The following is a 72,089-nucleotide window of genomic DNA, read 5'->3' on the forward strand; positions in this document are numbered from 1 at the left end:
TATTGCTTCTGAAATGGAATAGAATAGATAACTACTAGGAATGGATTAACTAGGAAAGGCATCTAAAATGGAAATCAACTTGCAGGTTTTTTAGATGTTAAAGGGAGCTTTCAAATTTAGTCCGGTAGTCTTGCAGGGATAAAATGAGAAAAGGTCCTCCAGGAGGAACTGATTTCCTTCTAGCAGGAAATATTCTAGGAGACCTAGAAGGAAATATTTTAAGAGACCTTTTCTGTGGGATAATTTGGGGTTTTCCTTTGGAGAAATTAGAAGTATAGTGACATTAAAGCATCATAATATAAAAGGTAATTAAACATTATTTTTAAAATACTATAGATATACTAAAAATATTTTTTAAATTCTTTATTGATAATAATTATTTGTAAATTATTGCTTAAATAAAATCAATATTTATTTATTTTTAGAAATACCAGATTTGTGGTTCCAATTTGGTTTCCATTTAGTGCAATATGGCTACCCTTCTTAGAATAATTTTTCTCTCTATGCAAATCGTACAGTAAATCAGTTTTTAGGAAAGGCTACGTAAGTTCTTGTCTTAATGAGGAAGAGGTAATCCACATTTGAATCTCAGAAGGAGAGGGTCGGTGGCAGGAAATTCTTCCTGTCATAGCAAGTGCAGGATCCTCAGTGCTCAACCAGTTCAAACACCAGGAAGTTGCATGATCTAAACAGTAGAAATCTTTCATCAGTGCTGAGTCCTCACCACAAAAACTTGAAAGGATGTCTTGCTTTGCCTTTTTTCCTCCTCAACCACCTACTTGCTTGTTTCTCTGATCTACATCTGAAAGAAGAGCTTGTTCAAAATCACTTAAAGATATGACAAGAAAGCAGCAGATCTATATCTGAAGTATTATATTCAGTGGATGCATTTTCAGTCTCCCTATAAAGCCAACAAAGGAAAAATTGCACAAAATGTTTTCCAGTGATCATAAGACAAAGGGTTTCTGCCTTTCATGTTCTTTAGCAAAACTGACGAGAGCAATTTTAGTAACAAAAACACCCATGGTATAATTGATGCCACTTTCTTCTCTGAGATGTCCTTTCCACATTTCTCCATAAAATTTGAACTATTGAACTTCTGCTGCAGGGTTCAGTGTGAATATTGTCAATCTCAAGGATTCCTAAACACAAACAAAGCTCAAAAATGGTGTTCAGTTAAAATATGTACGCAGATATGCACTCACCCATATGTTGACCACATTATAGGAGCAGTAAATAGTGGGGACATATGAGGCATTTACTAGGCCCTCTTGTTTTAGAACTTTTAAACCCCACTCATTTTACAGGTTTAAGCTTTTCTCATCAGCTATGGAGGGTATAAATTTTTGCTTTAATATTAGTTTAATTTAACAAAATCAAACCAATATTCTTATGTGATTTTAACCTTTAGACCCAACCTCAATAAAGTAAAAATGTCAAGAGCTGGGATAAAGTCGTGAATGCTTGTACCCTTATGTCTTCTGAGCAAAGCCCATGTCTTAATCTTGTAGACTCTAATAATTGCTGATACAGATTCATTAAAGCTGCATTACCAGAAAAATTGGAGATAATAAAGGGAATTATCTATCAAGATATTTTGCTACTTGGATGATGTTTGCAAACATATATATGTGCATACTATCTATCTATATGTAGATGAGCATGATGTGACACATAGAGATATATGAAAGAGCAGTAAGGCATTTTACATTGAAGAAGAATTTCCTGGATGTAAGAATTTAACGTATGGGTGCCATAAGCAATTGCTTCTCCATGTCTTGATCAAGGGGAAGTAAAAGTGATGGAAGATATTGGTTAAGAAGGATGAAAGACATCCTATGTATGTGACCCTTTTAAGAATAGGAGACACTAGCACAGTACAGCTCAGTTCTTGACTTCTGATTGCAGATGTTCTTGGATTCTACTGGAGTGAAAGAAAAATCCTGCTTTGGAAAAAAAAAACAAACATATTTGTCTTTTCTTCCTTGTATCAAAATTCCTCCATCAATATCCATGAAACATTGGTTTTACTTAGTTCTGTGATTTCTATCACAGCTGGTAACAGGGAAACACCTGTACTGTTCTTGTTTGTATTCCCTTTCCTGCACCTTTTAGGAATATGAGAGGTTTTGTCTGCATGAGTATCTTGCTAAGCTATTCTGTGGACAGCTTTCTTCAATGGTAATCTTTGCTTCTGTCCCTGATACTCAGAGCAATTACAGAACAAAATACTGGCTCAAATCATCCTTTCTTCCTAGTAGATTACATTTTCTCACTACAATAACTGGACTTTGACCTCTTATCCATTTAAAATGCAGCAGCTGAGTTCTTCCCTTTTGCCTGTTGCTCTGATTCTCTGAACATTTTCTTTTTTACTTTTTTCCCCTTCCATTTCACTCACTGCTCTGCCTTATCCTATTCCTCACTGTACAATCTGTCTTACCTTGAAGGTCGTTCACAGCATTCTCTCCCTCCCTCCTTGTCTAGTCAAGTTGCTTATCTCGGAACATTAATTTAGCTTGACTACAGTGAGTGAAAGTAATAAAAAATAATTGGCTGTTTGCAATATTCCTAATCAAGGTTGTATTCATGTGACTTTCTCTTTAGAGCTATAAGGTAATAAAAACAAGTTGCTTTCTGAAACGTATTGAAATCCACTGCTAGATAAATATTATACAAAAATGCATTGAAAGAGTAGAAATGTTAAACTTTATTGAGAGATAATAGGATGCCCATCTTCTAAAGACAAGTTCCAATTTAGTTGCTTCTCTCACAGCAGGGTTGTCAGAGATCAACATTTGTGAGTAACATGGACATTTAACAATATGAATCATAACATTTCTGTTTAGATTGGTGGGGTCATGACTACTCTGGAACATCTATATTTTAATTTCTTGCATTTGTAACCCTTTAAGTTGCGATTGTGACACAGAAATAGAAATGTTATTCTGTTTGGATGTTGTCTTTCTGGACAAAGGCTTCACTGTCCTTCTAGAGCTGCATGATCAAAGTTGTATCCAACTTGAACACTACAGCTCTTGATCTTCTGCTGAATTATTCCTGCTGGAGAAGAAACTGGGGGATCAGCTATCTGTCTTCATAACTGAATTTTTGTTCTTTGGGGTAATCTCTTTTTCTGTTTCTTTTTTAAGTCCACAAATGCATGTCTTTGACATGGGAGGAATCCAAAATTCTCAAAGACATTTTTCCAGACTCTCCAGTCAACTCTCTTAGTCAGCAACCTGGCTTACATTTTCTGCATTAGACTGGTATCATTAGAGGCTAGGTAGGCTTTTGTTTTAGTCTGTTCTCTTTTTCACTGTTGCTCAAATTTTAGCACTTCTCACAGTCCTTCACATGAAATAATATTCTGAAATATTCTGCCTAATGTCAGTCTTCCTTTTTCCCAGCAGCCTTGCATTGACCTTTGAGCAGAAAATGTACCTAACTTCTTTCTTATCCTAAATACATACAACAATTTCAATGAGGTTTAAGCCAGTCCATAACAGAAACCTAATGCCAATGCTACACCACTCTTACATGGCTACAATAGTTTGCAGACCTAAAAATCTAAGTGTAAAATAATTGACATTTTTTATTGATCATAAACTCAATGTTACAACTACAGACTCATATAACTTTATCCCTTTCTTGTCCTGCACCACTCTTCAGAAGCTAGGAGATTTCTCAGTTCACAGCAGTCATATAGGAGGGATTACTTTACAATTTCAGTTGTATCTAAGTAATCTTCTACAGAAAAAAGCAAAAATCTTTTTAAGCAATTGGGAACAATTTTACTCTCCTATAAATCAAAATAGGTGATGAGATTTTAGTCTATTTCACTGAAAAACCCAGTCATTCTGGGGCTGAGACCAAGTATGGGGAATTCATCTGGAAATGTGCTGTTTTTCAGAAAGGTAAAAGAAAATGAAATATAGAAAGAAGGCTTGAAATAACTTTCTCTCAGAACACAGCAAATTAGTGTCTTCCTGAGTCCTCTCTGAGCTGTAGCTCTGTTTATGAGGAACGGAGCAAGTGGTAACTTTTGGCCTTGTGCTGTTCGCTGTGCACTGACCTCGACTTCTCAGAAGCATAATGTGTTCTTGTTTAATGTCAGCATCAAACCTCTTATTCCCTTTACTGGAGCAGCCAAGAGCTCTTTGATGAGGTGACTTCATGAATTTTGTTGTGCTGAGGAGGAGCCAGGCTGTGCAAATCTTTCTTACTGTCACACATAAGTTTCTTGCTGAGTCCATTAGTATGTGTTATTGAATAAGTGAGAAAGTAATGTTTTTTGGTGCTATGGCTGGAGCAAAGCCTTTCTCAAGATGAGAACCAGTTGAGAAAATTTAATAGCACTGCATGAAAATTTAGTCTCTGAAATAAGGCTAAATGAATGGACTTCAGCATAACATAGTTGTTTTTAGACTGATTCTGCACTGCGACCTTACCATGATAAGATAAGGAATCTTCCTGATCCACTTAAGGATTAACTAATTCTGGTCTGACATCTTGAGAAACACTGCCTGAGAGTTACCAAACCCATTTTGTCCTTTGCATCAAATCCTGCAGGAAAGGAGGGACACACAGGGCTAGGCCTAAGTAATCCCAGGCACAGCAGATGGATCTTGAGCTGAATTTTCTGCTGTAGATCCATACATAGAATCATAGAGTTGTTTAGATTGGAAAAGACCATTAAGATCATTGAGTCCAGCTGTTAACCCAGCACTGCCAAGTCTACCACTAAACCATATCCCTAAGCACCACATCTATATTTCTTTTAGATATCTCCAGGGATGATGACTCAACCACTTCCCTGAGAAGCCTTTTCCAGTTCTTGATAACCCCTTCAGTGAACAAATTTTTCTTAATAGCCAATCTAAACCTCACCTGGCATAACTTGAAACAGGAGAATTTCCTAATGCTACTACTGAAATCCTATTTTCACAATATAACCATTTCCTTTTGGTTTAGGTATAAAGGATATAAAACACAAGGCAATGAAAATAATATTTACAGGGTTGGTTGTTTTTTATAAGCCCCTGGGAAAAAAGAATATCAGAGTTAAGGATTCTTTCCTTTTTCCTTAAGCCATATTGTTAGTCATAAGAAAAATGTGATGGCAACTTGTTATCTTTTGTAACTCTTGCTGTAACACCTACAGAGAACAATGTAAAGCAAGGATGCAGTGACATGCCTTAAATTAGATCTCACTTTAGCAAGCTTCAAGAGGATATTTTATAGTAGCACAATTTCAAAAAGCAATACATTCCTTGGACTTTTTTTATGATAAATCATGATTTCCAGGGCTGGCAATTCCCAGTATCCCCTCTGCTATTATTTTAGCAGCAGTACACCTTTGAATAAAATACATGCTCCCTGAGAGTGCCTCAGATCCTTCCTGCAGTCTGGTCACAACCTGGCAAGCCTCTGGGTTACCCCAGGAACTTCCCCGTGGCAAGGGCTGTTCTCAGCCACTCTCTGCTGTCAGCACACATCCTGTGGGCTGGAACCAGAGTGATCTTTGTGCAGCAAATACAGAATGGATGAGCACAAAGTTTTCTCCAACACAATTTTAATGAACACTCTAACATGCTGCCTAAATGCAAACAATATTCACAAACTGTTAGTGTGATGAGGAGGAAAACAAAAAGCCAAGATTCAAGATACATTATTTTTTTGGATATGGATTTTTCAACCTCTGTGTAGCAAAAGGTGAAAAGGGAAAAGCAGCAGCACAAGCACCATATTTCCAAACATCATCTTTTTTGCTGAGTTACACATGAACATTCAGGCCCCAAATGAGAGAAGGGTAACTTCTTGTGACTTTTTATTGGTGGATGCAAATGGCTTAGATTCAGCAAGTTATTTGAGCACACAATTGGCCATTGAATTAAATGGGACTTACCCACTTAAAGCTAAATGTGCCCTGCAGGATGAACACTATAACACTGAGATATTAAAAATAAATTAAGGTACAGCAGTACAAAAGTTGAGACCATCCACCATCTGAAGTACAGAAAGATTTGAGAAGCAAAGGAACAAATCCAGCATGCAATGTTTAATACCTTTAGGCATGATGAGATAATAAGTAAGTTACTGTTTTCTGAGCCATTAAAGGAATGCATTGGTTTTGAAGATGTTCTTATTTCTAGTGAAATTTTAGTTCTCACAGGAAATACAGACAGACTCTTCCTATGGCTTGCAATGTGTTTGCTAGAAACAGCCATCTGCTTCTCCTGATTTCTCCTAAGGGGAATAAATTCCTTACATCTGGCCTGTATAATAGGACTTAGTGCCAGATCCTAGACCCAATGAAGTTAAATGATGTCTTTCCCTTAGTCAGGAAAAAATCAGGATTGTATTGCTTTTATAGCAAACATCTCCTGCTGCTTTTGCTGTTTTTTTTTTGTTTGAGTCTTATCCTATTCCAGATAATGGGCAGATGTTGCTACCCATATATCCTTATTTCTAGATTTATGCACAGGAATTCTCTTGCCTTGCTCAGCATAGATGCTCAGTACTACCTATTTTCCAAAGAGCTTTTAAAAACTTTTAATTGCCTCAGTCTTAGAGACAAAACTGCTTAGAAAATCCAAAAATTTGACAACTAGGAGCCTTCTAGTTTTTCCAGTTCCTTTCTTGTTTTCTTTTCAGATAATTATTTCTAATTTCTTTATCTTTAGCACTGGCTTTTTGGTTTGTTTTACTATTAATCACATTCTCTGTGTTTTATCTACTCTTCAGCTCTGGTATCACAGAAACCTCCCACAGTCATTTATTCAACACAGAACTTACATTTTCTCTACTGAAGACTTAGATTTTGCAGATAATTTCAGACCACATGTGGGACAAAAATATTCCAGAGAGAGAGAGGTCTCTAGGAGTTTCTTCTCTCCCATAGCACCTTGAGTGGACAAGACCAGGTACACATTTTAGTACAGCAGCAGATCTGAGGAGTTGGTACATTTCTCCTTATTAATATTATAGCAGCTCATGAAAGATAGAGATGTGTGCTTGTCTTAAGAGAGAAAAAAATAATAATTCTTATGTATCTAAGAAGATTTTATACCCAGCCAGTACTGTTTAGTTGATTGCAGAAATAGATGGGGAAATAAAACCAACCAAAAAGTTACTGAACTACATATAGTGCAGTATAATGCTGTTGCCATGGAGAACACTCTGAGCTTCTGTTATGCACCTACTTGCATATATTCAGGAATTAGTGGGTTTAGTCAAAACTTTGCTGATTACAGATATGTTTTCTATAAAAGGATATGGAATATGGAACAGCTTGTATATGGTAAAGAAAGGGGGAGTCTCCCTAAAACCAAAAAAAATGGGAGGAGCTGTGGCAAAAGTTTGTAATTTTGTAGGTATCTGGGAGAGGAGCAGGAGAAAATAACTGCTTACTCAAGGGAGAGTAAACAGAGCCAGCCTGAGGCAGGCAAGGGCAAACAGAGAAAGTCTTTCTCACAATATGTTCAGCCATCCTTAGTCTGACCATTTTCAACTTGGTTTCTTGAATAAAGTTGATGTTATAAGTTAGCAGATGCCTAAATTTGTGGCTTCCCTGATGCAGAATCAGTGTCTTGAATTGGACCTTGGGAAGGAGCCATCTCAGATTGAGCTTTAAACCAGGTGATTTAATAAAACAGGTAGAAGATGATAATTCAAAGCATTGTTGAGGATTTTAGAACAGTTACAAATGATTTGTGAACTAGGAATGGGTAGTAAGGAAACTAAACCAAACCACTTGAAATCACAAAAATATTTTTCTAATATACCTAGCCTGTAAAATCAAGATCAGACCTCATAAGGTAATGCAATACAGTGTTTCCTAATCAGTAAGAATCCTGAACCTGGTTTTAGGATTGGAAATGAAAGCTGGGAGTGTATTGCATTGTAAGTACTTGTCACTACTTCTCCTTTTTTAGGACCTTCAGATAACTTAGTATAAAATCAGTTCTCATTATTTAATGAAATCACCTGTAAATTGTTTATTGAATTCAGCACATTCATGTGTAAGTGCTTTGGTGATCCTTTTCAAAGAGACAGTGGTAATTCAATGTCAGTCCAGATCTAATACAAATCTCTGAATGTCCCTTGGGATGTTCTGTTCCTTCAAGACAATCTTCACTGCAATTATTAGCATTTAAATGGTAGTTTGTTTTGATGTAAACAATAATAAGCATCATCCAAAGAACATTAATTCCTACCTTGCTCTCTCAATGCGTGGCTGTAACAATAAAAGCTCCATACCACCTTTACTTGTGCATCTGCTGCATTAGTTTTTAATTTTTAAATAGAAACTAATTACATTTGTGATACATATTAAAGGAATACACATTTTTAGGTCTGGGTTTCAAGACTAGTGTGTGGCTATTGACATTAAATATTTATATGTGTGTGTTGCTGCCTCCTGCATGGAGATTTCTGTTTCTGATTTTAGATGGTCAAACCAGTACTGCTGGAACTGATGGCATGTCTGGTTTTTCAGGAGATTGGTATCAGCTCTGGTGCTCTGGTTTAGGATATCTACATAATGCCCTGGAATGTGACAACAGACATCAGGGAGGGTGGTATCTGATGTGAAAAATTTTTCAGTACACGATGCTAGCAAATGCACAGAATGTGTTCCAGAATAGCTCCTCTCCTCCATTCAGCTCCTCTTCACACTTTAATGTGCTCTTGAATTGAAACCAGTCCCTCCATCCTCTGCAACAATGCACTGCCCTGTGCTTATTCAAATCTCATCTCAAGGTGCTTTGATTTTGAAGAACTCTTAATGATCCTTAAGTAGGATTAAGTATGTGGAGAGTAAAACATTCTGCATTTTGTGGAGAGTGCCAGCTTGTGAAAGAGTTACCCAGTGTCACAGGCACAGGGTTTCTCACAGTAGCCCTCACACCTTGGCCTGTGTCTGGACTGTCACTTCTACTTTTACCTTTGCAGATCAGAAAGATGCCCTTTCCCCTGACAGCACCTCTGCAAAAACTCTTTCCAGAAAATTGGGCTCTTTCAAATTTCCTCAAGTTCATCCAGAAAGAGGAGCTTGCTATAGCAATCAGCACTGCAGCCAGGATTGAGTGCCGTCAGCTCTGTAACCTGCCTAGTGATCTCTGACATCCATTTAGAGATCCAGGTTTGTCCCCCCCTGCCACCCTCCTCCTCACCATGTGTGCTAAGTGACAGATTTCTGCCTTCCATCCTGTCACCCTAGAGAGTCCTGAAACCGTGGCACAGGTGTATCACTCACTGCCACCACTGCTTGAATCTTTCATATTTCATAGCGTGACACTCTTCCTCCAGCTCTGCAGGATCTGCTAACCAAAGAAAGTGAGTGAGCAGGGTGCCTTAGCTTCTTGTTAACCTGCTCAGGCCTCCCTGGAGCACTCACTTTTCCTTCTGCACTGTTTATCTGTCTTGCTTCATAGGTCTGAAACTACCTGAAGTTAAGGTGGGAGACCCACAACACAAGTTACTAACTTCATAAAATAAATGCAGAAAGGTATTAGCAGTGATCAGTTCTTTGATCCTTCTGTTGAGTGTTACTTCAAACCAGAACACATTGTATGGCTCTGCTTCTATGTCTTGATATCATTCCAAAACACTCACTTCTCCCTCCACATCTACAATTTTTATTCCAAGCACCTGCTTTTGAAAGAAGAAAGCAATGCCTAAACTTGCTTTCCTACTGTTCATTGGGATTTGGGGGGTTTGTGCTTAACTTATTTATCTTAGCTATTTCCCTCCCTTGCAGTGAAACGTTTGAGTTGTCCATCCTGAAAAGGTCTTATAAGAAAGCATTTTCCTATAGAAAATATACTGGTGACAATTTTTTTTCATGGAATAGAGTCAGTCTATGTGAGAGAACAAAATAAAGTTTTAAAAAACCCTTTACAATTTAAATTACAAAAACGGCACTTGAAAATAGACTAGGAGTACAAAGGGACTAGAGATACAAAGGTGTGATGAAGGCAGAGATTTTGAATTACACAAGATAATATTTCTTAAGCTAAAATGGCATTGCTTTCTGTTTTCAGTAATACATAACAGATATTTGGGGCCATAGAATCACAGCATATGCTGATTTGGAAGAGACCCACGGGGATCATCAAGCCCGCAAATGCTGTCTCCATACAGCACAACCAAAAATTTAAACCTTATATCTGTGAACATTTTTCAAACCATTTTTGAACACTGATAGGCTTGGAGCCTTAACCACTTCCCTGGAGAGTTTGTTCCAGTGCTTGACCACCCATCTCAGGGGAGAACATTTTCCTAATATGCCATCTGAACTTCCCCTGGAGCAACCCTAACCCCTGGACACCAGAGAAGGATGGGCTCTTCCCTCTCTGCCTGCCCACATGAGGACAGCAAGGAGGTCACCCCTCAGTCTCCTCTTTCTGTGCTGAGCCAGTCTAGTGTCCTTTGGATATTAGGGCCAGAGTCATTTGGGCTGTAAGTTTCAAAAGCTTTCAACAAGGAAGTGTTTGTCCCTTCATATTTAGTATTTTACTAACCAAAAGGCAATAAAAATCTTGAGGTTTTTGTTCAATTAAATGAAGCCACTCACACAATGGTTCAGTAGTGTATTAAAATGTTGTGCTGCTTAGATCTATGCATGTCTGGGGCAATTCCATCTATTTAAATTTAGTAAACCATGATTTTATCCCAAGGGAACATTAGATAATTTTTTCAACTGGAACTAACAGAAAAATTAAATTCTGAAAGGAGAGACACCCTACTATGAAACACATCAGTTTTGTGGTCTGTTAGTTGTTGTTGGGAGTGGCAAAACTGGTGGTTCTGACTTGCTCCACAGAAGCATGAATTATTTTGCAGACTCACCTGTCCTCCAAAGAGGAACATAGAGTCTGCTGTACACTCTTGTTACAAAGTATCATCCATCAGGTGTTGCAACTTTTTATGTGCATAATGTAGATATAGATGAAGAAGGAGTTAGACACTTGCTTGACTTCTGTGAAAGCTTCTCTTTGGTGTTTCTGCACAGATCTAAAGCATGAGCAAGGCAGTTCCGCCAGAAACATATGGATGAACAGAAGTCTTCCTTGGTTCCCATCAGGTAGAATAACTGCTTGTAAAAAAGAGGTGTTATAACCTCAATGGTGTGGAAAAATTGTAACCAGCTCATTAAGATGGAAGGAGGAAATGCTACTTTTGGCTTTAATAAGTGTTTTAAAACAAAAATTCAAATTTAACTTTGCAATTGAGCCATTACACCTGTTTTAATCTCTCTCTCTCTAAAGTTGTTCAATGTGTTCAGAAATTAAATGAGTACCTCACCAGAAAGGCTCTGTGGTAGGAAAGAACCAGAACATTTATGGGCATTTCTGTCACCTTTCGGAGTTACTAATCACGTTTCTCATGGATCTGTCAGTCCTGCATTTTCAGATAGTATTTTCACTTTTACTTCATCCCAGACACTGGAGAGCTGTTATGGAAACCCTCATGCACAGGGTCACCTCTGTAAGCAGATTGCATTCTGGCTTCAAGCACCATGATCCCTGTACACCTGCCCTATGTGCCAACCCTCCCAGTTTAGTTTCTTATTCACATACCTCATGTTTGCTAAATTCAGCAAAACTCTTCCGGATTTGCAATGAGAGCAACATTTCATTCATTTGTTTTGCAAGAGAAATTGCTTGGAGTAGGAATAGATTTTACATTGATACTTTTCTGTGTCCTACAAACCTAATCATTGTTAGGGATGTGCCTTGCTAATGACTGCCAAAGGAAGTGGCATTGCTGTGTGTGGGATCTTGGACTAAAATTAGAGAGAACATTTGTGTGAGGTGCCTTCTTATAGTAAACCTGCAAATGAAAAGCTCTCAGTGATTTTGCGAAGGAAGAGACTGTCTTCCAATGGAATAAGAAGAGTGGGGATGAAAGAAAAGCTGAAAGGGAATTAGTGTATTAAAAATTGTAATGAACTGAAGCAGGTGACTGACAATACTTCTCCTCCATTTGATTTTAGCTCATCATCAAATTGAAACATTAGTTCCTACCCTCTCCAAGCCCTAATTAGAGATAGCAAGCCCCTTCTTTTCTTCATGTAATTTCCTCTTTTCTTCGAGTGCTGCTTCTGCACCACTTCTCTCTCCTGAGGCGGGCTGCAGAAAATGGAAGCCCTTTATGTCTTTAATATGCAGGTGAGGTGCTCTATGGAGTTATCAAATTCCTAATGCAGAGCTAAGAACAAGATGATTCATTCATTCTTAGCCCTCCTAGTTCTGCACAACTATCTGATCAAGGTGATTTTCAAGGAGGATAGTTTTACAGCGTAACAATAATTTTTATGGGTTTTTTTTCAAACATTTTGTATTGTAATGCTGATGCTAATTTTTGCAGGAGAAAGTATATGTACTTTGAAAAATAACGTGGTGAAATGAATCACCAAGTCTCCTTCCTTTCTCACAAGCATCAGAATAAGTGTAAAAGCCTCCAAGGTTGAAAACCAGTTTGATTTCTGGTGTCCTGTGCATTAAGGTATGCACAGGGGAAACAAATGGGACACACTGCAGAGATCCCTGAGCTAGTATCCAAAAATCTGGCTCCAAAACTGGGACCAGATCTCACCTGATGGGTGTGGGCCTCCATTTGATGCTGCACCTGAACTAAGTCCCTCTTCTGTGAGGCAGTGGTGTTAGAAAAAGGTGGCTGCAGCACTCATGGCTTTTACTTTAGCCCTGTGGCACATTGTGCTTCACAAAAGTATTGGTTCTTCTGGAGACAGCTGCAGATGTTGGTATCTAATCCATCATGTCACTTGATACACCCTAAAAGAGGAAAAAAGTCTTTTGTCCACAGGAAATGGTTAGTTTTCCCACAGAATTTATGGAAAGCAAAATCAGACCACTGAAGATGAGAGACACTTATGGAGCAGCAGTATTTAACTAGCCTTTTGAAGCTTTAGGAATTTCTTTCTTGAAAGCTTGTTGCATGAGAGTGTGATTGAAAGGACATTGTCTTTCAAGGGAAAGGCAGAGACAAATGAGTGAAAACAAAATGATAGATTACACAGGCAAGGACAAGATGCATTTGCCTGGTGATAAGAGGAATGGCACAAGGGAGCTGTGAGCACTGGACAATAAGACAACCCCAGCAGGTGGGTTTTTTCCTTATTATAGGCATGAACAAATAAAATGTATAAAGTGGATTTGCACAAAAATTGTAGTAGGAGTGTCAGAAGTATACTGGGATATCACAGCTCCCTGGTCTGTGCTTATTCCATTTTACTGTGTGAATTACATCTACAGTTCATTTTTTGGCAGTTGTAAACATTAACTGATGTGCCAGTTTGGAGACCAGCAATACACTTTTTATGATGTCCAAGAAAAGTTTATGATGGAATTTACTCCCCTGCAGTGAGTTGGGAAGAGACATTGGGTTAAGTGTATCATTTCATGTGAGCTGTGCAGCTGCACGAAGTCTACACAGGTCAAGCATAATAGTTTCAATAGGCTTTTATAAAGCAAAAGAAAGAAAGAAAAAAGTCAATGTTTTGAATTGGCAAAATATATTCTTAAAAGCCTTTAAATTATTTGCTTTATTTGGTCCATATCTGTACAAGACTAGATAAACAATTTGGGATTTTGGTTACGCTTGTCTCATTTCTACTTCTGATTAAGAAGAGTTCATATTAACTGAGTGAGAAGTGTACAACGAGCAGGATTTTGATGTTTCCACAATAAAGAATACCATAGGAATGATGATTCAGTTGTAGAACTACAGTGAACTTTGACTCCACAACATTTGCAATAGCACAAGCCTGGAAACAAAATGTTCTGAGATTTTTGAACCTGTAAAACCAGATATACCTCTGGGTTATTCCTGACATGGACTATGCAACTGATTTTGTACAAGTTATTATAATAAGGTCAGCTACAGAAGATGAAGAATGTCACTAGAATAATTATAGACCAGATAAAAAATATTCTACAGCATCTGAATAATGTTCAAAATGACTTTTAAAAAATGCTTACTTTGTGTCTAAAAACAAAAAAAATTCTATTTATGGTTTTAATTTTTATTAGTCACTAGTTAAAGGCCTTATTTCCTCCTTATTTTTCCCCCTTTCTTAAACTAATTTCATCTTGTTATGCTTAATGGAAATACAATCCTTTTTACTCCATACATTTTTCAGAGGATGCATGCATTTTCATACTAATAGCCTGTGCAATGCTAAATAATCCATTCCAGGAATAGTACAGTTTATCTTTCCCTGTTTCTGACAGAATTAATGGTAAGAACCATTTTGCTACAGTTGAGTATAAATTCCTATCTGGGAATATAATTACTGTCTGACAAGATAGTATGCAAATATTGAATATTGCACTAAGAATGAAGCCTTCTAAATAGTTTCTAAATTTACATAAACCACGTTAATTAATTAATTTTCTGCTAGAAAACATAACATAACCATCTGTGTTCAGTATAAAATTTTTCAGTCTGGTAGCATCTTGAAAAGATCATGGTGGAAACTCTCAAAAAAATAACAAACAAATCCAAAACCCTCATCAGTCACCTGCAGCAAACTGGATCAGAGAGCAGGAACTCTCTCTGCCATTGGGGCCTTTCCTGCCAGGCATCTATCTGACTTTTCAGCCTGAGCCAGCAAGGAGGAGAAGCATGGAGGAACCTTAGAAAATATTTTTAAACCACCAGGGATTTCTGAGTCTGCAACAGACTTGCAACACTTTGTGTGGTGCCTGTTGTTTAGCAGTGAGCCCAAGAGCAAGGTTTGCAAGCATTTAGCAATCCTGTTGGAGCTGCACATGTCAGGATCCTGAAAGGAATTAAGCTCTTTCCTCTCCAGGAAGAGGCATACAAGCCATAGCACTGCAGGGAGAGCAGCACACGGAGAGCCTCTGAATATTTGGCTGCAATGTGGTTTTGCAGCTCTCAGTGGTGCTATGGTGTAGCAACAGGACTGTGTCCCTACAGCCCATTTCAGAATTTAGGAGCAACTAGGCAGATGGTCAAAAGATAAACTGAGCAGAGAAAATGTACTTAGGTGTCTTTTTATCCATAAATGCTGTAGTGTATAAGGCAAACAAAGTGTAATACAGGGACTGGAGATCATCTTATCACAGTGGGTCAAAAATATCTCAGAGCTCCAGCCCTTCTTACCTTTGAAATATTTCTTCCTATGCCTTCTATCCTTGAAACAGGCTTTAGAGCTATCTGAAAATGCCATGTGCCAAGGAGTGAATTTACCACATTGTCCCTGATGGCTGAAGCCTGCTGGCCATCAAGGACCCTCAGGAGGCACTGCCAAGTGTCACTGCACTGCAGACAAGCCTTCTCATTCCTCTGAACAGGGCTACCCTTGAAAACAGGACAGGCATCAGCCAAATCTGCTCTGCTTCAGAGATCTACAGCTTCCCAGAGCCCGCAGGCACTCAGGAACACAGCCCTAGTTAGATCAGAGCTTCTTTCGGCTTCATCATACACCAGAAGACTCAGAACAGATTAAGCTTTGTTTAAAGCAATTCTTTCTGCCATAAATGGCACATGGCAGGAACATCTTAGGGATTTTTCACAGTAATGGATTCCCAAACTAGAGTTTTTGAAGTAATATTTGCCCATCTCTGTCAACAACCATTCTTCTAGACAAGCCTTTGGGGGATATATAAATATTTATTTATTTTATAATCTGAATTATGTCCCTTTTCTTTCTGGATCAGCTTTTAATTCTCTGGTTTCAGATTGTAATTGATGTCTCTCCTTCATGTCTCTAATACTTCCTCTGGCTACCTGAAGACTTCCCTTATTCTGAGACCAAATTTGGTCATATTATTTGCCTGTAATCTATCTGTGATGTTTTCCTGTGTGTCAGGATTTGTGTTAAGTGAGTTGTTGGTGGACTGGACATGTTCTCCTGAGCTTTGGTTGCATCTGACTGATCTTAAAAGGCAGTTTAAAAGGCTTTGTTCATTTTTGTGCTGCTAACAGTATGCACCTCATTCTCCATCTAAAATCTGGATTGCCTGTGGTTTTTTTTTTCATTAATTAGTATATTTGTGTGCTTTAAAACTGGTTGACAGATTGGAGGATTCGGTTCAGGAGGTAAAATGCAGTTACTGATGACACTTGTAGAAGCAAAACAGTTCTTAACTTTTAGAAAATATTTAGTTCTTTTTTGCTTTCTTGAAGTTCGGGGAGAACAAGGACCCAATTAAGCAAATAAAACAACCTCCTTTTAATGACAACCACTTTTATCTGGAGCTGCTTCTGAGAAAGAGGAAGGAGAGAAAGCCATCCAGCTTGATATATGATCATTGTTTTCAGTGATCTGTCTCTGTAGGATGGGGTGAAGGAGTAGAGTCAATTTTGCACAAGGCATCAAATGTGGTTCTTCAATTAGATTCTTCTCCTTAAACAACTTCATTGATCCTAAAATCGACAGGCATCTGAAAAGCTTATGTTCACACAAGTGTGTGTTGCCTGCACTTGTCGTTATATTGGGCTTCTCCCTGGAGCTGTTTTGGGGGCTATGGGTGTGGGGTGGTTGCGGTGGTTTTTTGGTTAGTCTTGGGTTTTTTGGTTTTTTGGTTTTTACTTTTTGATTGGCTGGTTTTTGAGGGGTTTTGATTTGGGTTTTAAGGTGGTTATTTTTTCATTATACACTGGAGCATACAGCATTTTGCAGCCCTTTGATTAATGTGAATAGAGAGATACCACACTATAAAAATCCCAGTTGTTTGGATGACTGAAAAAAGGGGGAAAAGAAAGAGAAGAGCAAAAAGTGTCAGATGGCTACAAATCTATTGCAGCTCCTCAAGTGAGGTTCCACTATGGGCTTGTCTCATATGAAGAAGGATTCAAACTTATTGAAAGCTAAGAAGCCAGCCTGATGCCAGTTTTGGAGTAGACTTGAGCAGAGTTTAAAGCTGGATGGGAAGACACTGAGGATGAAGAAAATCCAGTAATAAGGTAATTAATGTCTATGTTCTGGTGACATCTTGGCAGCTCAATGTTTTTAGAGCATCAACTGTGGAAATTGTCTGCAAAATATTTTTAATTGTCATCTTACTTCAGGGACTAGAGTCTGTAGATGGATAGACAGAACAGTACTTCCTTCTCACATGGCATATGCTTAGCTGGAAGTGGACAGTGACTGCCATTTCCTACAGGGAATGTGGTGACTCTCCATCCTCCTGTGAAACAGATACATTCATTTTTTCACTGGGACAGAAGAGTTAGATCGGTGGCTGGAAACACATATAAAAAAGGATAAACTCATTGAAAGCATTGAGTTGGCCTAACTTCAGGTCATCTAGACAGTTAGATGAGAAGAAAAGGGCTTGCCATGACTGCATTTCAACATAATATAAAAACCCAACAACTTTTAAATTATTCTGAAAATATATGTCAACCAGAGCTAGTATGAAAATTTTAAAAATGTTAGAGGCAAAAGTGTTCCATCTAGTGTCTCACCGAAATTTATTTGGTAATGTCTGATGAAACATTGAAGCATAGATGCAGGAAAACCATTTTTCTCTTTTTAAAACTTTTCAGAGACTTCTTTATTAGCCTGATAATGCCATGGTCTTCACTTCCCCTGCTCTTCTTTCCTTGTCTTGCCTCATAACATTGATGTATCCTCCCTCCTTACATCTGGTAGAAACTTTGGAGATGAAAATTATACCTGCTAGAAAGTTTCCTGTGGGAAAAGATGAACTTCAAGATTTTCAGTTAGAAGAATGGAAAGAAGTAGTTCAAGAGAATCCCATCACTCCAGACAGCAGATCAATGAAGTAGAGAGGGAAAATCAAGGTGTGTTTGGGTCTGCCCAGATCCTTGTCAGACTGCAAGGGGACTCTGAAAAGAGAGTGTGGAAGGGTGTGAGGAGCTTTGAATTACAGCTGTCACCAGGCCACATGGGACCCTGCACTACCATGGAAAGCACTGGGGACCCAGCCTTGAATGTGACTTTATTTTTCTCTCAGTTGACAAAGTTCAAAACATTTTATTCTCACAAAGGCATTGTTATTTGCACTTTCTATCTGATTCAGTATAAGAACTAATGATGAACTTTTATCTGAAGATAAAAGCTCTGTGTTTCTGGAATCTCCAATCCTGGTGGCACAGTCTCACAATTATTTCTTTTCTGAGGTCCCCTGTCTCATTTGGTGCAAAACAGCAGCAGTGAATGAAACAAGATAGTCTTGTGAATGCCTGCCATTCTTTGAAATATGGAATTGAGAACCATTTGCAGAAATCAGCATTATTTATGATTACCTGTAGAAACCCATTTTATGTGTTCCTAATGAATTTGATCTATTTTTCTCTATGATCATTTCTTTACTAGTGGAACTGACTGTTTTGAACAATTTTAAATGAACAGATCAAGAAATAGCTAGAATAAATAGAATGTCTTGTGTACAAATGCTGATCCTGCTTCTTTTACTAAAGCAAAAGACCTTCATAATTCATTCATGCCTTCGCAGTCATGACTTATGGAGCTTTTATACTCATGAGAGAAACATAATACTCACCCTTCATGGGTGAAATATTCTGTATGGGCTTGGGATTTATTCTCTACTGGTCTCTCTCTTAAAGGTCTGATGAGAAGGTTTTTTTGAGGGTTAGATTTCTTTACAGAAATTAGATCAATCTCCAGATCACTGACAAAATTTAACCACTTTCACTGTTCTGGATTATCCTGACTTTACAGCTTTATTCTATATTTGTTTCTTGCTCACAATGAACAAGAAGTACCAAGACATTTTGTATAGCTGTTTGATGAGGACACTGTACACAGCTGTTTCTGGACACAGAAATAGTTTATATTCAATATTCCGAATATTCAATATATTACTGAATATGGTGTTTACAGGCAGATATGAGCTGCAGCTGATCTCCAGGCACTCTATTAACTCTTGTTAATAATTTGGGCCATCAGGAGGGTGTCAGCACCATGGGCCAGCTTCCACTGAGCTGAACTGTCTGCTCTGTGTGACTGATGTAAAAAAATTCAGAAAATATTTTGAATGGACTATTTCAGAGTGGTAATTTTGCTAAAATAAAGCCAAGGGAAGCAGTCAGATGTCTCATCAAGGACTTATGAAAAGCACAAGTACAATTCATTTATATGGAATTGTAGTGGTTTAACCCCAGGCAGCAACCAAGCCCCACACAGCCCCTCCCTCCCTTCCCACCAGTGGGATCAAGATTATGTTCATGCATTTTTAGGCATTCATATGAGTGTTTAAAAAATTTGGTCTAAGGAACAAATACACAGAACTGTGTAGGGGCATGAAGATGCAAATATGTGAAATGTGGATGTAAAGTCAGAATATTGATTTTTCACCGTGTATTATTGAAAGCAATAGATGCTCTTCAGAAACTGAAGAATTTGTGCAATGTCTTTGTGCCTCAGTTTACCCTTATGTACCCCAATGTATTAATGGTATTTTCAGACATGTATTTTGAGGCTCACTTACTCATCTTATAATTTCCTAGGCATTCTGATGAATTTACATGTACAAATTGTGGAACAAATATGTTAGAACTCTTACATAAAATGTTTGAGTCTAAAAGAGTGATTAGACATTGCCATTATTCTAATATTACAGAGTTGAAACTTTTTATCACTTCAGAGAAAGTTTATTTTATCTGCTTTAGTTCCGTTTCTCACTTTACTGCTGGCAAGAATGTATTGTGTAACACCTCATTAGATAATTACTTGATTACAATTTCATTCCTTCTGCCGAAGTAATGCACTTACAGTGTAAAATTTGATGTGGCTGGTATTATTAAGTTATTGTATTTTAAATAGATTGCATGGACATGATTATTTCATTAAGCTACCAATTGTTCTTGTGTGTAGGTGTGCTGGCAAGGAAATAATCAGATAATGGATACTAAGGCCACAAGCTGAATTGCACACTACTCCACAGCTATCTAACCTGTAATTTAAATGCAACATTTTCTCCCTCACTAACACACACTGCAGTTATATTGAAATTATAGCTAAATTGTGCAAAAGTCAGAAAATTCTGAAATGAGGCGTTAGGTAAAACTGGCAGTTCTTCCCACGTGTATAATTAAAATAAATTTGTACTATTGGAGGAGTGCTCCAGAGGACAGGAAAAAGGTGAGAAATAGAGAGGGGAGTTCTTGATTTTTCTTGTGCATCATCAGCAAGATTTACTAATTTCTTTGTAGTGACACCTGTGTGGTATCACCACTGACTTCTAAGGTGCCACAAATGATGAAATGCCATAAATCTAAAGACTCAGAATTTCACAGGTGGGAATGGTGGACTCAGTGTCTAGAGCCTTTATTTTCAGAAGAGACTCATTGGGGGAATCCTTGGTCCTTTTGTAGGGGTTTGTGGTTGATTATGATCCACTTTTTAGGGCAGACCAAGTGCTGACCTGTGAAGAGGAATGTGGTGTTTTCATGTTTCTCACGATGTACTGCAGGAAGAGGAGCAGAGTTGGGATTCCATGTGTGGCTGCAGAGCAGTGAGGGAGGGATGTGCCTTGGGGAGGACAGTCTGACTGTCTAATCCACAGGTTTACAGAGTGGCAAAGCGCAAGAAGACCCTTCAGAGTGTTCCAGACACAACAGTTTGGTCAGACAGGAGAAGGAGGAAGAAGAAATTAAAAAGGGAAGAGTAAAAGGCAAAGGAAGTAAAGGTGATGGGGTGGAATATGGTTCCTCAAAGTATAAAATACAACACCAGAATGGTTTTACTTTGTTCCTTTTGCAGTTTAAAAATGCCTTTAAACTTACTTAGAAAGACCATATAAAAGTATGACATGGAGAAAGCATTACAAATAATATACAGGGCAAACACTGACAAGAGCTAAGGCTGGCCTTCATCTAGATAGTCACATGAAAAGGCAAAAAAGGGTGATAAAATGCACTTATGAGTACGAATAGAACTGTCAAGTGAAAATAAATAAATTTTCCTGCTCTCCTGCTTGTCTAAGAAACATATTTGTTTAACAGCAGGGACAACTGAAGTTAGTATCAGATTTTTTGTTAATAGTTAAGAGTTTTTGTTAAGCAAAGGCATTTTGGCTCAAGGAAGCCAAGACTTAAGCAGAGGTAGAGACTGAGCACCACTCCCACCATTCAGATGACAGTCAAAGAAAATTCGTGAGGTGGAAGGAGACACAGGGAGACAGGATGGCGAAGCAGGACTGCCACCTCTGTTCTCTCTTTTGTCTTTCTTTTATAACTGTTCCTGTGTCAGCAGGCTGACAAATTGAGCATGTTTTAATTCAATCTATCATTTGACAATAGTCAAATACTATTTCTTAGAAACAGAAACAAGAGAAGCCTATGAAAATAATTACATCTGAGTTTTCTTCCAACCGCTCTTAATTTTTTTCCTTAAAAACTGAACTCAGTAGTTGCTGGAGGCAGGGAATGAAGAAAACACAATCTGGTGACAGCTGGTTACACTTTGGTTCACATAAAGTGCTCTTAATCCTTGCAACAGCACTGAGAAGTACACATTAAAGAAATGGACTGCATCATATGTAGGACTAGTAGGTAGGATTGTAGCTGAGATTTCTTGGTACTTCCTTTTATTATAATAATAGCTTTGATTTTCCTAATTGCCTATAACTTTGCTCAAATGTAATCCTGTGGATTGACACTTAACATTGTCATGTTAAGCATATACATCAGCTGGATCTACCAAATAGAAATTTTCAGCAACAGTTCAGGCACTTCCATGAAGAGGAGGAAATTTGTTCCGTGCTGTTTTAAAGTTTTGTGGTTTCCCTTTAAAAATGAGCATATACATAGAAAGGAGTCCAACTGAGGCTGCCCTTCCAACCCTTATTTTGGCTTTATACAGCTGCTGAGCACTTGACTTTCAACCTTGACATTGTTGTCTAGTACTTCATGCTGGAGATACTATGTAATTTCACAGTGAGTTCCTGCAAAAGCATAGATTCGGTCTGAATGTACAGAACACAAATCACAGAGAAATAAAACTGTCCAGTGCTTTTAAAGGGAACCTTGGTTTATTTCTGCAGTTCTCCTGATTTCCTTCTAATAAACATGAACCTATCTCCTAATACATCTATCTCTGCATTAAAATCTGTTTCTTTTCATTACAGTGTAGTGCCTGTGCAACTGTTCCTGCAGTTTCTTGTCCCAGCTTTGGCTGACTCTCTCTATATTACATCACTGGTGAAAGAGCAAAATTAATTTACTTCAGCTGCTTTTTAAAGTATTAGGTTATCTCTGGAAAGTGGTTTTCTCTTCACTTATCACCCATGCCTGTCTCTTCCATGATTTTACTAATAATTTTGTTTCTTTTTAAGATTGGAGTGTTTCCTCTGTCATCTTCCCTTGACAAAGCAAATGGTATAGATCTAAACTGAACTTTTCTGTGTTTTGAAAACCATTCCAGATCAACCTCCTGGAAATCAGACAAAATATCAGATTAAACTACCAAACCTTCACTGGCCATGGAAGCTTTGTTTGGTCCAAGATTGAGTCTTGGCTCTGACTTCAGACAAACATTCTTTCTCCAGCTACAGGATGGAAAGTATATATCTTTTATCAGGGCAGATAGGTCAGAGTCTAATCACTACATCTCCTGACTACTGGTCTTGCAAGAAATTTTTTTAAATACTGTGCAGATAGGGTATATATATATATATAAATTTAATAGTCAAATTAATGAAATATGTCCAAATTTAGATGGTAATGCTCTTCCTAAGCTTGGTTTGAATGAATAGAAAATATTTGTTATTCCTTCTTTAGACAAAAATTAGTCAGAACTGTTGTTGAACACTTAGAAGTGTATGAATGTAAAGTAAAAACCCCTCAGATCATCCAAGTTCTCTACCATAACTTGGACACCCTAATCTGATGAGCTTTTCATGTATAAAAGGCTGAGATATATTTTTTTGAAAGAGCCATATTTCACACACTCCTTGAGAAACTTTGGCAAAAATATTGCTTATAATCCCTTTCTTCTTTTTGCCAACTAATGTATCGAGAAACACAGAACGCAGAGCAAAGTATCAGAAGGATGTAAATCCTGGAAAGGATTAAATGCAAGAAACATATTTTCATGCACTTATTTTAAACTCAGGTCTCAAAAGGTCATGAATAATGAGCAATGGTCTTTGAACAGAGCACATGTGTGTGTTGAGAGTAGAAGAACCTGCGGATTTTCTCTAAAGAGTTTTTGCAAAAATTCTCAGGAAGAAAGAGGTCATCAAACCTCTTCCCAGAGTTTGTATGATCAGACTGTAAAGTCAACACTAGATCTACTAGAATCAGCAATGACAGAATTTCCCTTGGGATTTCATCATTAACATTTATTCCCCTCTTAAGATTTTGTTTTCAGGAATGGAGCAGTAGTGTGTTTTATGGAAGGAAATTGTGAAAACTGGAGTCCCAGATATGCTGTCTACACAAGCTGTAGCAGTAAGGCACTAAAGTAACCACAGAAGGGAACAAAAGTCTAGAGGCAAAATTACATAAAAGCAGAACCAAAAAAAGAGGTAATAAAATGAAGGGGATGTAGTTCTGGCTTTGAGCATTTCTTTGTTCCATCCTTGCTAAACACATAATTACCAATCTTACAGGCTGAACTGTGTTAATCAAAAAGAGGTGGTGGTTAGTAGCAGCTCAGCAGTCGTGTGTAAACAGAGTTTTAGATATTAAATGACAATTAAAGGCTGTTAAAAAGTAAATTACCAAGTGATGAACTCAGCCTCATGGGGGCTGGAAGGAAAGTAGTAAAGCTGAATTCAGCCACAAACCACTAAGTACAAACAAAGTACTGGCAGCATGTCTGCTTCCTAAAATACCTTATTAACACTCTGTCCTTAACTCTTTTAAAAGTCATGGAAGAAATTCACAAAGAGCTATAAGAGAATATTTAAACCTCTCTCTCAGCTTCTGAAACCAGCAAATATGGGAAATGCCTTACTTTAAAGGGAAAACAGCAATCTAAAAATTGGATCATTCATTTGAATTTCATCCCTACATTATATGCTTCATCTCAAACTTTCATCTCAAACTGAGCAGTCTTGACAATTTTTGGGTCATGCTCTGGAAAAAATCCAGCCTAATGTATAACTGATGACAATGAGTGACAATCAAGCAGAGGGGGAAATACCCTGCCAGAACAGCTGAGCCCAAAGGAGCATCCTGGATGTCCCAGAGTGACTAAGGACTTTGCTTTTTCTCACTCATTTAGCTCATTTTTTCAAGCTGAGACTGGCCATGGCTGGCTCCTGGTAGGGACCTGTCTATCAAGGGAGCCTGTGTGAGCACCTGTGGCTTTGGGAATGTCCCACAGCAATGCAGTTGAGTCTCTTCCTGCCAGAGACAAAGGACAGAGGTGACAGCATGGTTCTCTGATGAAGCACTGATGTCCCACACTTATCTCAGGTCCTGAAGTCATCCTACCTTCATTCCATTTCATAACTGGAGTTCTGATATTGAAAACTTCATTGCCAGGAGAGATTTGGATAGAAAACAGGGTCAGTCTTGGGAGCTACACACCTCTGTCCGTTGATGGGAGGAAGTCTAGGGTGTGTGGGACCACGAAGGAAATATTTCTGATGAGCACCCAGGTCAAACAAACCCAGGTGTGCAAGTTGAGAGCACTCTAACCAGGACCTAGGCTCTGCATGCATTTCTGTTTGCCTGCATAAAGGGGCAGAATTAAGTATTTAAGGTGCAGTATCATTGCTTAAACCATTTTGATAAGTATTCCATGTGGGCTTTTTCTCTAGGGCCTTAAGTATAGTCAAGAGTGGCTCTACTAGCCACTGCATCTTCCTTTAGACCCAAAATCACAGAGCAATACATAAAAAAAAAACCCAAAGCAAAAGCTATGCACCTATGCACTGGTGCTTAAAATTGAATGTCATTTTTACTTACAAACTCTAGCAGGTGTTGAGCACAAAAGAAAGCCTCTCATGTATCAGGATAGTAAGTGTGGTAGGATAGAAAATAAATGTGATCAATGCTCATACTTGCTCAGTTTTTTTGTGCCAAAGCCCATTCCCCACACAAGCTCTCTCATTCACTCACATTTGATTCCCCATTTCTGTTTCTGCTCAACTTCCAACCTCACCCACTTTCTGGTAAGGCTCTGCTTTCTTCTGCCCATTTTGTTTTAGTATTTAGTGATTCTGATCTTATCAGGAAATGTGCTCAATATAACATAAGCTATTGTAGCTGTTTTTAAAGATTTAATGAACAGAGGTTGATAAGGACAATAACAGAAGATTCACAAACTACAGAGGACACCATAATTCTGCCTCTTTTCTGGTTTTATTATGGCCTCACTATTTTTCTGTCACTGTAGAGCACCCCAGAGTCTCATAATGTTCATCCTCTATAGAATTTAAGAAACATATTTACTTCCTGTTTGGAAAGGGAGAAAAAGATGCTTTATTTTTCCTTTTAAGTTGTCGGTGGCATTAGAAAGAGCTAATCACATAGCCTGGAAATAGAAAACCTCTATTGCAGCACTGAATCAGGAAGGGGAAGAAGGTACTTCAGCATACTGCCCCCTTCACACTTTGCAGAGGTGCTTTTTCCTCAGTTGTAGAGAAAGTCTATTAAGAGATGATGACTTGATATGAAGGAGAGCCTTGTCCTTTAGGATATGGATTAAGATCACCAATTTATTTCTATGCTGGGCATTCAACAAATCTCAGAATCACAGTGTAATGATTTAGTCCTATCTGAGCTTCCCTTTGCCACCTGGTCACCTTCCCACTCCCTGCAGAATACACCTCATTTAAATTTTGTCCATTTTTTTCTTACTGCAGACTTTCATTAGTTTATTCTTTATCTGCCCTGAAGTGTGTAATGATAATAGTGCTGCTTATATAGCTCCTTTCTTTTCAAAGTGTTTTACTAACATTAACTAATTAATGGAGAAGGCAAAGCATCAAATAATGACTTTTTCAATCTATTGGCGAACTGATATAGACAGATAATATGATTTGTTCACTACCTGAGTAGTTCAGAGGTGGATGTTAATTTAAAGTACTGGCCAATTTGACTGTCACTGATGATGACAGAGGGGAAAAAAATCAGTTTATATCTCTCCTACAAGAAGCATCTTTTTTCATTTGAATTCGTGCTTCAACCCTTCATTTAAAATTAGTTCCATTGAATGGGATGCCAGAAGCACAATACACTGATTTTCACAGAAATGGAGAAATTAAGATCCACACAATTATTTCTAAATCATCAAAATCTAAGGATTTTACATTTCAGCTGAAGAAATAATTTCATACAATGTTCAAAGCTACTTTTATGAAATTTCATGCTTTACGAAAATCCATTTAGATACAGAACTGTGATGCTTTGTGCAAACATCTCACTTACTGGTTAATAATAATGGTTTAGCTTGAGCTTTTTCATCTTCACTTTCATTGACCACCTACCATCATTTTCTACTGAGGAGAAATAGAAACTGCCAGTTTTTAATGAAAGTTTGAGACACATTATCAAAGTAAATGAAGCTGGGGAAAAAAAACTGTTGGTGCTGTGATACAGCAGCAAAAGAGTGATCATTAATCTTCCCTTTCAAAAAAATTATTTTCTAATTCATGATGTAGTAGGAAGAAGAATGAAATATTATCAAGCTGTGTTTCTTGTGGTGGACATATTTATGCAGGAAAAACTGAAGGGCTTGGTAGACCAGCTCAGGAATGTGCAACTTTTTGTCTCCCAGAGTTACAGCATGTCTGTGCTGGTTAACTGAGCTGAAACCATGCAGGGGCTGATTAGTGGTGAAGTCTTGTTCTCTGTGCAGAGGTAATTCTATTTGGAACAGTTTTCAGCCTATTCAAATGTGTGCCCAGAACAGCCAAAGCTGGAATAGATCATGGAAAACAGATTAATCATTCTGATAGTATAAAAACAGTGGGAAGGAACCACTTACAAGACTTCTTCAAAGAGCCCAAACCCACAACCACATTTGCTATGAATTAACATGTGGGCTCATGACTGATGGCAACAATACATGATATTACTCATGACTGATGGCAACTGCTAGCAGAGTGCCTGAATTGCAAACGCATGGAGGATGTTAGCACAAATTATTTATTCAAATACTATACCTGGAATAATAATTTCAGCACGTGGCACTAGGTGTGGGCATGTCAAGCTTCTCCTTGAGGCAGAATATGTCTCAGAGCCACACCACCTGCTTTACCCAATAACAACCAAGATCAGGGCTTGTGGCATCACAGCTACTGCTAAGGAAGGGTCTTCTTCTAAAAGTAGAAATTGATTATCCAATTCCATCCACCTGCTTCCTTAGGCATCCCAGCAAGAATGTCTTTTCAGTGTCCTTCTTTCCATCCATACATCCATCTTTCTTTCCCAGCTGTATCCCTTCTCCCTTTTGTGCCCTTTCTGTGAACAGAAGGGCACAAAAGATCCCTCTTGGCCCCATCTCTCGCCAAGAGGATCACAAAAGCTTGAGCCAGTCCTGGTTATTCATTAGTTGCTCTCTGTCTCTCTGCTTTTAAGGGGATTCAGTCCTCCAGCCATGGACCAGAAGCTGCACCATGTGGTTTGGATGACCAAACTCACCACAGTGAACAAAGGCACAGCCACTGACCAGAAAAATTTAGCAAATATTTGTGAATAAGGAATATCTTTCACAGTCAGGTTCTCATTAGCCTGACAGAGCTCAAAAAGCATTTGGACAATGCTCTCAGGCACATGGTGTGACTCTTGGGGATGGTCTTGTGCAGGGCTGCAAAGGACTCAAGGATCCTTGAGGGTCCCTTCCAATTCAGCTTATTCTGTGATTCTGCAAATATGATTTATGACTCTTCTCTGCAGTAAGCAGTTGAGTCACTTTGACATTTCTCCATAGGGATAGCCTCTTTGGAATGCTAGGGAGCTTTGTGAAGAGCAGTCCTTGTTTAGTGTCTATTTCATATCTGACACAGTAGATTTCATACTTCATGACAGTATATCCATCATATTAGCAGGAGATTCTAACTGCAGGCAAAAATCAGTTTTAGAAATAAATTCTTCTACTATCTCATCTTTTTTATCTAATAATGAAGAAAAGTTTGGAATAATGACAAGCTTAAGTCAAAAATTTTTATTTGAAAAATTTACCCAGAAAACTTCTCTAAATTCTTTTTACCCAGACAGGAAAAGGGATGGAGGGAGGGGAGAGGTGTCTGCATTTAATTTAATTATTGATTCATTTTCAAATTGCTTGGCAAACAAGTTTATGCATATTAATTACATTTCTCATGAAAAATATTTCAGTTGCACCTGTTTCCATTACAAAATATAAATTTGGCTTGCAAAACTAATATATATATAATTTGGTAACTGTTGACACAACCATTTTGATGGAATACATATAGCTGGAGGAGCAAATGCTGTCACATGGGGATTTTTCTATCAGGCTGTACAGGACACACAGTGATTGGAACTGGTTGCTCTTGGAGAACCCAAGATTAAAGCAGCCTCTGCAAGTGCAGGTGACAGTGGAAACTTCTCACAGTAACACAGTAACACAGTAACAGAGTAATTTTATCTCAGTAAGGGATTAACTGAAAACAAAATGCTGATAAAGTCCCCTAGTTTATGTACACACAGAGTTGCCAGGTGTGTTTGCTTGCTGTTTCTCAGGGGTTTATCATAAGAAAAGGGTTTTTTGAGATATGTCATCAGGGTTGATCTGCCTGACTTGGTTTTTATTAGCAAAATGGCCCATGTGATGCCACAGACAGGAGCTGACACTTTGAGCCACAGGTCAAAACCTGATCCTAGCAAAATTCAGATGATGGGAAGTACATTATGGAGATAGAGTTTGTTCTTACTGATATCTCTGAGCAATACACTTGATTTTAACTGGTATGCCATGATTTGAGTTTTCCAAATCTTGCTTGGTTTTGTTATCCAAAAGAAAATTTAAAGTAATGTGCTTAAATTAACATTAAATGTTTATTTCTGCTTCATTATATAAAGTGTTTATTCAGTGCCACAATTTAGTCTTCACTGAGCTTGTAATGCATCTTTTATAGAATTGCCAGAACCATAATATAACATTAGCAAATCTAATGCTAAATGGTGCTTGTTAATGGTTGAAATTATAGTTTAGATCCTGAGAGCATAAAAGCATCATGAGATCCTTTGCACTTGGATATGGGGTTTGGAATTCATATTAATGTTGATGAAATTTATGCTCAGGGATCTGGGAGAAAATACCCATTGTGAAACCTGAATGTCTCATAGCTGTGCTTTGCACTGTGCAAAAAGCTCCAGCACTCCCTGCCCACTGCAAGCTTCACTCAAGGCACTGTAATTACAGTAATTAATGGCATTGTAAAGCACTACTTATTTTTAGTAGGTGCAACTGCCAAGGATGCTTCTTTTTTAAATTCTTTGAACTGCTTTCTCTGTCAGTAAGCACAGAAGCTGTCAGATATTTTTGTTCCTAATTGAGAAAAATAAATCAGTCATCAAAGTCAGAATTCCTCAGAATAGTGGGGCCACAGTTCATGCTGAGAAGGGACTTGCTCCCTCAGGAGCGACATTGATTGATTTTAATGTGTCTGCTCATGAAGTAAGATGCAGTTTTAACACCTGAACAAGTCTGTGACAAGCGGTTGTGACAAGCGATGTTGGAAGCTTACCCTGTCACCAGGGTTCAGCTCAGATCGTGCTTACAGGGATAGCCAGAGCTTTCTAAAGATCAGTCCCTGAAAGGGAAACATCCTGTTTTCTTTACAGCAGCCTTGTTTGTTTCCTTCACTGCAAGAAACTCTGACCATTCTTCTGCAGCTTAATGGGTAAAGTTGAATAAATACAAAAATAACAAAGGAAATATCTAGGCACAGGAATGACTTTTGGTTGAACAAATGGATTTTCACCTCTGCAAAACCTAACAGAAGCATCATGATTTTCTGTAACATTTAAATGACTAACACACAGAGAAACAAGAAAAACCAGCTAAGTGAAGAATATATGAGATGATTTACACCAGATAGCCCAATACCCAGGGGGCTTGTGAGAAGAGAAACAGTGACCAAATCTGAAAAGCACAAAAACCTCTTTCCTATTGAGTTACAAGCCAGCTCATTTTGAAAAACAGAATATAAGATCAGGATGCAAGGAACCACAGTTTAGTAAAATAATATAGATTTTAGCTAAAGGAAGAAGCTATTAAAAAGAAATTTAAAATGGAAACAGTGGAATCCTAATTATTGCTACTTCTGGGGTCTGAATCCATCACAGTGTTATCTCCCTCAGTAGACGTGGTGGGGCTACTAGGTGACAAGGTCAGTGGTGTTTCATTGTATCCAAATCCAGGGTCCAAAACACCTGCATGCAGTGTACCATTTCCTCATGTTTCAAGTCTGCTACCTATGGCAGAGTAGCTGTAGCATCATTGCACACTTTTCCTAAGTCCTCAGCATGAAGTCAAAGCAGCAAAACCTCATTGACTCACAAGAAGCAAGGTCTGTCCCAAGTAGCAGCAGACTCAGCTTTAAATAAAGAGGTCTAGTTAAGAACTAATTGATTAAATTACCCTATATGACATAAGGAGATTAACACTACCCTAATTTTGTACCACAGCAATTCATCTGACTTCAAACAAACACCTCCTACATTTTCTTGTGAATATATCTATTCAAAAGAGAAACTGTTGTTTGGTGAAGACACCAGGTTGCAGAGCAGAGACAGTGGTACAGATTGTTTTGAACTGAGAAAGTTTGAGGGATTTGCAGAGAAGTTGTTGAGAAAGAAAGTACAAAAGTCACAGTGAGCAAGAGTTTTGTGGGGAAAAGGCACTTACCAGCTCTGACTTCCTCTCATATTGTTTGATTTTTAAAAGGTTAAGCTCAAAGAATGGCCAAGACTGTCTAGAGAGGGTGGGTTGGGCTCTAGCATGGAGCAGGTGAGAAATTTAGCTGCTTGTGTTGTTAGAAAAGCCAGTCTTCACTAGCTGCAGGCCAGTGTGGAAGCAGTGATTCGGTACATGATGCTCTGCAAGGAGAGCTGTCAGGTGAGTAGGACTGGCTCCTGCAAATGCAATCGTTAGATTTGCTCAATGCAGTCACCTCTGTCACTGCCCTCTGCAAGTTCTACCAAGCATTCATTGACACAGTGAAATATATTTTCAGCTACACTGACGAGACCCAGCATTCAATGGAGTATTCAGAGAATTTAGCTTCAGTGTGCACAGAGTCTGAAAGTACTGTGTTTCATCACTTGTTTCTTGCTTTGGAGTTTTGGTTAATTTTTTTGTTGTCATTGATAATTTTATTGTTGTTGTTGTTGTTGTTAGTTTTCTTCAGAGGAAAAAAGTCTGTCTCAGCTAATGTGGGTGCTAATATGTGAAAAGAGTTAGTCTTGAAGCATCCTTGTCAGCTGGCAAACTAGGATCTCCTTTGTTGTTGCACTCTACATCTGATTTAATATCCACATCTCACTGGAAACTCAAACACAAATAACGAGGAGGCAAATGGTAAACTCACTTGTGTCGATATCTCTGCTTCCTGATCATTTCTCATGCAGGATTTTTCAGGGTTGTGTTTGCAGTTCAAAAAATACTGTAGGAAATAATGCAAGTGCATGAAGGCACTAAAAGGGATGGTCAACAAGCAAGGGCTCAGCATGTGTGTATTTTAATGAGGTGTTAATTGAGAGTAGAGTGAAGGTAAAAGGTGAACTCAGAGAGGGGGCTTGTTGGATTTGTTGGAAACCAGAACCATCTATATGCTGGGCTCTCTAGTACAGAATAAGGACAAGTTCAATCCTAGTTTTTCCTATTTTAGGCTGTTTTGTAGTTCTTTGGGTTGGAACATTTGTGATAGATTTGCTAGGAGCTATCACTCCAAGTTCAAAAAACCAGATGGGTAGTTTTTAATTGCTGAAGCAGGACCATTCACATATTTACATATAGTAAACGCAGCAAGCAAAATGCTCATTCTCACCATGTCCCATTCATTAATTCTCCAGTTAAACTGAAAAATTGGTCTGGTGCTGTGTTCCCAAATCACATCACAAAACACTGAAGTAATTTTATACCCTTTCCCTCCTGAAAGACTGTAGCAGCACTCTACTTCCACATTTCAAGTGTTTTAACCAAGGAGAAAGTCTTATGAAAGGCTCTCAAAAGTGTCACTTTATCTCCAAATTCACTATTTGTGCTTGAAAGAAAACCTTTTTTTGGCTCCCTCACAGAATAAAATACTAAAGACATGCCTTTGATTTCCTACTTTAAATAGAAAACAAAAGCTCTGTTTTTAGGAAGCTAAATAATTTTTTACTCTGATACTTCATTAAGCTCACTAGAGGCTTGTGTCTTTCTCAATTTTCAAAGCACTGCAAGAGATTTTAGTTTTGTAATTCCTTTTTGACTGAATCCCTTATTCCCTGCTTGGAAATGTAGTAAAGCTGAAATGTCAGTTCTGCAATAACTGGGAATATTCTTGTGTGTTTTTTCCTGCAAAACTAGCATGCATGTAGCTAATGGCATATTTTTGAAGTGCTGTTAATCTGCATCTGTGACCTGAAGCAAAGCATTGAAATTTTTTTGCAGGGGGTAGTTATTTTTAACCAAAGTGGAACTTTCTTCCACATCTTCTCTCATAGAGATAAAACTGACCTGTAGAGTGTGTGGCTGTCAAAGGTCTGCATGAGAGTGCACTTGCCTTATGATCAGGGGAAGGGGAATCCCTGAGTGGCAGAAAGCCAGCATCAGTATATTGTACCTCCATGATCTCCTGGGCAATAACACCCTGAAGAAGAAATTGTAGCCAAAATAAAAGTAGCGATGCTTTTAGTTATTTTCACCCCATACTAACTGACTAGAGCAACTCAAAACTCTTCTGCTCACAGCAGAGCTAAGCCCTCCTGCATGGCCATTAGTTAGGGAGACTGCAAAATGTTATGTGATTTTAGGATCCACACTGGTCCTTTGTTGTGTCCCAAGCACAAGCAGGTCAAAAAACAACCGCTTTCAGCTGGAACAAACATGCCACAATGCCACTAGGTGGGCTGTGCTCCATGCAACCCCATCCCAGCTGGAAGGCATCCAAGACCCACAGCCCAAGTGGCTGCTCAGGGTGGCTTTGGCTCTCTGACACCTCATCTCCCAAATGGGGCACCTGAATTTCCAGCAGGCCTGCTCAGAACTGCTCAGCTCCCACAGAGCTCCACACAGGCTGGTGAACTACCACCTTAACAAACACTAAGTCTGGGGATCTTTTTTGCTCAGTCTGGATGAAATCCAAAGAAATTGCAGAGAAATGTAATATGGTTCAACAGATATTACACCAAACCCCTGTGGAATTTAATAGAAAAAAAATTCTAATTCCTAATGATTTTTGACCTGCCTGTAGAATTCTCTTGCTAAAATGTTATTCTCTGTTAAATTTCATCAGATTCAGGAAGTTATTTTGAATTTGCTATTTTCTACAAGTACTGATAGCACTTATTAATAACCACAAAGGTAAGAACCAACAAGCAAAAGGGTATGGATAGATATGCCAGCAGGAAAAAAAGCCAAACAAAATGAGGAATGGGTCCTGTGTCTTTTCTTGTACATTACTCCTACACACAAATCATGCAGACCTTGGTCTGTACTCTACCTCGAGGCACAAGTGCCTCTGAATGTACAATGATCTTCAGAAGTGACGTGGAAGCAAGCTTCATTCCTCTACACAGTCAATAGCTTCTATTATTTAAACAGCTTTCTTTTTATGTACTATCTTTAATCTAAAATTTCAATATTGAAATCTTGGCCAATGTCAAGGTTCAAAATAGCAAAGGCAACTACAGTTACTCTGAGCATTGGACTCCTGTCATGATACTCACCTACAACATGCAAAAACCTGGCATGCCATGATGTGCTCCGGGTTAGAAAGGGTTGAGCAACAATAGATTCCACCTCTCAAAAATGGACAAAGAATCTGCAAAACATGGTAAAGTAATAATTACTCAGAGGTGGTGGGCAAATTATAATGTCTGATTGAATTCCACCTTTACTGGAGATTCAAATACTATGGTAACAGACAAAAAGCCTAATATATTCTGACTAATCAGGATTGATGTTAATTAAAGACGAGTTCGAGATAATGACTTCTCATTACTATGTGATAGCTAGAAAGAGATTGTTCTACGTCTAGGTAAAATAAGCAATTAGATAACTTCTGTTTTTAAGGACTTCTTTTTTAAGAAGTCTTATCTCATTCTCTGTTCTTTTTCTGATGTCAAAATATTAATATGTAAATGTCTGATTTTTATTGCTGCTCATCTAGATGGATTTTTCTTAGTGGTTCTCAGACTGAGTTATTCTTTCTCTTCAATGGAATATTTTCCTGTTGCTATAAGGACACCACAGCTTACTGGCTAAAAAAAATTAAAAATAGGCACACTAAGAATAAACCCTTGGGTTACCACTGGAAAGTACAATGTGAAGTAAAGGCAGAGCTTAATCCCTCACAGAAGTGGTAGAGCTTTCTTTAGAAAAGGAAAAACAAATTCTTTTTTTTCATCCTAGTCTTCTGACTGCCTAATAGGAGAATATTAGAATGATAGAAACCCCATTTGAATGGTGTTTCTTGTTTCTGCAGATAGTAAAAGGCAAGAAGAAAAAAGGTCTTTGAAAAATCATTGGCTTTCCTCCAAAAGCCACCACCAGTGGTGGTTTCAGTATCACTTACATTTCCCATTTAAGAAGATAAAAGAAAAACAACAACCCCTCCAAATCCTACGTACTTGTGACCTGGCACTGTCAAACCTCCTCGGCAAGGAAAACACAACAGGCTTCACTTCAATGACAGACTGGTTCCACCAGATTCCCTCTTTTGTTTTTTCCTCTCTTGGGCCCTAGATTTTTTTAAAGCCCATGAACAGTAGGTATCGGGCAAAGCAGGCAGTGTCACCATGAACTTGTAATCACCCTTAACAATTGAAGGATATTGATTTAAATCCTGCCTTTCTTTGTGCCATTCATCAGAGCTCTGCTGATACAAGGGCAGACCTGGAGTCACTCGCTGTGGCATTAAGTTGTGGTTCTTTTGAAAGAAACATTTTTTAATTGTGGTTTGGTGATAGTAGAGATTTAACAAATCCTTATATTCTGTAAGCATGTACAGTCATTAGAACTGAGCAGAGCAAAACGGAACTGAAATTCTTCAGAATGGAAATTTCACTGAAAACCGGGCTTACAAGTATTTTGGAAAATGCAGTTCAAGAACAGGCAGGGTGAACTCTGAGAGAAACTGAGCTGAATTTTCAATAGAGTTTCTTGGTGGGGAAAACTTGAAAAAAATACAAGGGTTTCCAGAACCCTATTGCTACACAAAATACATGCTATGTTTAAGTAGTTCCTTTGAGACCTGAGATTTATTCAAACCCAGAAATACCAGGTGATACTGAAAGTGCACAGGTATTTATGAAATAAAGCTGAAGGTTGGCTGCTGCAGTGCATAAGAAAAATAAAAATATCATAATGAGAAGAAGTTGCCATATATAACTCGCAAGGGAAAAAGACCAAGGAGTTTAATTATTCCTACCTGTTTGTATTAATATAAAACTGTTCCCTGTGTTATGCCTTTCACTGCTTTACTTTGCATTGCTGTAAGTGCCCCTAGAAAGCTCAAATAAGCAGAGCCTCATCAAGCCCATGCCATCTATTACTAATGGCTGGAGAGCAATTGGTTTAGAAACCACTAATTTGTTTAAGAATTAAATGAAGTGAAGCACCAAAACACTAATGGAAATGTAGTTTATATTAACTGTGGAATTGCAGTAATGTGTCTTTGAATATAGAATTTAGATTAGAATTAGGTGCACTCACAGACAAAAGGGGAAATATCTCCATGTTATCTGCAAGGACAGAATAAGGAAATATTTGCATTAAAGAAATTAATGAGTTCACATGGTATGACTGGGTTCCTGGTGTTCCAGGATACAACTGTGTGGAACTAAATAGCAAATATACTCTTGCCTAAAAGTATAATTTGTTGCCCCCTGAAATAAATGGAAAATATTCCCTAACTACTGTCAACAGAAGGCCAATGGTGCACTGCTGAGACATTAATCACACAGGAATTCTTCAGCCAGATCTTTGTAACATTTTGCAAAACTGGGCCATGTTAGTTCGGTATCAACAGCACTGATTCAAAGTAATTTCTGTGCTGCTTTTTAACAAGGACAGATTTGTAGACCTTTCTAAATTGGATGATGTGATAGCTTTTTTTAAGTTTTGAAAATTTAACTCATTTAATGGAAGAAGAAGCTATTGTGTGGGAGGCATTTGGTGACATATAGGGATTCCCAAAGCACTTGAGAAACTTAAAAATAATTTAATTATTCTTAATTTCCCTCCCAAGCTCCTGGGAATTCTACAGTTACCATCTGTGTTCATCTTAGAATTTTTAAGGCCCCTGGCTAGGAAATCCTTGGTTTGCTGTGAGATTTCTGTTTTACCACATAAATTATTGCAATGGATTGAAAATCTAACAGAAGTCTTCTCAGCTTTCAACAATACTTGGTTCCAAGGAAAATTTATCAGCTTTGATGAGGAGGGGGTAAGTGTAAATTTTAGGTTAAAGTCATTAACTGATAGGGAGAAAAAATAATTAGTGTCAAAGTCTGTGCTGAGAGCTATAGAACAAACAAAAATAGTTGGTTTTAATGAAGAAGCTAGGCAAGAGAAGTATACTTAGCAAAAATGTGAATTAAGGTGCTGTTGGAAATCTCATTAGTGAAAAACAGTCAGAGAACAAAATGGAAATAACAGTCCACTAATAACATCCTTAAGTTACTCAGGTGAAAGATAAAATTATTTTCAGTGTATTTCTTTATGAAAGGACCAATAAAGCAGTATACCCCAATTTGAACAGCCTGTTTGGTTCTTAATATGTTTTTCTGATTCCAGATTAGGCCTTTCCACAAAGGGCAGTAAATACTCTGATGCTTCTGTCTGACCACTTCTGGCAGAACTCAGAGTGTCAGCAAGGCCACTCTGAGAGCATTGTGAGAGCATTGTGAGTTCTTCATGTGAAGTACTCGGGGTTAGAGCTGCTGGCAACTCCATCACAGCAGCTGTGGCAACTCCAGCAACATGCTGCCAGTAGAAAAACAAGAAGAACCTGGCTGAGCTGGGATGTCCAGGGAGTTGTCTGCAGTTTGCCGCTGAGGATTGTTCCTGGATAAGTGTTCTGAGTGATGGCTTCATACCCAGACATGTGATGTCATTCTGTCCAACCACGGGATTTAGATTATTTTTCCAAATATGATCTTAGCAATTTCTCTCTCTTCTCTTTCTTTTTTTTTTTTCAGCACCCTTGCCTTTCTTTTTCCTGTCAGTGTTGGGTACAAGGAATGCTTCATCTCCCCTTTTCCTTGTGACTTTCCACCTCAAGTGAAGCAAGGAGAAATAGAATCACCATTGTTTAAATGGAAGGATTTTGACAGAGATTTATTTAGAAGCAAACACATTTTTCATTTAAACAGCATTGTCATGAACACACCTTATAATATTCCTGTTCACATTATTGCTCCCAAGAATTTCTTGGGTGCATCAAGAGATTGTTGAAAGCATTGAAGTCAAAAACAAGCTTGGGCAGGAGAGTAGACTACAGGTGAACACCATTATAAAGGATTATAAGTGAACTCTGGTGCTGCTCTTACAAACCAAGAAACAGAGCACAGCTATATAGCCCTTGCATCTATTTTATGTTTCCATGTGGCAATAAAACTTAGTAGATCTGAAAACATTTAATGAAAGTTGTATAAAACTACATCTAATGTAGCTTGTGGTCAGCCAAATATGCAGTAATATGGTTGTTAAAGTTGACAATAACTACTTGGAATTGGCCAAGAAGCACACTGCATTGGAAGGATTTGGGGGTCATAGGTAGAAAAGAAACTAGACCAAAATATCTCATTGCAGGGAAAATGTAAGAATGGAAGGAAAAGCTATAGGGCTTCAGCTTGACTTTTAGCTATGATTTTATGTTTGCATGTAGGAATCAGAATGGGAGTAGGAAACAACTCTGTAATCACTGACATGATCTCAGGTAAACCACTTTCCTTCTGGAGTTCTGGTGTTTCTACCTGAAAGATCTGAGAAACACCTGGAAATTTACAGGGCAAGGGTGTTACATATCCCATCTAGATGATGCTGTTCAGAAGGTTTGATCTATGGGCAATATGTGATTCTTCACACATTGGTGCAGCTCCTTCTTAGATTAAAGTTTAAACTAAAACCAGCAGCTCAGATTCTATTCTCTCAGAAATTAAAGGGTCAGGAAGCTTTAAATTTGAACATGCAACTGAATTTAGAGCTGGGGGGAACCTAAAGGAAAAAGAAATCCTTTGAATTAACAAGTAACATAGTTGTCATATGGCTGTGATTTTGACCTGCAGTTTAAGTTAGGCAGGGTGCAGAGAGTACTATCTGCTTTCCTAGGAATTAATTGTCAAATTACATTAAAGATATTCTCCAACATTTTATGATGGAGAGATTTGCCAGCTTCCTCTCTACTTTCAGTCTTTAGTTTTGACAATCATGAGGAACTTTTAGCTTTTAGAGGAACAGGGAAGACATTTTGAAATGCTGATACTTGTCAAAACCTTGCAGTGCTGAGCAGGAGGAGTATCAAAAAGTTCTTCCCTTGTCCTCTCCTGTTGTACTTTCTGAAAGGCACTGGGACTGACCAGCTGCTGTCATCAAATGTCCCCCTATAAAGGGTGTCCCCTGCCATTCAGTAAAGATGAGGGAAATTAGGATACAGGACCTGGCAGCTGTCTGCAGCATGGTCCTGCCTTATCCCTCACTTTGGTCCTCTGCCAGCCTCGCTGCACAGCTGATCTCTGCCTGTTGCTGCAAGGTGCTGGATGTGTTTCCAGAAGCATCCCTTCAAACCCTTGTCATGCAGGGCTGCTGAGAAAGCTTGAAAGAAAAGAAGGTGACTCTGACTGGTGCCAACCAGAGTCCAATATGGAAAACACTTCATGGGAAATTCCTAAAGGGTGGTGAGAAGGAAGCTTAGGATGAACTTATGGTTTTGCTGCTGTTGTTGAAGTTATAAAAAGAAACCCCAAACTCAGTCTCGGGGTGTACTTTGGGAATTCAGCAGTCCATTTATCCAGCTGAATTAAATTGTTAAGCTCTGCTGATTTCAGGAAAATCAATGAAGATGTGACAATTTGCCTTGGCTGATGAGATGGCCTGGGACACCACTTGCAATGCCAAGTGGGAACTCTGTCTGCTGACAAAGCTGTCAGCATCTCACAGTATTGCAAGATTCGTTGCAAGTCACTTAAAGAGTGATGGTAGGGGGGAAAAGGAGACACCAAAAAGTAGTGGCTGTGGGCAGAAGGCCAGAAGCAGTTCTTTTCAATGCCATATCCATTAAAAGAAAAGGGGAAAAAAACATCTGTGGCAGCTAAATTGGTATAATAAAGTCAGCAGATGAAAGCAAAAAGATCAGAAGAAAAGAAACACAAAACAGAAAAATGTAACTGAAGAAGTTGAAACGTGCTTTTTATTTCCGTAAGTTTGCAATGGAATAAGAGGTAGAGGAAAACATTTTATTAAAAAAATATAAAGAATTGAGACTGTTTCCTCTTCATGCAAGGGAATTGTTTGCAGAAGGAAGCCAGAGTGGTAGTACAGGGTTTTCCTCTGCACTCCCCGCTGTGAGGGAAAGATCCCTTCAGGAGTGAGACCAGGGCATGGTTGGTACCAGACAATCCCCAAGGAGGTTCCATGATTTCCAGAAGTTCTGGGGGTTTTTTTGTCTTTAGGGCGACATTTTTAAAAACAGGCTTCCAAACACTTTTTGGGAACAACTTCATGGCATCTTTAGTAAACATGTGGATCATCGTGTCCTGGTAAAATTCCAGTTTGGATAATTGTGACTGCATTGGGCAATTACATCTGCATAGCTCACTAGAGATATCATCCAGTGCACAGGACAGATCCTGCACACAAGCTGCTGACCTCAACTTAAAAAACAACCCTCAAGCTTGTGTATTGTTATATGTAATTTCAAATGTAATTGTTAGATCGTAATTTTCACCCCAATGGTGGTAAAATGAGGCTGGCTGTGTTGCAGTGGGCTAATCACTAAAAGTTTGCAGAGTACTTTTACATTCTTCAGGATAACAGAGTTGCAGAAATGCATGCTGCTTCACAATGAAAAGAGTAGGGTGCATATGTTAGGGAAAGTAAAGAAAAGAGAAGTAGGAAAGGTTAAAGCTACAGAGGAGAGAGACTGAAAGAAAAATGACAAAGGAAAAAAATTCATTGCACACATTCAATGTCACATTCAAGCTAGTACAAATAGTCTGTGATATTGCTATTACAAAAAAGAATTGACTGAAGGCTCGCATAAAATTTAGTTTTCCCATTTTATTTTAAGGTTTTTAATACACTACTATGCATTGCATTTAAAATACAGAAGCAGAACTCTGTTTGCTATTACTCAAATAAGAGCAATGCTTGATGTCTGTTGTGAAATTCCAGTACCTATTCTTCTGAAAGGTGACATTTGAATGCACAATACCTCACTGAACTTCAATCCAGCTAGCACTGAGATTTTCTCGAAGTATTTGTAAATATACTAGGCTTGTGGAAAGATTTATTCATATTATTGAAGAGGAAATGCACTTATTTATGAAACATGGGGAGTTTGCTTATAAATAGCTAATTGTATATTCACAACTGACATCATCAATATAAAAGACACATCGTGGCCAGTAGAACTGGTACTGCTCCAGTTGCTGTCAGTTTAATTCATGGATCACTGACAAGCTGATGTATAATTGTAAAAGAAACATAAGGAACACAGAAGTAACAAATTCTGAACAGAAGTTGTTTAAAAAGCAGTGTGTATTGCATAGGACACTTTTTTTGGGGAGGACCACTGAAGAACAGGACTGTAAAAGAAGATAACTTGGTGAAATACAGTTTTGATGCAAGATTATTTGCAATTACTGCAATGCCAGAACCAGGCATCTCCTCTGACAATGTAAAGAAATCCAAATAATAGAAGCCTCTGAATATAAATAGATTCTTTTCACTTAATTCATTTAAGCTTAGCCTACCTATCTGATTTGGTTCCAGAAAATGGAATCAGCCACCCACATGCTTTCTCTGTGGTGACTTTAGCATTAATCTGTTGTTTAAAAGAAAGAAAGGGCAGATCAACTCATATTTCTCCTCTTTTATCAGTGTGCTATAAAATGTAATTGGTGCAAGTGTTTTTGCTTTTCATGACTACACATCAGAGCACCCCTAACCTCATCAGATGAGTAAAAATGTGCTTTGTGGACCTTGTTGTGCTGCATGGGCCAGAAGCAGCTTCTGGGTAGGTTACATCTGCTAAACTGAGGAAGTCTTGGATGTGTGGAAGACCCTTGGAGAGCCTGAACTGCTGTCAGACAGGACTGTATGTACCTGAGAACATCAGGTGTCACACACTTTTGAAGGTCTAGCATCCATAATTTTTTTGATCATGGCCTAATTAGCCTAATTATAAATAGCAGAGATATAGGAAGGATCCTAATTCAATAGGTTAGGTAATGCTTAATTAAGATCAAGTCTTTGATACAGTATGCATAGTCATAGACCCAAATGCATTCTGCCCAATTGTAAATGATTTAGGAGTGCAGTCTCTGTGTTCAATAAAGAATGGTAAGTAGATAATTCGTGCCTTAATGGGGCTCAGTTATGTTCTGGAGGTGCCTATGGCCTTGGGCAATAGGAAGTTCCTCTATATTTTTATACTTAAAGTCCTTAACTTAGGTGAGACTCTCAAGCCACAACTGTAAAACCAGAAGGAAGAATCATGTTCAGCCAGTGGACCTCCAGTGCAACCTCAGGCACAGAATTTCACCAAGCATCATTGCTTGTGTGCCAAGCCTTCTGCTGGAACTGGAGCATATCTCTTAAAAAGATCAGCTGGAGAAGCTGTCTATTTAAAACCAGGATATTCGGTTTTATTATTATAGCTCCGGCATATTTCCTAAAATTGTTGGAATGCCAGATACCACTTCGGTGAACTCCAGATGGCAGAACTTTAATCAGTAGTGAGATGTGATTTACTAGAAATGCTCCTCTACAGCAAAAGTAGATCTCGGACTTCTTTTTTTGAAGTATTTTGGGTTGCTCTTCAAACCATGTATTTAAATTTTATTCATTGTACAGTTTTATGGTAACTATCATTATCGCAAAAATGTGCCACAGAACTAAATACTGCTTGCAGCATACTATGGTGAGAAGTACAAATCTTTATCATAAGGGTTACCTGAGAATCTAGAACATCAGACATCAAACTTTTTTGTAGGCTGAAAGCCTACTTAGCTTAGTTACCACAGTAAAATACTTTCCTTCAGTTCTAAATGTCAGGGTATTGTTTCAGATGGCAACAGCATGGATAGTTTGAAACATTTGCATAAGGACCAGGTTCTCTGGTTTGCTTGGTTTTGTGCTGCCTGTAGCTTCCCAGCTGAGGTTCCTCCATTGATGAGAGAGCATAAAATCAAAGGCAACTCTCTACATATTTCCCCTTTCCAGCCCACTCACAGGAGCAAAGCAGTGGGCAGCAGCCAGAAAATAATACACTGCTATTCCCATCCATCCTGTATTCTCTGTGATCACATCTATCATCTTCATTCAAAGAGACTGGGTTGCTGGAAGGAACCCAAAAGATTTGACTGCATTTTTCTGTTGTGGAAGCCTTTTATACCTCTTCTTACAGCTAGAAGTGCAAGCTGGTAATGATATGTCCTACTTCCTCTGTGGGCCACAGGAATAACATAACTTTTGTGTCATATAGAAAGATAAAGTGGGAGGCTGTAGAGATCTGGTATGGTTCCCTGATTATGCCTCCATAGAGCCTATTTGTTAAACCACAGTTGCTCCATTTTTTAGTATTTTTTAAACTTATAAATCTGTGTGAACATGGTCCAGAAGGCACAAGTCATCAGGGGTGAGAATTTTAACTGTAATAGCCTGTGAAAATAACTAGAAATAATTTGGGTCTGGAGGAGCCATTTACAGCAAACAAATCACTCTACAGCTCAAAAAAGCATAAATATGCAAAGCCAAAGCCATCCTTAGAGCAGGAATAACTTGGAGTGTCCTGGAGTTACTCCTGCCATAAATTCCAGTGCTCATATTTTTGCTTTCACAGGCTGTCTCTGCTGTGTAATGCTGGTTGCAGTGTGACTCATCCAACTTTCAAGTCCATTAAACAGAGAACACTGGGGCTGATGTGAATCCCAGGTGCCCAAATACCTGTTCTGTTTCTCCACTGGGTCCTGAGCTCTGTGCTGCCATAGCTGCCTAGGGTATCAGCAGCACCAGCTTTAATGCAGGATAGACAAGGCCTAGGGAAAACTCACTGCCAGAAGTAGCTGCAGTAACAGCTGCATATATCTGACACAGATTTTTGGAGAGACTAGGAGGCACTACATCAGAGGCCTGCTGTCCAGCTAATCTCATTTCCCTGCAGGCACACCGAAGCTGTGTGTCCCTGCTTGACAGCACACCTCTAAAAACCAGCTAGTTTGGGAATATAGCTGAGGTCAACTCATCACCCTGATGGGTTAAAAGCAATTGATTCCCCCATTTCTCTCTCTCTTGTTTTCTCTTGGATAAATAATAAGTCCTTTTACAGGGAGAAATTCAACATATTGATTTGGTCTTACCGAATTTTTGTTTTCACTCCCCCTCAGTTAAGGGGGTCAATGAGCAGAAGATGCATGGAAAGAAGAAGCAGCAGAGCAGAGAATGGTCAGGTCAGATGATCACTATTTGGACTGAACCCTCTGAGTCCCTTCCTCTCTTACCAACAAAATCATATGACATCTTTCATCCTCAAAGATGTCACTCCTGAGTGCCTTGTAAAACTTGACCTGCCTCCCTAAGAATGACTTCATGCTGTGCTGAAACAGCTCCTCTGGGACTGCAAAGTGCTGCCTGCCAGGGGGCACATTGCAACATGAATAAAGCTGAAATTAATACTGGCTTCTCTGAGGTGTTCCTGGAGGCACTTGGGTCAAGATTTTGGGACTGAATCCCCATTCAAGCAAAAAGGTTGATGGGACAATGAAGGACAAGATGAGATCAGTTTTACACCTTGTCTGAAGAGTGGCATCAGTCCCATTCTTTTTCAGGGTATAATGCAGTTGTTAATTCAGTACTCATTAGTAATCACTGATATCTTAATTCTGCCAGGAGCTGCAATTTTTTAAGGTTTTATTGGAAGTTACTTATTCTAACACCACCCCTTCTCCAGTTACCCTTTGCACATTGATTAAATCAGCTTTCAGTAACCATATGGTAAAAGTGCACTTTCTTTGTGCTGTGCTACACCAGTAACCAACCATTTATCATATAATCAGATTCTTGCTGAACTATATGCCATCTGTGATCAAATGAATGATGAATAAATTCAGAATGCAATTTCAGCTAGTCTATTTTTTGTTCATATTTCATCCCTGGTAGATTTGAGTCTTTTTGACCTTGTGAAAAATAGCTGCATTTGAACTAAAAATGTGGGATTTTTCTAGATAATGGACTATGCCAACTTTTATTTCTTTTGGAATTCAATAGACACTGTTTGGTATATCAGGAGATTTTCTACATCCTTATTTACGTTTTCTTCCTTTCAGACTATACTCTTTGATATAGCTAAACTCCAATCTTTACTCATATCTCCTGGCTCCAGCAACTCCTTTTTTATTTCCATTGTCTTCTGTGTGGAAGTAACTCTCGCTATCAAGGATTACATTTATTTTTCCATTCATGTTGCTATGAGCTAACAAATTACACCAATTTCTTGAGGCCTTCTGAGCTAAGTGAATTTTGCTCAATATATCTCAGCTATCAGTCCTTCATTATTGTAAGGGAATGCTTCAGTGATATTTATTTGTCATTCTGGTAATGCAAGTTCTTTTGCTTTGATGCTGAGACTTTGAAACCTGGATTCCTGGCAATATAGAACTTCCTTCAGAAAAAGTCTAATTAAAATGTGTTAATGCAGTGGCCCTTGGTCACTTGCAACCCCTGAAGACATCTCTGATGGAAGTCTGGATTTGCTGTGTGTCAGCTTTCTGCTAAGCAAAAAAGTGTTGGATTTACTCCCCATGTAGTGCTAGGGGTGGTGTGGAGCTATACACCAGGCAACAGCTGTGCATTCCAAAGCTTCCTGGACACAGGGTGCTCTCCCTGGGAATGAGGCACACTGCTTCTGCCCCATGGCCTGGCCACCGACCTTTGTGCAACAGCTTATAAAACATTTTCTGCAACTTCTTTAATTAACTGACTTGCATGTTTACCTACATTATGTGCACAGCCATTAACATTGGTTTTAAAGAGTGTTTCGGCAACAGCGAACAGCATCAGATGGAGACTTAAAATGTTTGACAGAATTCCCTGGAGCAGAAACAGCAGATATGGGGAGGCAGAAATTTCAGCATGGCACATGGGAAGACTGGGCAAGCACTTTTGGGAAGACATAGGCAGTCTTAGCAAACCAGGGGAGCCAGAGATGGATACAATTTCTTAGCAGAGGGGAGCCCTCCTGTGAGTTTCAGGCAGGTTAACCCCAGCTTCAATAATACTTGGCGTTTCTGTTGGTATCTGTGATTCATTCTGTCCCCTATTAGGTCCTCAACTGCTTCCGCTCTTTTCTAGGTCTTCTCATTTGCTTCCCATTAATATTTTCATTTATTTCTGTTTTTCTTCAGCATAAGATCTCACCATATTTCCTCTACCTCTGATTTTCCCCATTGCCACTGTTGCTGTACTCACTTTCTTGATGGTTCCTGTCTTTTCCTCTCAATTCCTCATCACATTTCTTGCCCTGATACTGTGTGGTAGTGACACTGTTCATGACACTGCTGCTGTCTCAACCCCTTTAGGACTGATGGAAGCCCACAGAGCCCTTTGATGCCTGTTTTGAGCTTCAGTACAAATGCATTCACTTGCTGGAAGCCCAGTCAGATAAGTATACAGGGAGCAGGTAGGAGCTGCCAGAGGGAGAGCAGGAGGAGTGAGCATCCTCCTGAGTGCCAATACAGGCACATCATCATTGCCAGGTTTTCATTAGGCTTTGAACACAGGCACCTCTAGCTTTGGTCACACTCCCAGGGAAAATTCTTCAGTGGTACAGATGGACAGACAGCTCCACCATGGTTGTATTGCACAAAGGATGTAGAGATGACAGAACCTGACACATTAAAGCAATTCTTTTAGGACATAAAATAGCAGAAGAGGTGTCATGTCACTCCCCACCTTCTTGAGCACAGAGGAGAGGAATATACTTCTGTGACTTAAGGTGCCAGGACACCTGTGGAGTATCCACAGAATTAGGAGTATCCATAAACTCTTTGTATTTCATGAAGGTGAGCCTCAGACACAGGGTTTTGCAAGCTTGAAAGTTTGCAACTTAGGCTGACAACTTAGGCTGGCAGTACAAGCTGTGCTAAGGCAAAAGAGCTGAACCTAAGCCAAAAGATAAAGACATACACAGTCTGATCAGCCAGTGCACCATATGTTGGTGAGAATGTCTCCTGAGGTGTTCCCCCATAGACTTTGTTTGAGGAGAGTGAGCTGTTTTCTGCCGTTGCATGACATCTTGCACTACATGTCTAACTTGTGACTCCTGAGATTTTCCATCATAATATTTCTTATACAGTATGTGACTGTTTTTAAACTGCACCATAGAAAAGATGCATTCAGTGGTGTGAGATCTCCAGATATATTAGATTTAACTCCTTCACAGCAAAACATATTCTACAGGAAAATTAGGAGAGTAACTTGGTGCAACACACATTGGTCAGCTAGATATGCTGAAAGATGGTGCCTTCTTCAACTGGCCTGTGCCAGAAATGTTCTGAGTAGATCAATTTGTTACACTTCTGCATCATCACAGAAGAGTTTAGAAAGGAGCAAAAGCAGTCTAATCCTCTAATCTTTATGTGACCATAAAGGAAGATTAACTGTATGTAATCAATCATAGGGGTTGGGGGTTTTCCACTTCCAGTTTGTAAGAGGTTAGAAATTATAATGTTTGCTTGTTAGCTGGTGTTTTAAAGGATATGTGTTTGATTTTTCTGATAGACAGTGGTTGCTAGTTTAGGATGATGTATTATTAAATTATTCTACAAGAAACCAAGATTAATATTTTAAACAAAAGGTAAAATTGTAAGGCAGCATCATAATATAAAAAACCTTATCTAAAACGAAGATAACTGCTTCACAGATGACAGTTATATTAAAGTCTACAGCATCTTACTGAATACTACACTGGAAACTGTGTTCAGCAAACTTTGCTCTTTTTAATGCCAGTTTTTAATAATTTAATCTTCAAATGCAGACATTGATAGACCCTATTCACCTCATTAGTTGTTTTATCAGTGGGTAAGGATGAAAAAAATAAGCACACTTTTAAGAAGTGGTATCATTTGAAAAAAAAAATGTGTATGCTTTACTATATATTAACAATAAAACCAGTCGATGAAATTGATTTTGGCTTGGGTCTTCAAGACAAAATAAAGCCATTCCTCTGTCCTCTGGGACTGGATTGCAAGTTCAACCTCCCTGATATACTCTGATCTACAGATCATATGTCCAAAATTAAGAAAATTAAGTTGACTTTTAGGATTCTTCCTTCCTGTCTCTTAGAAATGGTGACAGGCAGTCTCTGTACATTGCAGATTGCTGGATATTTGGATCCAGCAGAAGTACTCCTGGGGATGGCCGTTTAATTCAGTCTCAAAAGGAATGGGAGATCTCTTTGTTTCCAGGGGAGTGGCTCCATGTATAAAGCAGGCCTGCAGATCAAATAGATGGAACAATAAGTGAGATGATGTATTTTAAATTGCACAATGGTATAATAGTGGGGAGGTGCCAAGCTCTCTTTGAAAAGTGATTTCAGATGTTTCCTACCCAGAACAATACAGATTTTGGAGACTTCGTTTAAAATCAATCACAAGGCAAAAGGTCACCATGCAAACTGACTAATTGGTTGCTGGCCAGATGGAAACCTCTACTTAGTTCATTCCAAGGACAAGTTGCTGCTGGATAATGTATGGCAGATGGGGATCCAGGGGAGTTTATTTTCATGACTCACGCTGCTGCAAGGGCTGTACAACTCTTTGTACTGGGGGTCAAGCCAGATCTTGTTATTCTCATCTGAAGGGCAGCCTGTGCTTGCCCCATGGTAAGGAAGGAGAGGAGGACAAATCATAAGTTGACATCTCACCACAGATCTTATTTCTTACAGCCTCAAACTGAAGTATCATAGGTTTGCTGTTAAAGTACCATACAAATCTAACCCTTTTCATTCTCCTGGAAAGCATGTGATATTCCTCATCTACCATTTTGTCACTGTCTCCATAATACAGCAAAACATCTTTTCAGAACAAATCTAGATGATGATTTATGATTTCTCTCTCTCTGATTCTTCCCAAAGACACACTTCTACTAGGAAATTTTCAGACTTGCATGATAGCTTACTAAGGAATAAACCCTAGAAGATTGTATTAGTAAGAAGGGGTAATTGGTATATCTTGTAAATAATCTTAATATTAATAAAAAAACAGATTATTGTGTCATCTGACACTTCAATGAAGACTCATTCCCATTGAAGTCCATTCCCATCTTGAACATGGACTCTTTTGTTGCATTTTCTTCCACATTCATTGTGCATCCTTTGCATTAGTGTACATTTTTTATTTTGTAAGATCTCTAGAATATCTCCTCTTTTCTGCTTTTTTTTTTTTTTCTTTACTATGGAAGTAGGTTCCATAGCTTCAGGCAAAATGTGTGATCTGCTTCTTGGCTTTCAGAGCATTGTAAAATTGCTTTTCAATTCTGTTGTGGTTTCCACTATCCTAGGAACAAAGAGACATTAGTGTTTGAAACATCAAAACTTATGGGTTAACCTTCCTTAAAACACAAAAATCTAAGATTTATCAGGTAAAGAACAGCCAAGATTGCAAGTAAAGTCTTTGTAGGTTGTGTGGCCTTTATTTGGTTTAAACCCAGCTTACCAAAGTACAGGATTGTCCCACATGTGTCCAGAAAGCTCTCACATAAATTGCATTCACATTCAGCAATGCTTCTTCCCAACATGAATCCTTATTTTATGGGGTTTTTTAATCCCCATCTCTTTCTATGCAAAAGGCTCTCTAAAATGAGAGCTAACTGAAGAGAGCACAATGCTGCTACTGCCCTGTGCAGGTGGCAGCTCTGGACACAGCACCTGATGTTTACATTGCACAGTAGCACTCCCATAAATGTTTTTCTCCCTTGACTCAGGCTGTAAATATATTGATATGGAACAGGATGCCAAGCTGGATGGCTGCTGTGGGGAGACAGCTGCCAATATGGGTTGCTGTGGATATGATGTTTGATCTATGCCTTCAGAACAGACCACACTCAAAGGTAGCTAAGTGAGTTAACGAACTTCTGCAGCAATAAAGAAAGTTTCATACTGTTTAAACTTAGATGCAATTATGACTAAATCAAGCATGAAGGGAAAGGGAGTGACATCTAAAATGAGAAGTGGGAAATGTTTTGGTTTCTTTTCCTGAAAATGTTGCTCAGCAAATTAAGATCTTAAATTTAAAATTGAATCTGTCTCAAAAAAAAAAAAAAAAAGAAAAGAAAAGAAACATTAGAAAGCCCCAGTGGTTCCATAGACTTTGTTCCAGCTAAAAAAAACCCAATTTTTTTTAAAATTTAAATTAAGATGAACATTTTCAAAATTTGTCATTTTTAAATAGATCGTAGCTCTGCATTCAAAACAATAAATTAAAATTGCAATGACTTCTAGCAGCAGTAAGAATCTCTACTTAAAATTATCAAGCTCTAAAGAATTTACTCTAAACAGCAGAATTTTACAAAATATGCACAAATAAGGTGTTTCATTCAGCAACAGCAGAGTTTTTTGTTTGGGTTTTTTTGGTTGTTGTTTTTTGGGGTTTTTTATTCTTTATTATTTGCTTACTCATAAATGTATTGAAAAATGTCCTTTCAAAGTCAAGAATAAACAACCTACAAAGTCTAGTACTCAGCCAGCCAGCCTGTAAATACTAAGAGCTAAGCCCCGGGGAAAAGAATTCAATGCTTAGCTAGTTAGAGGAAGGGGGGAAACAGAAATAATTAAGTTAAACCAGGAAGAGATAAAAACAGATAGGAAAGCCAAAACAGAGGAAACTATTTTCACTCTGATCATTTCAATACTATCTTGATTCCTGTGGTTATGAGATTGCCTTAAAAGTTGTGAGTTGAACTTTTTTAAAACTGCAAAGAATTAATTCTATGTTGTTACCTTATTCCTGAACTTTCAGGAGTGATGTCTTGCAGAGTATCCCTGAAAACACAAGGTCAGAAATTTACATTAAGAAGAAAAAGTGCATTAGAAGTTATCCTGTAATCTCACGACAAAGAGCAAGCATTAATGGTACTTCTGCCTGAAACTTTCTCCCTGCTGGAATTTGTGACCCTGTGCTTTCAAGGGCAGCTGTCGCTGTGATTCTGCAGCCTGAGGTGAGCCCCAAGCCTGCCAAGAGCTGCTGGTCTGCAGAGTGGCCACAGCACAAAGCCTCATTTCTCTGAAGGAGGATATGGCACAGAATGGTTTTGGAGCAAGGCAGCATGTGGCTTTTCCAAGTGCTCCAGGAAGCATGGAACAGACCCCTCTGGAGCTGCTGGTACCTGTGAGCAGCCCTGGGTCCCCACTTGGCAGTGCTTGTGCTGCTTCTGAGCTCTGCAAGTGAGAATCTGACCATAGTTTGCAGCACAGAGCAATGTGAAACACAGCTAAAACCAATTTAACCACACAGCCCATAAACCCCCTGATCTGTCTCCTTTGGCCCTATTGCTGCTCTCGTGGGGAGTTTTCCATGTTGGACTCTGCAAAAGGGTCAGTGGCCTCAACTTGTCCTGTATCAGGGCAGAGCAGGAAAAGGAAATTGATGGACTGAACAGCAAAAGAGCTTTACAGTATTTTAAAGCTTTCATCACGTAAGGGGCTCCTTTGGCTCCACATTGATTTGATTGGGTTATCTTCAGGAAAGCATCTGTTTTAATTTACAGTTAATGCTCCAATGGCTTGAAGCCTGAGTCAGAAATCTTCCACCACCCCCTCAAAATGAACAAAGGTAATATTAATCTCAAACACAGAAAGTGAATGAGTGAATGGAAAAAACACAAACATGCAATGACTTTTTGATTTTAAGATACATCACAAAAAAGTCCTTTCTTTGTTGTCACCCCTAGGCCTTTGCTGTCTCACTGTTGTTTTACCAAGAGCAAGCATTAGCTAGAGATTTTGATCAGATTTGGGAGAAAGTTAACTGGGGCGTGATCCAAAACTGTTCAGGAAATTCAATTTCCTAGATGCCAAAACTCATTTGAATCTGTTAGAAAACAGTTTTGGATGGAAACATAGAGGGAGAATTAAACAGTACAAATATTTCTTTTTTAAAAATGGGCTCTTGTTTTGTAATGGATCTATTCGTTGGAAACCAAAAAACAGAGAGAGAAAATATCAACAACAGTAAACCAGAGTATAATCTCTAAAGAAACAATGCTGTAAGTTTAAAAAAAAAAATGTTATATTCAGCCCAAGAGTATATTACCAGGTTGGTGATTGTGGTTGTTGAAGAAAGTAGTCGTAATTTCTGGCTTAGGACAACCCAAATAAAAATTAATGTGAGATTCTTCAGGTTAGCAGCAAACCCAGCAAAACCATTATTCACATGGATATGTTTTTCTTGACTTTTATTATAGTAATATGTTTTATCTGTACAGCATGCAGGCTGTTATTCTAATAACTCTTGTTATGCCTGAAAACATCTTGCAGATCCTGATTCTGAAATTTTCCTATGCAAAGAAAATTGGTATTTTCATAACTTAGGCTTGTTTTGTGTTCTAATCTACCCTCTGCTGCTGACTGGCTTCAGATTTTCAGGGTAATTTCACTCACAACTTTGAGTGCCTTGGGCCCAGGCAGAAGAATGAGAGGCAAATGTCTGAATTTTGGCACAGAACCTTCAGTTGTGCCTCAAACTGCAAAGGCTTAATGAACCCAAAGGATAATTTTCAAGAAATGGTCTCCCAGTACTGACATAGGTCACTGGTCCTCCAGGTTGTTTGTGGTCTTTGAAAGATGAGCACAGTGAGGCTGTTAGAGGAAGATAAAGACAAAATATAAGCCATGTGTGTGACACTGAGGCAAGGTCAATGTATTGGGGGCCCAAAAAGGGCTGCTCTGAGCTAATTGAAAAAGAGCATGGCGGGATTGGAGACTTTGCTTCCTTAAAATCAAGTCAAATATTGGTGTTAAAAGACTCAGCATGAGGGAGGAAATAGTGGGATAGGGGAGCTTGAGGACACTTCTGCCAGCTCTCTGTTGCTCGCCAGTCCTGCCAAGCAGTACAGCTATCTCAGTTGCTGGCATGTTCGTCTGCCTTCCAAAATGCCAAACTGATGAAAAAAAGAAACCGCTTTTCTATCCTGCTGCTGGTGTTTCTGTTGAAATTGCAAATGTTTTCCAAAGTGCTGATACAGAAGATTTGCAGCTGGGTACAGCTGTTGACAACTCCTTTCCCAAGCATTGAGGTCTAACAAAGGCAGTGCCTGCTGCTGCTGACCAGAGCTCCACACCCTCCACTTAGCAGGGCGACAGCTGAAATCTGTACAGCAACTCTTTTTATGACACACCAAACAAGCCACGGCCCTTCCAGCCTGGGAACAAGGGAATAAAATATTGATTTAGGTATGGAAAAATAGTAAGACAAGCCAGGCTGTATCTCCCTTCAAACTGCCAATCTGCCATCTGCTATCTTTTCATTTCCCCTCGCACCACTGATGCAAGAAGTGTCCAAACTTCAGCACGTGTTTTGCAAACAGCAGTGCCCAGTGGGCTGTTGCTGTAGGTCTGCCATCAGTGCCAGGCCTGTTCCAGCCTACTTAACCATTTAATTTGGTAAATGTCAACATGGCCTCTTTGTTCTCCCCGGCACCATATGCTATCCGATTAAAAGTCAATCAGGTTTCTCTCAGCTCCTCTTTCTCTCAGGAAGATCCTTGGCAGCTGACAGCTCCCCCTGGGAATCTGAGGTGAAGAAGAGCTGTGTTCTGTGAAAGTGCTGTTCTCATCATAGGCATTGCAGCTCTGCTCCAGGAACACTGATGTGATGTGGAGCATCACTGCACAACATACAGTGCAAACCTGCGCATGCCCTGCCAGGTGGGAGAGGGGAAGAGTCCAGAGGTAAGGAACAAAGTACAAGGATGGGTAGGAAAATGTGGAGTTTTGCTCATAAATCAGGCAATAGGAAGGACATGAAAGTTGCTCACAGAAAAGTTTTATTCATTTCCCCCAATATTTCAGTCAAAGAAGTTATGCAAAATTTTGATTGGGCAAAAGTCAAAGGTTGATGAAGACTAGAGGTGAAAAGGGGGAAACAAAATAAAAATAGAAAGAGACAATAACAGATCCCAGCATCATGGTCTTAGAGACATTGCTCACAAAGACTTGAGAGAGAAATCTCTCTTTTACAAATTCTGTGTTGCTTTACTCCTCTGGCTCATATGAATGCTCTGTGCACACACTTCTTGTTCTTTGAGGGCCATTAATTTATCTGCTCCTATTCATGGTCCTCTGAATCATCTGGTTTGATTTTTAAGTAGGAGCAGGTGGGAGTGCATACAAGGCAGAGGAAAAGGCAGAGTTTATTTGCAGAACAGGCAGAAAAATCACCAGCATTAGACAGGAGAAAGGCAGCCTTAAATCCTGTTTCTGGCAGAGCCACCGATCTCTTGTACAACCTTAACCAAACTTCATGTGTCTGATCAGTTGCCCCATCTCCCGTGACCCTGTCAGAGCTGTCCTAAGGAGCCAGCACACTCACAATTGCTCTCTGGCTGCATGCTTGCCTAATCCAGCATTCAGCCCACGTGGCAAAGTTCATCTTGGACTTTTCGTCCCTTCACACTGGAATTGAAAAGCTTCTCTTTCTCCCTACAGGTTTCTCTTTGCAGGGAAGAATGTCTGTAAGAGATTTTTTTTTCCTGTAGATGAAAGTGATGACATGACAGGGGGCAGTCCTCCACCCACCACACATGCTCTGGGGGCACTGCCAGGGGGACCATGTGCCTGCTGCCTGCAAGAGAGGGAGAGAGAAGCAGTGCTGGAAGCAGGAGAGGGACCTGACACAGCTCACCTGCCAGTCTGCTCCAGCCCTGCTGTAAACTTCACCCATGGCAGGACCCAGCCCAAGGTCAGCCTTGCAGCCAGAGTGTGCTGGGGCTTGAGCAAAGACAAGAGACTCAGGTCTGCAGTTACATTTGGGAAATGGCTTTTCATTGGTTCCATAATATGAGCAGTGGGGAGCTGGTTATAAAGATGGAGTTTTTCCTTTCCTGCTGTATTGAGTTTGCTCACTAATGGTGTTTTTTTCTTTTTAACTTGCCAGTTTGGAAAACACAGTTCAGCTCTGTGTCATCAGAACTGTGCTGGCAGCTTCCAGCTGAAAACAGGGGTCTGAGCTCCTGCTTCAGGAGCTGGATCAGGAGCTGGATCTTACACCCAGAGTTGAGTCATGAAGTTCTAGACAGTGTATTGTGAAAATGGAGGTGGCTGCCAAGTCTGCTGGATTTTTACTATGTGGATTAAAATAGGTGTCACTTTACAATTCCTTATGCAGCACTGGGCAACCTTAGAGCTTCTCTTGGAAGGAATATTGGGATTTAGTAAAGACAGTTTCATCTGAGAATTGTTACTTGAAGATTTTTTGTTGTTGTTGTTGTTCATTCCTACTGCTGTGGAAGGATCTGTGTACCTGGGTTATTACTATTTTTATTTGCTATCCTTTTTTTTCTCTGCCCTTCTTTATGCATCTCATCTTTTGGACTTTTCAGGCAAAGACTAATGTCTGTACATTAAAATACTAAGCATTCAAGAGGACTGATCAGGTTACAGCTCTTTGGATCCCATCACATTGAACTATTTGCTATTAATTATTAGTAAATTATAGGTTACAAAAGGTTAACCCCAAAATATAGAACAGAACTTTCATTATTCATTAATTTATTATTTATATTAAACATGCTCTGTAAATTTAACAGTCACTATTCAGGCCAAGGTTTGAAAGTTGCTAGGTAGCCCATGTCATGCCATTATTCTAAAATGTATTAATAGGGTTTTTTCTATGCAGGTTGTTAACTTATATTAGTTAAAAAATCATTGTCTTGGGATGGTACCAGGCTCTCCTGTTTGCACAAGAAAAGAGAGCTAAGTACATGCCAGTCTTAAAAAATGGAAGAGAAACCTTTTCCTTCTTTTTCCTAGCCAGGTATCTTACACAGTTGGGCTGAAGTAACTAAAATAATAAAGTGGTAAAATATGAGCTTTTTGATCTTCTGAATGTTGAGCAATCCAAGGAAGCTGTGCTTGTCCTTCTGTCACAGTCACTGGAATTCAGAGCTGAGTTACACTGGTGTGGATTTGCAGAAAAGCATTGTACTCCTTTTCAGGCTCGTGCCAGAGCTGTCACTCTAACAACCCCGAGTTCTGTTCCACTCACTTCAGGGAGATGGAGCATGGTGCTTTCTGCTTCCTACAACAGCTTTATCGGCTCTGACTAATGCACTTTCTCACTTGGTAGTTAGTGTAAACTGAGGGGCTAAGGGGAGAAGAGTGACTAAAAAGGTCAGGAGACAGGATTAAGTGCTTGTTCTATGCATGGATTGAGTGGGAAATTAGTACTCCAGCTAACGTGGTAGAGCAGAACGTTGATGCAGCACACATGGAGCTGGTCTTCTTTTTCTCAGAATTAAGTGCCTTCCACTGACCAGCCACAATTAAACTCTCTGGCCCTTGATGAAGAGAGATGCTCTGGTTTGTGCTAAAATTATTCTGCTTTGGCCAAAATGAGAGGATGAGACCAGATAATCACAGAATGCAACATTAACCAGCAAGACAAAAATGGATAGTCAATTTAGTGCAAAGCTTAGTGGTTCATTATTTCATAGCACCAGGCTCTTCAAAAGAAATTGCAGCATTTACTCAGTAGAAACTGGAGTTTGCCTGGTTGCAGCTCTCTCCTAGATATTCTTCACCTCAAGATGTGCATTTTGCTTTTGCAAATGGGGCAAATTGAATGTCCTAAGGGATCAATAGATTTTGATACTTTCCACATGCTTTTAAAATACAATCAGTAGCTACCAGAGAATCTGCAGACACCCTAAAACATAGGGGCTTGACTGAGTTGAGGTTAAATTAAACATATTTGTTAAAAATGTGAGCCCACGTACATAACACCCACAGCTAAGCCAAGAAGGAAGCATGTCTGGAGCTCACAGAAAAGAATTGTGTTTGTCCCTAGGCAGGACAGTCTGACCTAAAGGACAACAGACATGATTTAAATTAGGACAGTCTGCAGCTCTTGCCACAGCCCTTGATTAAGGGACTGAATCACTACCAGGAGATAGAGGTCATGAATCTGTTTCTGCCTCTTCATTTGGTATTTTTCAGTAGTTGGAGTAAGGCTTAGTTGGTTGTTTTCTGTATCAACACAATAATGCTCTGGCATTGCTGGGAAAACCCTGGATATGCCTCTGCTCTTCCACTGAGATTGCAGATAAACTGGTAATGGGGCAGTGGGGAAGGAAGGAAGGAAGGAAGGAAGGAAGGAAGGAAGGAAGGAAGGAAGGAAGGAAGGAAGGAAGGAAGGAAGGAAGGAAGGAAGGAAGGAAGGAATGAAGGAAGGAAGGAAGGAAGGAAGGAAGGAAGGAAGGAAGGAAGGAAGGAAGGAAGGAAGGAAGGAAGGAAGGAAGGAAGGAAGGAAGGAAGGAAGGGACAGACTTGCCTCTATGGTGTCTCACAGACAGGATTTGGTTCCCACTTAGAGCAGCTTCAGTCTAATCCCATGAAGTGAGCATTTACTGTCAGATATGTCCAGAAGCACATGACTGGGAGAGGTACAGGTTACTTGCCCTGTCTCTGCCTCACATTTCCCAATGCCAGACAGGTGGGACCTTTGCTGTGACACATGGGGATTGCAAAGAGCAATTTTCCTGGGAGGGAAAACAAGATCTCACTTGAGTGATGAGTATTTACTCAGCTGGCAGATGTATGTTTAAAGAGGAGGAAACCTCACCCCATCACACCACTCTCTTTTTGGCTGCCTGAACCTGCCCCGTGGCTCAGCCTGACTCCACATAGTGCTCAAGGCAGCTGGCACAGCCCCTGACAGCAAGCTGTTGCTCTGCTGAACTTCCCTCAGTGGCTGCCTGCTTTTTGGCATGACTGTCCCAGCAGCACATCCAAAGGCTTCCATGAGAAAGCCTGAGTTGGAACCACCCATGTTGAGCTCAGTGTGAGCAGCATCTGGTCTGGGCACAGGAGGTGATGCCAGTGCTGAGACTGACACAGCCCTGAAGAAAGCACAAGGGTGTCCCAGGAGAAACCTCTGCAGCAGCACAGAGAGGAGCTGGGTGATGCCAGGAAGCACAAAGCAAAGGACACTGGATGTGCCTGCCTTTGCTGACTCTGAAATCAGTCTCTCTCAAGAGGGCTGCATGCTGCAGCATTTTACTCTGCCCTTAATTTTAGGGTTTGCTTGATGCTCCTGCTTACCTTCCAGTAATGTTGACAAATGGCTCATGCTTGTAAGTGAGCATGGCCATGCACTTTCCAGGACCTTAACAGTTCATTTTACCCTCCTCAACCTGCTGCTGAATTTTTTAGACATTTTTTATCCTCTTGCTGGCAACTTGAGCAGTCACAGGTCTCCAATGAGATGGCAGTGTGTGTCACTGAGGCAAGGAATTAGATGACATTTTTGTACCTTTTTCCTTCCACTTGCATTACTCCACCTTTTCTCTTTACTACTCCTACAAATATTTCTATGCCACTGTTTGCAAAGCATCAGCATTTTTTGCTCTTTTTTTCTGACCTGTGGATACTGCACACTGTATGATATACTAGTCTCTCCATATTTTTTGCGGTCTTATTGGGACACATAACTCCTTACTATGCACAACTCCTTTACGTTTTTTGGGGGATTTAAAAGGGTCATCAAACCTAGCAAAAAATGGAAAACAGTTCCTTGTAAGAAAGTGACTTAGGAGGCACTCTCAGAAATATGAAAGGGGCATGTGGTGTTCAGCTTATCACAACCTGTCTGGCTCCTGAAGCAGGGAAGTTGTTAAAGCAGGGTTGAGCTTACCCTGGCTAACACCCACTGCTCAGCCCAGATGGAAACTCTCATCTCTTCCACTCTTTTCATCCTCTCTACCCTATTCCTGCATTAATGTTATTTGGAAAGATCCTACTCCTTGCTAGGAAGTAAAATGAGAGGATATAAATAGGGAAGGGACATGGTATGGAAGGACAGTTCTCCAGAAAATATATGTCCTCTGTGAAATGGCTAAAATGTACCAAAAGGGGCTTGATTTCTTATTTCTATAATAAAGAGACTTAAATTTTTTCTAAGGCAACATGATACAGCTGGTTCTGCCTAGGAATTAGTTTTTCCCCAGTCAATAGAAACTGAGCAGTAATAACCTTAATTAACATTTGCATAATTGTCATTAGTAACTTACAAAGAAACTGTTGTAGTAACATTATAAAAGATTATTTAGCAGTTATTGAATTATGCTGTACTTAATTTTTTTTAAGTCATAGGGAGCAGCATCCAGGAGGTATCTAGTTGATTAGTAATTAAACATATTAAGTAGCTGTAAGCTGAAGTAATTAAGAGAAGTTTGAGCACTGTCTAGGTCAAGCAAGATCTACAAGAAGGCCAAGTGTTTCCTAGGAGCCCAGCTAAAACATCAATGCTGTCCAGCTTGAAACTCAATTCTGGGCTGTTCGTCACTGTTCACTGATAGTTTCATATGCTTATTCTCAAGAAGAACTTCTTGAGCTCTAATGCCCAATTCAATTAGATGGTACAGTTCATTATTTACTGCTCAGCTTCAGCAGTGCTATGAGAATTGGGGCTAGGATAACCCTTTTTTCAATGTCAAATTAGCTCAAGTGTCAGTTGTGATGGATCCAGGACTAACTTACAACCAAGATTAAAGCTCCATGACTTTGCCCTGTGCATGCTTTGAATTTTAATGTGGATGATCAGAAAGAAGCCAGCAAAGGTGAAGTGGGTAGTGAAGCAGAAGGGAGATAACACCTGCAGGTCCCTCTGGAAGACCAAAAGAAACTAGCTGTGATTAACAATCAGCAGCAGGTTACGAGAGACCAGAAACAAGGACAATGAGTCTCCTGATAAGGCACTGTGGGAAGTATCATCTGTGATTTTTATTTTGAAGTTTGAAAGCACTGTAGTGATGGTGTTGAAAAAGGCAGACCATTTTAAAAAGAGAGAGATCTGTATTTTTGTCTTGCAGAATCCAGAATATACCATAATTTTTAAAAGATCAGAAGTTAAAAAATACAGAAACTAAATGAAAAACGAGTGTTAAACATGAGAAGGAAGTTCATTTCATTCCTTCAACTCAAGGGTTTGATATTATAGAACCACTTATACACGTGGAATTCTGAGCTGTTTCTCCATCATTTACAGACACTGCAGCAAAGAAATATTTCAGTGCTGTAGAAGTTATTAATGGGCTGATACTGCTTCCAGTCCTGCTGAAGAACTTTCAGAAAATGAGACTTTACAGAAAGAAAATCAAAATATAATGATAGGACAGTTTCCCTTAAAGCTGCCCACCTTTGGACTGATTACAGTTTATCTGTACTTACCATCTGATGCATGTTCTTCACATTCAACCTTCTAGTCTTTATTCTACCTTTATCTTTCCTGGGCTTATTTTCCTCTTTCCTCTCAGCATCACAATGATCTATGGGATAGCACCTTGCCAGAGAAGTCCTTGTAACTGGCTGCACCCAACTTCTTTGCCATTCCTACAACCTCTACTCATGCCCCTCTGGTTTTGTTTGTTCTCAGATATTTTTTCAGTCACATTAGGAAGAGATCAATCTTTCTGGTTCCAGCATGCTAAATTATTCTCTTTTTTGTAAGTTGAAAGTGACAAAAGTTGTATGTTTTCAATTAAGTTTTAAGACTTGGTCTTTCTGAGCTTGCACATCTCTAAACTTGAACTTCCTTTATGCTTAGGCAAAAAGCTGAAAATGAGATATCTTGGCTGAGAAGGAAATTATTAACCCTTTCAAACACGAAGAGCATCAACTAATGAAAACTCATTATCTTAGAGAGCTTTGAGAAGTATGATATATAGTTTAGAGGAGCCACAAGAAAAGTGACTGAAATATGAACTAAAACCACAGAATATTTATGTCATGTAACAAGCTCCTAAGATAAAAAACAAACCAAACCAAAAAAAAAACCACCAAACTGCATTATGTGCCTTGAAAATGAGCCACATTAGGGTATAAAAGACCACTATGTGCAACGATTACTAAATGCTCCAATGTTAGGCTAGAAGATCCAAAATATTGTTTCATTTTAGTATATAGGAGACCCACAGCTCTTTTTATTGCATGCTTTGGCATGCATTTCTCTGTGTTCCAACTGGGAATTTTAACTGTCCGTTAGGTAGGCAAAAATGGAATAATCCAATTTTGCACAGCAAAACTTGGCAGACTCAAATGAATTTCCCTGATTCAAACACAAGATGTTTTAGTTTTGCACTGATTTCACATCAGACTCAAAAATTCTTTTTAGGGCACAAAAGCTTCACCAAAACCAGAAGCTTCTTCGGGTTCAGAAGATTCTTCTGAAGCTAGTCACCAATCCATTGAAGTTGGTTATCAGGAGAAAGTACAGTAAAAGCACATTAAAAGAAGAAAAATGTACCATATTCATTGTAACAAACGAGAGAACAACAGATTCTATTGACAGTTGCTTTATTACTGGAAAAATCCTTTTTTGATGGTGGGAAGGGCTGATTACACAGAGCTATCCTGTACAGGCAAAGCCTAGCTGCTGTTAATCCTGGCCTTCGGCAGCTGAAAATCTGTGCTCTGGCTCTGTTCAGCCCACTCCTTTTCCAGAGCAGTGGCAGAGCTGATAAATTTCTACTCTGCTGCATCCCCAGCTCACAGTGAAAGTCTCCTGTAATCAGACACCTTCAGAGATTCCTCCTGCAGCAACACCCCTTCAGCGTCCACTGAGCCAGAAATGCCAGGGAAATCTGGTGGAATAAGGCTTTCTGCCTTAAGCAAGTCCCTCTTCTTGGGCTGGGCAAGTTGGATCTATTCTTCTTCTAAGAGGCAGGGGCTAAACTGGGCATCAGCACACTGCAGCCAGTGCTGGGGTTTGGCAGGATCACTCCCTCCAAACCCTGGCAGGTGGGAGATGCTTCCTGTGCATTTCAGCGATTCCCTCTGGAGCCTGGGGGACTGATGGGTGAGAAGAGGAGGTGGCTGGCACAGCTCCCCCAGCTCTGCCCGCCCTACCGTGCTCACAAATCCATCTCACAAATCCATCTCAGTGTATTTACTGGAGCTGCTAGTGTTGGGGATTGCTCATTAGCTTATATTCATGACAATTATCCCTTAGGAAGAGGGGACTACAGCCTCTGCTTTCAGCATGCAAATTGAGTAAAGTTTGGAGCTACTGCTACACAAAATCACTGAAAGCCAGGCTGTCATTACTGCAGTTGGTTTTCAGAATGCAGTTTTAATTGAACTAATTATCACAGACTTCCACAGGTATTTTGAGGTTTTAATGAACACTTATAAGAATTTTAATCATGCTCCCGTTGAAGGCAATGACAAAAACACTTCAATGGCTTTGCATCAGAGTACATGCAGTGCAGAATATTTATTTTTCTTGTCTAACTAAATAATGACATAGATCTGCAGCTCGTACAATGGAAAGCATTAAACTCAGGTACTCATGACTCATTCTATTTGGAATATTTAGACAAATAGAGCCTCAAATCAAAAACAGATAAAGCAAATTAATAGCTAATTTAGGATGTTACCAAGAATAACATCGTGAAGACACAGAAGATGGAAGCACCACATTTCATACTCATACCAAATGAGACAGCCTGCAAGCACCAGCTCTGCCTCTGCAAAATTCTCCTGACAGAGCAAAGCCAGAAAAACTGTCCTGTGCTCACTAAAGTGAGTGTGTCTAACCCAGTCATGGTAATTAGGACTCCAAATGAATTAATTATAATAATCTTACTGATTTCAGCAGGATTACTTATCAGATCAGCAGCTAATATGTGCAAACAAAGGAATTTGCTGCCCAGATGAATGAATATGAATATCAAAAATGTTTAGATCTGGTTTCCTGCAGGGTTTTATTGTGCACCCATGGAGAGGAGCATTCAGCCTGTTCCTTTTTTGACCTGGCCAGGTGTTCCCTTTTGCCTGCTCTGCACATGATTGTGCAGTGTGCTGAATCAGGGCTGTCTCACCATCCATAATGTCAGAACATGAGTAGGACAGTAGTTGTTGCTCTAGAGGAAGAGGTTTTTTAACTGCAACTTGCAGCTACCAAAAAGCTAAGTGTGGAATTCCCATGCTAAGGCATAGGGTGCCCTTGGGTGTCTGGGTGCAGGGAACACAGGTATGGCCTGTGTCCCCCTGGGGTGGCAGCTTGAGGGCAGGCAGTGTGCTCTAGAAACAGATCCCTGGTGCAAAATGGGACTAAACACCCTGGTTTGGCCACCTGAGCCTCTCCTCAAATATCTTTCTATGCTTCCTGCTGTCTGGTAGCACTGAGAGAGGCTGGGGATGCAAATGACTCTCCTCAGCAGAAAAATGTGAACAAAAGGTAATGGCAGGTTCCCCATAGGTTGCTTTAGCTAGAACATCTAGAGAGGAGAAAAAGTAAGCTAACTTAGCCAAGGAATGTGTAGTGGGGAATCTAGTGGGGAATATAATGTCCAAGGGCAATAAAGATGTTATAAAGGGCAATAAATGAGATCTAAAAGCAGTCATCTGGCCATTCTCACAGACTTGCCAGGATCAAATTTCTAACAGATGTTGGCATCATTTGTCCTTTATAAACAGTTTTTATACAGACAGAGTCCTCAGTTTTCCCATTCAAGTGTCTCTATTGTTTACATTCCAAGGCTCTCATTTTCTTCATTAACCTCCCTTGCTGTAGTTTAAACCCTTTACATCTTAGTCCCACTGGCTGTAGCTTTGTACATATGAAGATTTACTGTGACATCTTTCCACTGCTGTAATCAACCAAATTTTCCCACTTTCTTTCTTTTAATCTTCTCTTTCCCCACTGTTAGAACATGTATTCTAGACTGCTGATAACCCTTAGTGCTTTCATGAGGCTGCTCTTTGACTGCAGAAGCCCTGACCCTTCTCAGTCTCACCTTTTACTCCCTAGTGAATGCTTTGTAAAGTGTATGAGGCTGGTCCTACCCTTCAGTGCCTCCATCAGTTGTATGAGTGGCATCAGAACAGCCAGGTGTTAGTTGTGTGCCTTATGCTGTCAGCCCCAAGGGTTTCACATGGTCATTGCCATCAAGAAAAAGGGTCAAAGAAAGATCAACTGATGAAAGCTGAGCAGAAATTATAGAAAAATCTGGAGTAATGGACATTCTATTTTACTCATTGTGTCTCCCAGCTGATATCAAAGTTCAGATTTGATTCTTGATATTGTTTGAACTTCAAAAATTGTGAACTTTTTTCAGTAAGAAGAGAAGGTTTCCAAGGTTTCATGTAGTTCTGCTCAAAGAAACCTCTTCCTTTTTCATTCCTCTGTTCAATATTTGACTCCCTTTATTTGACCTTGTGTCTAGTTCTTAGTGAAACAGAGCAGTGTGGAGCAGTAAAATTGTTGCATGGTTACTTCTCTCTCTCCTGGAAATTAAACATCACTGTCAACTCAGTTCTAGTGCACTCACCTCGAGAGGGCCATCAGTTTCTGACAGCATTAATTTTTCAGACTCTAAAAATTAAGTTTTTAATTGCAAAGGAAACCTCTCTCAATCAGAGCAGCACCATCCTGCTGCAGTTACAGCAGACATACATAGTAGCTCAGAGAAGTGTGAACTACCTTCATTTAACTCTGCCCACCACTGGCATCAGCAAGTCAAAATTCAAGATAAGACTGTGTATATGTTCTCTGGGTAGGGGAGAGGGACAGCAGGAGGAAGGAGTATTGCAATTCCAGACAAATCTGGATTAATAGATCATCATTATTTTTTCCATGACCTCTCACAGCAGACATCAGAGTTCAAAGCTGTCAGTCTACCTGGCCACTAGTTTCCAAACTGTGTGGGTAGGAAAATTCTCTGAATGGATTATTTTAGCAACCATGTAATTTCAAGGATTTGTTTCTCTGATATAGATAGTAATAGGCATGTGATTTGTGTCCTGGAGCTGCAACAAATCATGAGAATTAAACATTTTCTTCCACATCCCAGCATGATTAAATAGATGATATAATATATGATATAATATATATAATAATCTACGTATGGTGCATACCTTTAAAAATATCTCCTTAGAGAACTATTACCAAAGAGACAAAGGGTCATATTAACTTCTGGCATCCCACTTGTTCAGACCAACTGGAGTGATATTTGCATCTCTTCCAGATGAGATCTTAAAGCTGAAAAATTGTGATAGGTAAGACAGCGTTGTTGAAATCGCTAAATTCTGTACTAGGCACTTTAAAAGCATCTAAATGGCTTATTTTTCAGCTGTGAAATAGAACTCTTTTCCACTGTTCTGGAAACATGGGATTCAAGGTGACTTCACAGGGTATTAATGGACGAATGATCTGCACCCTGCTAACAATATTTCATGAGCAATGATGTAGCAAATAATATAGTCTATTACACTGTGCCACCAGATGCCATCTGAAAAACACATTGCTGGCTTTAGCATCCCAGATTTAATCAACTTTCCACAGAAATGACACTGATGCTGACTGTAAAAGACAGTGTGTCCTCAGCCCTGACTAGCAGCTCCTTAGATGTGGCAGTAATGGTGTCCCTTTCTAGTGCCTCTCCCACCTCAGCTGAATTTCTGATGGCTAATGAATGGTGATGGCATTATCCTCTCTTCAATATGGACAGACACCTATAGGAATGGGGAATTTGTTTCGGTATGGGGCACCTTGGACACCCTCAGCAACATCTGGACTCATCTGCCTTTCCAGTTCGAAGATAGGTAAGGGAAGGAATGAAGCTGAGGACACCTAGTCCTTTCTTCAAAATACACTGTCTTCAGAATGTACTTCCTTTTGCTTTTTCAGTTGCTAGACACTATCACGAGCCTTTCATTGCAAATCACTTCTCCTGGAGCACCATTAGAGTGATGAATGTTTTAAATGGAGTCAACCTATTCTGCTGAGGAATAGTTGTAATGACATGCATGCTCATGTTTGTTCCCAAGAGCTTAAGGTCTATAATTAAAGGCGCAGACTCACTGGGACATGAAAGGAATTTCCTCCAAATAAATTGGCAAGTGATTTGTTTGAAGATTGAAATATATTTTCAAAGGTCAAGGCCTTGCTGCTTATCCATTTTGTTTATCAATTGCTGCTGTTGTTAACTTCCACCAAAATAAATTTGCCAATCAGCATTAGGGAAAAATATCCCTTATAATACCTGCCCTACTGGCTAAGGGGGAAATTCCTAAATAAGAGTGTAGGCTCTCTGCTTAGACCTTGCCTAGGGTGGGTGTTACATAGAAAATAACAAACTGTAATGACATTTTAATGGAAGAAAATCAACTGTCTCTGATCTTCTGCAGTTCAGCCGTTGGTAACTGCTGTAATTGTATTCTTTTGAAGCTGCATTACATCAGTATGAGTAAAAAGGGATGTATGTTGCCCTGAGCTATCTGGAGGTAGGTAATGCAAATAACAGTGCCAATAATAGTTAGTCACTGGTGATGGGCAGAAATTAATAGAAATTCAGGAAGAAAGAAGTGAGCAGAATAGCTGAGGAGAAGGTAACTATAAGCAATTTATAAATTCTGAATTACATCTTACAGAACACAGTGAATATGGGAAGTATTTTCTGTTAAATTTATTTCAGAGTTGTTTTTGTCCTTTTCTTTATCTTTCTTTTTCCTGTGTATATAGATAATTAAAGTAATATATATTTTAAAAAACATGTATGTAATTAAAGCATAGATATGTACACATATATATATATATATATATACACAAACGTACACACACATACATACATATGGTTTTCAATTTAAATGAAGGTTTTGAACAGAAAGAGGGAAAAGCAGTAAAGAAAACAGTAACTCCAGCTTCCTTTTTCCATAAACAGGATATCAGAATTTTTAGAAGTATGAAACAACAGTGGGAAGATTTTCTGGAGGGCTGACAAATCTGGTGGCAAGTATGCAACCCCCTCAACAAACTCTGCCATGCTCCTGCCTTCTCTCCCACTTAGCTGCCAGTAGGCTTTACTTCTCTAGGATAGCTAGTTGCACAGTGCCTTAACATTTCTGTCCATGTTAAAACATACATATTAGCAGAAAGACGAATTTTATTTTGGAAGGATCTATCTCTTTGTCTCACTCCTCTTTCAACTTGTAGCAGAAAGCTTGGTGATCACTCAGTTTTTGCCTACCTTTTGTTCCAGTTCCCAGTCAACTTTCACACTCATACAGTTAACTTCTTCTCTACAGCAATAAAATAGAGAAGGAAGATTTTCAGAAGCAGCCAGGAAGGCAATATTTTCCCCACTCAAGTAAATTTCCCTTGGCATTTTCTTTCTCTGTTCCTCTCTGTGCCCATGCAGCCTATTCCCCTGCAGGGCTCAGCGTGAGCAGCCGCCTGCCGATGCAGAATAACTGCATTTAGTCTGCAGCAGGAGCACTCAGCACTCAGTGCTTTTCCTAACACTTGACTGGGAAAATTGGCTGGGGAACCAGAGACCTGATGCAAGGAGTGAATACAAGGTATGAGCGGAAACCTCCTTGTTTTAACACCTGGAGACGAAGCACACACAAAGGAAGAGTGAGTTATTGAAAGGCTTCTCCAGAGGGGTTCTGCCCCATCCTGACCTTTTCCTCCTGCACTACTCTTTGTCATTCTATCATATGACAATATATATTGTCATTCTATCTCCTGTGAGATGACAGTGCCTTGTCATGTACTGAGAGCACCAGCATCCCAGTGGGAAAAGAGGAGGACTGAAGTCATACAGCAGGTCCTGCCTGGCAGGAGGTCACTTCCATCCACAGCTGGGTATGGCCATGATCACTGCTAGCTCATCATCTTTCTCTCAAGTTAGGATTCTGACAGGCACTGGGAAATAGCTCCAATATCTGAGCTTCCTTTACTGTAGAGAGGAAAGATTGCCATTCTCTCCCCCGAGAAGTGTGTTATAGAGAATAATTAGCCCCTGTTTGTAAAGTAGTTTGTAAAGAAGAAAATGTCTGTGGGAGGACCAAGCATGATACCCTAATGATACTGAATTGGTGTTTAAGCTAATAGCTCTTTGCTAACTGTAGCTTTGCAGAGGAAATAGAAGAGATAGGTCTCTAGTCCATCACTTTGAATCCAAAGCTAGTTCATTTGTCCTTTACTCACTGGATGAGCTCTCCGCTATTTCCCATCATTCTCCAAAGTTTCCCAGAGGCCATGTTTGCAGTGTGAGCTGCAGGGAGTGCAAGCTGCTATTGCTTAGAGACAGAAGCAACTCCTGTCCTGGCAGTGCCTCAGTCCTGGGCCAGCTGCAGGCAGCTCTGTGGTGGCCAAGCTCTGTGCACGACACCAGACTTACCCTGGTCCAACCTTTCTCTGAACTCAGCCTCAGCACACATGAACAAGTGGTATGTTTTCTTTTATCTCTGAGACACTTGAAATTCATCCAGATCTCTTAATTCTGCTTTGCCCCATGTCTCACAGTAGGTCTTTTTAACTCCTGTCTCTAAATGAGGCAGAACTTCCCAGCCACAGGCAGTTCATTTAAATATAAATGTAAAAGCTGTGCTGGAGGAAATGGTTTCTGCTCAGCTATTTGCTTATGAAATCAAATCATTTCTCTGCTGTTTTCAAATTGGTGGCTAACGGATGGTAACACTGAAAAAGGGGGACTGCAGGGCTGGGTTTACCTGAATTAAAGACATTCATTCCTCTGTGTGCTAAAATCTACATTGAAAGTAGTGTGTTTTCAATTATGACCTGAGTTTATGGGGTTTTGTTTGTTTGTTTTTCTTTGATCTCTAGAACACCAGAGACAAAAGCCCTTAACCCTCAGGAAATTGTTACATGTAGAATTATACACCAATACTATCAATTATTCCTTCTTATGTTCACAAATAATAGCAAAAGGATGAATTGATGGGTAAGATCTCTCCTTCAGGCAACAGGAAACACCAGTTACAAGTAAAATAAAGTCATGGATAAAGGAATGGCTATCTGAGCTTCCCTGAACACAGAAACAAAGTGCTGAAAGCACAGGAATCCAAAAGTGATTTCTGATCTCTGATAATAACTCAAGGAGCTGTCTTTTGAATGAAAAAATGGTTCCTGTTCTTTTTCAGAGGAAATCAAAGGGAGGCCAAAACATCAATATTTTCTTCAATGTCCAAATGTGCTTGTGCTTTCAAACTTAAGCCACAACAGCGAGCTCTTCCTCCACCATAATTTGGATTTTGGAAGGAGCAATGCAACTTCAGAAGCACAAAAATTGTGGGTTAGAGTCCCCTAGTTCCTTGTCCTCTTATCTTGAGCTGCTTTGCCACAAACTGCCTCACCTTCTCTCAGGTACAAGTCACTCTTCCCTATGAGGCATTTAAAACTCTTGCTTTCACCTTGTAAGAAATAACTAATTCTCCTAAATACATTTGCTTTTATCTAAATGTCGATATGCTGCAGGGACTCACAAAAGCACATATGTGCATTCTCCCTGCAGCTTAGCATTTTGCAACCTTGCAAATCTCTGCTCTTTTCCTACCTGAAGCTTATGTTAGCACATGCAAAACTGTGCAAAACTTTCTGGTTATGGGATGTTGACTTCTTTTATCCAGCTGCTGGAGTGGCTTGCAGGAAGCTAAGTGTTAAGGATTTTTCTCACATTATTTTTCTGTATAAACTTCCTGAGTTTGCCACAGGGATGATAGTCATTTGCTATTGGGAATTAAAGATGAGCAGAAAGGTGTATAAATAAAGCTCTATGTTACATGACATCCTGTGAACCTATAACCCAAATAACCTAAAGTGAGTAGAAAGATTGCAAATAAATGTATCACACAGTAGATGAGTAGAGATGGTGTGGGTATTGTCTTGCTCCTGAAACTTCCATCTGTGAGCTATAAGACAACCCTCATGAATTTACTGTGCAATGATTTTTTGAACAAGATATGTTTCAACCTTTGTAAATATTTTGCAGCCTAGATCTATGAACACTGAACCAATCAACAATGGATAGGAATGCTGGAGGTTGAAGGTGCTCAGTTTCCTTTTCCCTTCACAGCCTGTGACACTAGCCCTGGATGTGATCCAGATTTTTGTCCATTATGAAAAAGGATATATCTTTATTTCTTATGATTCCTTGGACATATCAGTGCCATTTCTAGTCACTTAACAAGTCTGTAGTTCCTATTTCTGCAACTGTCCCCATATTCTCTGATGCATCTTCTGCACTGTTCCCCAAACAGATGGCTTTCTGTCTGCCCCTTTTGTCTGGACTAAGGGAAGAATAGTTTTTGTTACAAATCAGTGCTTCAAAGTTATGTTACTAGATCATCAGCAGAAAAAGTAATAAAAGCCACAGGAGGAAAAAAGAGTTAAAGGCCATTTATGCTTACCCATAAGCCATGTGTTAATGCCATAGTTATTATGAAACAGGGTTTATTCATACTTTGCTTTATAGCAATTTCTTTCTTTATACTATGCTATAATTTGTTTGGCTATCATCTACTCAAGTGTGTGTGTGCATGTGTCTGTGTGTATCTCTGTGTTTTAAGATCTGTAGTTAGGAAGTCCTTTGGGAAAAGTTAAGGCATGCAACCTGTTTGTAATAAACCCTCCACTTAATTTGCTAATTCTGTGTTCTTGCTTTAAAGATCCAAACAGAGCCTCACATGCAGTAAAGCTGTGTTTCATTCACTGCCTCTTACAGGAGATGAATGTTGTACTCAGAGGAGGATTTAGACTTTGTTTAGACCCTGCTTCATGGTCAGTGGTTATGGTTGTCTGAAAAGGCAGCAGTGGGCATTAACCAGAGTCACCACACTGATACAGCAAGTAGCCAGGTATGTTCTGTCTTGGATCTGTCTCTATACTCACACACACTGTATATCAACAGTATTTACTCTAACTGGATCTAGTTGTAATTATATATTGTTCAACAAAATGTCTTTTTTCATTTCTTCCATGCAGGGTTTCCTCAGCATTTCAGATTTCATTTCCCCTTTGCCACCCAACAAAAAAAAACAAAACAAAACAAAACACAAAAAAAACAAAACAAAAAACACACACACCAAAAAAAACCACCAAAAAAAAAAAAACACCAAAACCACCAAAACCAAAAAACCTCTATAAAATAAAATTTAGTTCAAAGTTTCAGAGATTATGTGTTTTATTTGTATGTTTTCTGTTTCTTATGCCATTTTGATTCCAGATGTCCAAGACATTTTAACTGTGGAAGGGAAAAAACATCTGGTCTGGAACAGTGTTGTAGGAGATAATCAAATCCTGGAAAAGGTAATAACAGAACAGCTGATACTCATCATATGTAAATTCACTAAAGGTATTTAAAAGGAGAACATTAAACTGAAAGTCAGATCAGAAACAGGCAGATCACAGGATAATCCCATGGAATAATTTTTTTTTATGGTCTGTTTTCCTTCAAGGTTGAGAAACTGGCATTGTCTGTCTTAAATGCTCTGCTATAACTTGCATGTCATTGCATACTGCATGTTCTAATCTGCTCTCAATCTGCAATACATTTGTATGAGTGTCCATACAACAGGACTGTAGCCAGATTTTTAACAGGATGTTGCATTTAAAAATTAATCTATTTGGTTACCTAAAATTGCAGTGAATGGCTTTGTGAGATTGTCCCAGAAAACCTCTGCCTGTATTTCCCACTGAAAAAATGATGCCACTCCAAAATAATGTAAAAAAGCCCAAAACAAACAAATTTTTAAAAAGGCAAGCCCAGGCTTTTCTAAACAGCTGTATATGAGAGTAAAGATACACACATTGAATATTTTCAAGCATTTAACCTACTGGTCCTCCAGTATATAAATACCTGAAGGGAGGGTGGAAAGATGACAGAGCCAGGCTATTTTTGGTGTGCACAGTGACAGGAAAAGAGGTGATTTGCACAAACTGAAACACAGCAGGTTCCCTCTGAACCTCAGGAAGCACTTGTTGCCTGTGAGGGTGACCAAGCACTGGCACAGGTTGCCCAGAGAGGCTGTGGAATCTCTCTCCTTGGAGATATTCAAAAGTCTTCTGGACATGGTCCTGGGCAACTGGATCTAGCTCCCCCTGCTTGAGCAGCATGGTTGGACCAGATGAGCTCTGGAGATCCCTCCCTACTGGAGGTCCCTCCTGTGAACAGCTTGGAAGCAAACCTACCAACATTCTTCCAGCCTGTTCTTCCATGGCTCCACTGATTCTTAAAAGGTACAGGACAAGTTAAAAAAACTCCCAGACAAACAAGAAATTAACTTTCTGCCTACTTGGACAGATGACTCACCAAACATTGGCAGAAAAACTCTTTTGCCAAGTAACTTTCTTGAATAACTGTATTCTTTTATCTTTCTAATTGCGTGCTTGTGTGTGTCAGCACAATATCCCACTGATAGAAATTTTTACTTCCTCTTATCTTTTCTTACTCAAGACTCTTGATCTCTGGCACAGGTTCTGCAATATCTCTGTTCAGTTCTTTGCCAAAGGCTTCCTGTGTAACAGAGGTTATGTTGCTTTATTCAAGCAATAACCCATGAAGCTTCCAATGATTTCAATGCATCTGAGGAATTCTAGTCTTTAACAATTGTGTTTCATTTCCTTATTTGCGAAATATAGTTAATAGTGCTTTCCCTTGGCTGCCCTTTATGCATCTTCTCCATCTAGAAAATAATCTCTTTGTGGCAGACACTGTCTCTTGCTATATGTTT

The 72,089-nt window shown here is 39.3% G+C and overlaps 1 long non-coding RNA gene across 1 annotated transcript; it reads right to left on the reverse strand.

The window, feature by feature from the left end:
• Positions 1-30,596: 30,596 nt before the first annotated feature.
• On the reverse strand, positions 30,597-46,221 carry LOC146445365 (uncharacterized). Its single transcript, XR_014851753.1, has 4 exons — positions 46,124-46,221; positions 33,847-33,941; positions 31,503-31,577; positions 30,597-31,047 (listed from the first exon to the last, which is right to left on the reverse strand). It is a non-coding gene; the product is annotated as an uncharacterized LOC146445365 (long non-coding RNA).
• Positions 46,222-72,089: the final 25,868 nt, after the last annotated feature.

This window comes from Lichenostomus cassidix, chromosome 1, assembly GCF_008360975.1.
Source record: "Lichenostomus cassidix isolate B80296 chromosome 1, HeHo_3.0, whole genome shotgun sequence".
Taxonomy (NCBI): Eukaryota; Metazoa; Chordata; class Aves; order Passeriformes; family Meliphagidae; genus Lichenostomus; species Lichenostomus cassidix.